The sequence below is a fragment of the Neolamprologus multifasciatus genome, chromosome 16 (assembly GCF_963576455.1).
Source record: "Neolamprologus multifasciatus chromosome 16, fNeoMul1.2, whole genome shotgun sequence".
In the NCBI taxonomy this organism is placed as follows: domain Eukaryota; kingdom Metazoa; phylum Chordata; class Actinopteri; order Cichliformes; family Cichlidae; genus Neolamprologus; species Neolamprologus multifasciatus.
Window position 1 is genome coordinate 26,093,976 of NC_140454.1, and position 72,089 is coordinate 26,166,064.

The window sequence follows — 72,089 nt, forward strand, 5'->3', positions numbered from 1 at the left end:
TCAATTTTATTTATATAGCGCCAAATCACAACAACAGTCGCCTCAAGGCGCTTTATATTGTACCGTATATCCTATAATAATACATACAGAGAAAAGCCCAACAATCATATGACCCCCTATGAGCAAGCACTTTGGCGACAGTGGGAAGGAAAAACTCCCTTTTGACAGTAACAAACTTCAGGGAGGGGCGGCCATCTGCTGCAACCGGTTGGGGTGAGAGAAGGAAGACAGGATAAAGACATGCTGTGGAAGAGAGACAGAGGTTAATAACAGATATGATTCAATGCAGAGAGGTCTATTAACACATAGTGAGTGAGGAAGGTGACTGCAAAGAAAAAACTCAATGCATCATGTGAATCCCCCGGCAGCCTACGTCTATTGCAGCATAACTAAGGGAGGATTCAGGGTCACCTGGTCCAGCCCTAACTAAAAAGGAAAGTTTTAAGCCTAATCTTAAAAGTAGAGATAGTGTCTGTCTCCTGAATCCAAACTGGAAGCTGGTTCCACAGAAGAGGGGCCTGAAAACTGAAGGCTCTCCCTCCCATTCTACCTTTAAATACTCTAGGACATACAGTGTGGTAATTAATGTTACCATTCACCATGCTCCCAGTGACTTTATCACTGGCTTGTCTTTGTATGTATCTGAAAGACTCTTCAAACATGGAGCTAGACTCTTCATGCAGTAGCCCAAATGTAGTCAGTCTTTGGAGCATTGTAATTTAGTCACGACAGACTCACGTCAATTACATCTGCTCCTGTGTCATTAAATAGCTGAACGAAATGCAGTCCGATTCTCCTTCCTACTTTTTCTTCACTTTGTTTTCAACTGAGTTAAGGAAAAAGTGATTAGGAAAAGACATGGGTCATTTTCAAGCATGCCTGCAGTGTAACATTCACTAATGCATAAATTCTCCCATAATCACTTGTGCTCTGTTTCTGCTGTTTAACCTCCAGCAGCGTCCCAGCATCCAGCTAATCCAGTATGGTCCGCACTCTTCAATCTTTGCTGAGCTGAGTTTGGTGTATCTGTGCAGGGAGTTTCTCTAGATATTCCGCATACACACGACAATCTGTTCCACATGAAGAGGCTTAAATGAAAACTAAATGATGGAGTTGGATATCTTGCAGTGGTCCCTCCCCACGTGCACATGTTGGCATTGCTGAGCCCTAAAGTACCACTTGATTTAAAGAGCTAAGCAGGTCTGGAGGCATGCCAAAGGGGAGCTCCGATTGCAGTGTTGACATTGCTCATTCTCATCCTTCACCTGCTATCTATTAGCTATGTGCTGGTGATACCAGGGCAACAGAAAATAGTTTCTCCTACAGTCATTTTTGCCTGGGGCTGGTTTCACTGTGTTGGACCTTGGGATGTTTGGTTGAAAATTAGAGTGGAGGCCCTCCCGGTATCAGTGGTGTCATGGAAAAACTCACTTGTTGTAGTTACAGATTATACAGTAATTTCTTAATCTTTCCACAGTCAGTGACACCTCTGATAAAAATAAAATACGTATGTCCTCCAACATGAATCTAGGCCTTACTTTTTCAGCCTTTTTTTGGAGTCTCTTTGTTCCAATCGTGTGAGAGGCCAGAGAGGTCCTTGCTGTGAAATGGAACTCAGCTTATATCGCCTATATTGTGATTATTTGGCTTCTTGTTCCTTTGTGTCCCTGTAGTATCCATAACATGTGAATTATAAAGGCATTGTTCTGTGTTTTAGTTATGATGTGACACATATTTCAGATTTCAATACACAGTAACTCCTCATGTGTCATGGTAGTGTTTATTACCCCCCTGAGGACCAGCAGGTGTAAGCTTTCACACACAGTCACACGGAGAGTCCATGCACACTTTTATTATGTACAAACACATATAACTACATTTATGGATGGTCACATGCACTCACGCACAGACACACACACACACACACTATAACTTTATAAGTGTCTAATTTCTCGTTGTCTCATAGAGGTTCGGATTTAATTAGAGCTTAGAGGTTAGGATGAAATTGTGGTACCTCGTATAAGATCCCCAAATCAAACAAAGGTCCCTGAATGTCTTGCTAATCTTAACACTAGTCTTACACTTGCAACATCGGTCAACCTAATGTTTGCCCAGACTAGATAAAATTGAGTTTGTCATCCTCGGGTTAATAAAAAAATCACTCGGGCTGTGATTAAAAAATATTCTTTAAACAGAAGGTGGTTTATTTTATTGAAAATCAAAATAAATTTGAGTTTCAATAAAATAAAAAAGGCATATTCCGCTAACATTAGCCTGCTAACATTAGCCTGCTAATGCAGACTAGGGATGGGTATCATTTAGGTTTTATCCGATACTGGTGCCAAACCGTTACTTTTGAAACAGTGCCGGTGGTTAAACGGTGCTTGAACTGGTGCTTAAAGAATGGAGAACAAAGACTTTGTCCAAAAACCTCTCATGTTTAGCTGTTTTTTTGTAAAAAGATAACAATGTTAGCCTTTTCTGCAGCTATAGGGCATATATGGTATCACTCTTGGCTGGAAGCAGTGCTTAAACAATGGAAAAGACACAAACTTTGTCCAAAAACCTGTCATGTTTAGCTGTTTTCCACTTTTTCTTTGGTCATTTTAGCCTTTTTGGCCAGGGTGAAGGGAGTATCTGTCATCAAACAAGAAGACAGCCGCATGTAACTACGACGGTGTTTGCTAATTCACCTTACATGCATTAATTTAATAATGTGTTAGCCTACTCAATGTAAATTACACACGAACAACATTAAGCTACTCACGCCGTGAAGAACGGCTGCTGCTGCCATCATCATCTGTCATCATTTCTGCTACACTGGCAGGGCTAGGGGCCAAGACTCTCCTCTTCGGGTTCTTGGGGTATGTTGCTAACTCTGGGTCCGATAACAGGCACCACACCCGCAGTAGATGTGCTCGGTTTGAGGTCTTGCAGCAAGCTATCAAATACGGTGCATTCCTTGGCTTTTAAAAAAACGCTATGCGTCGCCAGGTGTTTCATCAAATTAGAGGTGTTACCTCCTTTGCACAGTATCACCTTTAAGCACTTGTTGCAGGCTGCTGAGTTTGCATATTTTGCTGTGAAGTACAGCCAGACTTTTGACTGCTTCGCCTTGGGCATTTTTAATCTTTAGCTCTGCTCTAAAAGAATGTACGTACCTGGGCCCGCCTACTATCCTTGTAAAGGTAAAATGATTGGCTAGAATCTAAAGTGTATGACATCTCAAGAAAAAAAAAGCATCGAAATAAAGCACCGAGATGTGCGCTGCTTTTCGGTCTGGTTACTACCGTTTATGTCAGAACCGGTGCCATTACCAGTACTCATCCCTAATGCAGACCAGTTGCTGGCCATCCAGCAAAGCTGCTAGTTCGCTAGCTAACCATCTCCTGTGTCTCAGTTTGCATACTTGCTTATTTGAAAGCATAAATACAGGGTGGGCCATTTATATGGATACACCGTAATAAAATGGGAATGGTTGGTGATACTAAAGTCCTGTTTGTGGCACATTAGTATATGTGAGGGGGCAAACTCCTCAAGATGGGTGGTGACCATGGTGGCCATTTAGAAGTCGGCCATCTTGGATACAACTTTTGTTTTTTCAATAGGAAGAGGGCCATGTGACACATCAGACTTATTGGTAATGTCACAAGAAAAACAATGGCGTGCTTGGTTTCAACGTAACTTTATTCTTTCATGAGTTATTTACAAGTTTCTCTTTGTTCACAGCCATTGACATGTCGAAGAGGTTAACACGGAGCGGATCGAAATTGTGTTGATATCTGGTGAACGCAGTAACCGGGTCATTGCAGCAGATTTCAATGCAAGACACCCTACGAGACCACCCATCTCCCATGCTACAGTTAGCAAACTGCTTGCTAAGTTTCGTGAAACTGGTTCAGTGTTGGATTTGCCAAAATGTGGACGCAAGAAAACTGTCACTAATGAAGAAACATCAGTGGCTGTCCTAGCTTCATTCAGCAAGAGCACACAGTGTAGCACTCGCCGCATGTCACTGGAGAGTGGCATTAGTCGAACATCCCTTCGGTGGATATTAGCTACTCACAAACAGCACCCTTACAAACTCCAGCTACTGCAGCATCTCAACGAGGATGACCTAGATTGGCGGACAGAATTTGCAGAATGGGCAAAACAAAAATTGGAACAGGACCCTCAGTTCACGCAAAAGATTTTGTTCAGTGATGAGGCAAACTTTTATGTGAATGGTGAAGTTAACAAACAAAACCACTGCTATTGGTCTGACACTAACCCACATTGGATGGATCCCTCCAAGACTGTTGGAACAACAAAAGTGATGGTTTGGTGTGGTATATGGGGTACAACGATAGTGGGTCCATTCTTCATCAATGGAAACCTCAAGGCCACTGGATATTTGAAATTGCTACATGATGATGTGTTTCCCTCTTTATGCACTGAAGCTGGCACGTTCCCTGAGTTTTTCCAGCAAGATGGTGCACCACCACATTATGGGGGCCAGGTCCGAGCATTCCTAGATGAATAGTTTCCTGGAAAGTGGATTGGTCGTTGTGGGCCAGTTGAATAGCCCCCAAGGTCTCCTGATCTGACCCCCTTAGACTTTTATCTTTGGGGTCATTTGAAGGCAATTGTCTATGGTGTGAAGATACGAGATGTGCAGCACCTGAAACTACGGATACTGGATGCCTGTGCTGGCATTTCTCCTGCGGTGTTGCTATCAGTGTGTGAAGAGTGGGAGAAGAGGGTTGCATTGACAATCCAACACTAGCAGCACATTGAACACACTTTATAAGTGGTCAGAAACTTCTAAATAACTCATGAAAGAATAAAGTTACATTGAAACCAAGCACACCATTGTTTTTCTTTTGACATTACCAATAAGTTTGATGTGTCACATGGCCCTCTTCCTATTGAAAAAACGAAAGTTGTTTCCAAGATGGTCGACTTCTAAATGGCCACCATGGTCACCACCCATCTTGAGGAGTTTGCCCCCTCACATATACTAATGTGCCACAAACAGGACTTTAATATCACCAACCATTCCCATTTTATTACGGTGTATCCATATAAATGGCCCACCCTGTATATTCACACTATTAAATAAGATAACATGAAGGGATCTACAAGCACCCAGACTGTGTACTCAAAACGCTGACACTGTACACATTTTGCACTCCCAGTGGTTGCCATCTTAACTATATAGCAGAAAGACAGGGGAGACCAAACAAATATGTTATCCTGGTGGAAGCAGCCATCAGAAGGTATGTATACTGTAAGCATAAAAGGATGGACATGGTCACCAGCAATACTCAGTTAAGCTGTGATGTTTAATGTTTAAACAACACTTGGTTGGTACTAAGTGGTACAAAATGTGCCAAGAAAATATTTCCCACACCCTTATAACACCAGCAGCCTGAACTGCTGGTACAAGGCTATGAGAGCTGTGTAGACTGTTTTTCCTGTTCTGAGCTTACAAGAGTGTGGTCCCCTGCTGCTTCAAGGTTGGGCATGCTGTGTGCCCAGGGATGCTCATATGCATACCTTGGTTCTAACATGTGGTTAGTTAAATTACTGTTGCCTTCCTATTAGCTGGTAGCAGTCCGACCATTCTCCTCAGTTTGAAATCAACAAGGTATTTTCTTCCAGCGAATGCTGCTCACTGGATGTTTTCTCCTTTTTCAGACCATTCTCTGTAAACCCTAGAAATGATTGTGTGGAAAAATCACAGCAGATCAGCAGTTTCTGAAATACTCAAACCAGTCCATCTGGCTCCAACAACCATGCCATGTTCAAAGTAACTTAAATTGCCATTATTCCCCATTCTGATGCTTGCTTTGAAGTTCAGCAGGTCGTCTTGACAATGTTGGATGAAAGGCAACACTACCAAAAGCCATGTACTGTACAACATGAAAGCATACCAACGGAAGCATGCGAATTGAGACACATTATTTGTTTTGCTTCCTCTCTAATGTGGTCTCTATTTAAATCATATGTGAAGCCATATTAGTCTTCCTTATTTGTCTGTATGTGTAGTTTGTGATATACTGGCGGTTTTCTTGATAGGAGACACTGAAGGATTTGGAGCACCAACTTCACATTCTTTGATTTCTTTGCTTTCTTTCTTTTTTCTTTTTAATTAATTCATCTTGAGTCTTTCACATTAACATCTGGTTAAAATGTAGATACATTCTAACCAATTTAAACATAAAAAAAAGTTTAATAGAAGAAAAATCTAAAACTTCTAGTCTGACTTTTTGAGTATGTTACTATCTGCATTTACACAAACCGGGCAGAAGATTTCAAGTTGCAAACAAACGTTTACTTTGTTAAAACGTCTGTGACAGATGCCCAGTTGCAGCTGATTATTGCTATTGCTTTTTACTGAACCTGAACAGTACTTGTTTAGTGTAAACAGCTGCACATCATATTTTGTTGACCAGAGTCAGAAGATGTTATTCCTGCTGGGTTTTATTAATTTCCATGTGGTTCCTAAAGATGCACAGTGGGAAGAGATCCAACATCTGTCCCTCTGGGGGAGAGACATCATAAGTGTGATTAAATCTCTCCGAGGGACAAAAATGTAGCTTCAGAATTTCTGAAAAGGTATCACAGGCTTGCGTGGTGAGCTGTTTAACTCTAAAATACGTGAAGGTAAAATAGACAAAGCAGCAGTCCGCCTGTAAAAGGGTGGATTAGCTCATGTACTGTGAGAGCAAAGGCAAGAACCCTGCTCTCTGTCTCTTAATGCTTGTTCAGTTGATCTTTACATTTTACCAATTCTGCATCATAGTAAACAACAATTCATGTGCCCTGTGTTCCTTTTTTTAGTTACTGCTTTTAATAGCTTTATTTAATTACGCTTTTTTATTTGCATAGGCTAGAAAAAGCTGATATACATAAAGTGGATACAAGTGTACAATACTAGGAAAACCTGAGATATTCAGATATAAATATAACACAAATTACTGTACACATAATATATTTATAGGGAATGCTCTTTAGTTTTCAGATTTATAGAAAATATGTTTCCCGAATAGACTACATTCACAGTAGACAGATTTTAAACTTGCTCAGTGTGCTTTGCTTCTGGCCAGGTGGTTAAAGAGTAATCCAGCCTTATGAGGAGAGCGTGAGCGAGAGTCGTATGCTGTCTGGACAGCATCCTTGGGACTGGCGGCTCTGCATGGCAGGTCCAGACAGACCTAGAGAGAGGATTTGGTCACGCAGGAGTGACAAACTGGAGCACACTGGGATCTGTGGTCCTCAGAGTAAAGTCTTGGGCTTTAGTTGCATAAACCTGAGCTGACCCAGCAACGGTTGTTGCTACATCCCATTGGTCCAGCTGCAACTTGCGGTGAGCAGATATTGGGTATCAGCTGTTGTGTTGGCAGCTGCTAGTCAGTCACCACCTGTCTTTCTGCTGGATTGGCTTCTAGAGTGGCTGTGTGGCAAGTTCTTGCACTGTGTGTGTTTGGAAGCAGGTTTCACAAGGAAGATTTTTTCTTTTCCTTTATCTATTTTTCAACTCCACCGGATTATAAAAAACACTGGAGCAGCAGCACTTAGGGTTTCAACACATACCCGGTGAGTGGAATTCTTTTCATAGCAGTATGCATAGTGTGTTAATTGCTAGTTTGACCAATGCAGACCTGAGCCACTGCATTGATTCTACAGGAAAAAAAAAATGAAACGAGCCATCAAATCATGTCATTGTAGGAGATATAAGTTGGTTACTGTTGCTAGACTAAGTGCCTTTCTGGCCCCTTATGACTGGAATACACTGTTAATAATGCTAAGTTGTCTGAATGCATGCATCACCTCCTGGCTCTGTTTTCAACCAGTGGCACAGCAGGTGCTGTATAGACACCCCTTATTACCCAGCCTTAGTTGATTGCTTGTAATGCCTGAGTGCGTATGGCTGAAAGCATGCGCTGGTGTCAGTGGGAATGCCCTCTTAATGGGGCCAGCAATCAGGCAGCCGTCCCCACTGAGCCAAAGGAAAACACGCTGGAAACATGCAGCATGTCAGTGGCTCATTAAGGAATGGAGCAGCGTTTATAGCACTGCTGAGAGGAACAGTAAATCACTGTGCTCCCCTAGAGCGCTGAGTGGAGGGAGTCCTGCCCTCTTAAATGCACTAGTCACTGTGCTCCACACACTACTGGCCCTGTGTGTGTTTGTGCTCAGAAGCAATGGCCAGAGGGCCTATTTTTACTTTCATGTTGTATGAAACAACTGGTATTAAGAAGTATAAATAGTATCCCTGTATTGATGACAAAGTTTACATAGAGTGAACGCTGGCACCTGTGGGAATGTGAATTAAAATACATTTTTGTACTATATCTGACAATAATGACAAGACAGTTTAATTTAATTTGCATTCACAGCTTATAAGAAAGTTGTGGCGTGTTGAGCACACAGCAAGGTTTCTGCACGCTGATGTATCAACCAATTTACGGTCTGACAGTCTCCTGTGTTGGATCGCACTCTCATCTTTTTTTGATACCCCCAAAACTATTGATTGGTCATTTTCAGCCTCACCAGCTTTCTATCAGCACTGTTCATGTGCATAATATATAAGCTCAGTTTTAAATAAATAAATAAATCTTCCACAGACTAAGGCTTCATTGTGAAAATTAAAATTAGCATCAGGATTTTGAGTCACACTCTGTGGCTGAAATTACTCACTATCAGATGTTTTCTTGGCTGAAGTTTGTTCAGTTCTTCAGAATCTTCTTTCTGTAACATGATGTTGTTTGTCTCTGTTCATCAGGGATCCTCAGCATTTAACCCTCATTCCCCTTATAACTGTGCTAATGTGTTTATATTAGAGTTACCATAGCGATGTCCTTAAGTGTATGTTTGGTAGATGGTGCTCCATAGTGAAGTGGCAAGTGAAATGTTGGTGGTTTGCTCCAAACAGAAACATGGGGTCATGTCGGCAAGGCTAGCTGGTGTAAAAGTCTTCCAGCATAAACATGCACGGCTACCTGCTGTGGTGACCCCTAGTGTCAAGGGAGCAGCAGAAAGTAACCTTTATAGCAATATAGCACATCATTATACTGTAAACCAACCCAACTTCACAACACAGCTTTGCTATTTAGCTTTTGTGTCTTTGTTTAGACCTCAGTGATCATTTAATTGGAACAGAAATGATTTTAATGGGATGGCAGTGTAGTGGCTCAAACTCGTGACTCAAACACTTGTCTTATCTCCAGGTATGTTTACTTCCTTGCACAGTATGAATCCATGCTTCTTAGGTTAACTGGTGATGTGAAATGTGCTGTAGGTGTGAATGGGGATTTGTCCTTGTGTATTGGGTCTGCGGTAGACTGGCAAACTGTTCAGGGTGCAGCTACCTTTCTCCCTATGTCAGCTGGGGTAGGTTCCTGCCCAAGCAGTTAAGAAAGTCAATAGATGGATGCATGGTACCTCAGTGTTTACCTTTGGGAACTGAAAGAGCGTTTGGAGCTGTAAATGGCTAATGATGTCAGACTTAACAGCCACACAAATTCCCACTGATAATGACAAATGAAGGACAAGGTTATTGCTGTTTGCATGCAGCCGAAGTTGTATGATTCAAGTTCACATTTATTTAGACACAGGAAGAGAGGTGAGAGCTGGGAGAAAAGGGAGAGAAATCTCAGTGCTTCTTGGTTACTTCCAAAAATATCATGCTTTTCTTGAATTCCAGCTATCAGTAGTGCCTTGGACAAACGGGTTCTCTTAGTAGCTTTTGGCAGTAAATATTTAAGGGCTACTAGATAGACTAAACGATTACAAAATAGTAAACACAAATGTTACACGTTTACTGATGTATTAAGATACATGAAGGTTATTTCAGAAAACTGGCTAAAACACTCATATCGAAAGTTGTCTTCACCTCAAAACCATGTTTAAAGTTAAACATTTAAAGCATTTAAAGTTGTTTCTATCCTTAGCTTATCTGAACATAAAAATTCGAAACATTGTGCTTCACACTTTGCAGGTCAAAATCATTAAAATAACAAAAATAAAATAAATAAAAAATCACATCATACATGCATTCTCTTAATTTTTCTGGAAACAATTTATCAGACTACTTCTGAGCTATTATGGGGAGGAAAAGCTAAAGCACAGAAATATTAGCTCAAAATGGAAAGAGTCATTTAACCAAAAAAACCCATCTTCTGTTTTTTCTGTTAGATCCAGTCTGAACATAACCTTTCTTCTGGCTCTGCTCCACTGGATTTGTAGAGGAATCAGTCTTTGAAAGAAAAGGCACAGACACTTCAATTCTTCTGACATTAGCTCTTGATTAACTCTTCCAATTAGATAGCCATCAGTAGGACTGGGGCTCTGATACAATCCAAATGGGATATCAGACACACAACCAGAGTGAATTGTGTCATTGTAAGGCTGATAATGACTGCCTTCTTCCACACATTAAATGCAAGTCAAGGGGGGGCCCTTGAGGCCCCTGGTGGCCTGTTTTTGCACGAGGCAAAATGCTTCTCTTTCAATCGGGTACAGGCTGCACCATTAAACATTAACGGAGGCTGTTTAAACAGCCGTTAATTGCACATTAAGTGAGATCTATGCTCCCAGTCTTGATCACACACAGATCACTCTCTCTCTCTCTCTCTCTCTCTCACACACACACACACACACACACACACACACACACACACACATCTATATATATATATATATATATATATATAGTAGGGGTGCAACGATACACAAAATTCACGGTTCGGTTCGGTTCGATACTTTGGTGTCACGGTTCGATATTTTTTCGATACAAAAAAAATGTTCATGCCTTTTTATTAATTTGTCAGTTATTAAATTTTCACAGCACATTCTGCACCACATCTCCGTGCGTTCATCATTTGTTTGAAGCCAGCTCACCTCCTGCAACCACTTGTCCGAGAATACGCGCTTCTTTTGTGGTTTGGACTCCTTCTGACATTTCTTTGGAGGTGGAGGAACACCAAAGTAACTGCTTAAAGGAGCTTCTTCGACATCTTTAAGAGTTCTAAACAAATGTCTGTCCTCCTCCTGAAAATCTTATGTATGCAAACAGGCGTTGCAACTTCTTATCTTGTGCGCGTTTTTTATTTTGACAGCGAATACGCACCTGCGGACCACTTATGTGCAGCCCTGGTTATTTAGCTCGTCATATTGCAGCCACAGAAATTCTTTTGTCCATGAAACCATAAAGCTGCACTTTCTTTTTGCCTTATAGTCTGATTTGTCATAACGTTTCCGTTTTGTGGTAAGCTTTTCTTTGGCTGTCACTTCTTCACGCTGACCTGTCTTATTTGGCTCAGCAGAACTAAAATATATATCCTGCTGCTTTTACACATGCACTCACACAACGCTCAGCGATTCTCTGCGCGATCAACCTCTCACATGTTTAAGCTGCGGGAGATTTCACTTGTCATGTTTGCATAGTAAGCTAACGATTGATAAGATGATGTCAGAGGAATTGGTGCGCAAATTATCATCACTCACCAATCAGTGCTGTCGCTCTCTATACACAGTTGCGCGATTGCAAAGTGAAAGCAAAAAACAAGCGCAAATTCAAACGCGATTTCAATATGTCACATATTCACAGTGGCTCGCCGATGCCAATGACATAATTACCCAGCTACATTTCCGAAAGAATGCAAAAGCATTGACATATATTTTTCCTTCCTACGATAGGCCGACGGGCAGGGCAGGGCAGCCCGACTGGAAAAATCGCTAGCGATTTTGCGAGCCCTGTATCTGATTGAGGAATCACTCATCTTTGGAAAAGAGAGTTTATTACAGAGGAATGGCTCTTTCCAAAATAAAAGCTATAATATACGCTTCTTCTGGGCTATATTCTCAGCAGCATATTAAACATATCAGGTCCCCATAAGGAGAATCATATGCTAACCGCTGACTCCGGTAAAGTTTGTAGCATGCCTGCTTGTTGTTTTTCTCTGCTTCCACTTGTCTTTGCACTAGGATGATGTCGGCGTAAATGTGCAGTCATATTCGTTGTGTTCCCACTAGTGCTGTCAGCGTTAATCTGAAATGAGGTTAACGCCACAACACGGCAAATCTCCGTTAACGAGCTACCGCGGATTGCCCCGTGTGTGGGGCTGGACAGCCAACACGTTAACGAGCTAACTGCGCTAACACACTAGTTCCCACCCATGTAATTGAGCATTGCGTGGCACATCCAACATACTGTTTTACTTTAGTCCATGACACGCTTGCCTTCAGGGTCATACATCACATGAAAACCAAAATAGTTCCAAACGCCAGATCTGAATGAGGGTGGGGGAGGTTCAATTTGCCATGTTGCAATGAGAGCTTAACTTCTGTCTAGCTAGCTTGCCCTGCGCTCAGTGAATCTGTGTTCGACTACTCTGCCTAGGCTGCACTGTCAAGCGCAGATCCACTGAGCGCTCAACACAGACAGCATCGTCAGAAGGAAAGTTGATAAAATAAATTAAAAATGTTGTATTGTTCGATACATATGCGTACCGAACCGAAAGCACTGTATCGAACGGTTCAATATCGATACGAGTATCGTTGCACCCCTAATATATAGATGTGTGTGTGTGTGTGTGTGTGTATATATATCTATATCTATATATATATATATATATATATATATATACTGTGAATGTAGTCTATTCGGGAAACACATTTTCTATAAATCTGAAAACTAATATATACCCACACGTAGATCATTCACACGATGCCATGCAATGCTGCATTCCTCTAGGGACTTATCAGGTGTTCATATGTAACTGAAGTTGTAGATTCCTGTGGGTTCCTGACAGATATGCATATAGTATAGTGCTTATTTTGGCAGATATTGAAGGATTGTCACAAAGCAAAGTAAACAAAGTAAAAAGTCAGCTACACTTACTGGATGGAGTCACTTTTGCTTTCAGACCTTAATTATTCATAGCAAAAAATTCAACAAGGTGGAAACATTCCTAAGAGACTTTCATCCATGTTGACATGATAGCATTGGAATTTTTTAGCTGCTTAGAGACTACAGACTTAAAGACTAATCAGACCAGACAACATTTTTCCAATCTTCTGTTGTCCAGTTTTGGTGAGCTTGTGTCAACTGGAGCCTCATTCTTGTTCTTAGCTAAGATTTATGGGTGTCACCTGGATTGGTCTTCTGCTGCTGCATCTGCTTCAAGGTTTGATGTGTTCTGCATTCAGAGGTGTTCTTCTGCATACATTGGTTGTGATGAGTAGTTACTGAAATTATCGTTGCCTTCCTATTAGCTTGAAGCAGTCTGGCTGCTCTTCTCTGACTTCTGACATTTTTCACGGCATTTCTCCAAGAAAACTGCTGCTCACTGGATATTTTCTGTCTTTCAGACCATTCAAAGCTTAGAGATGGTTGTTTGGGGAAAATCGGAGCATATCAGCATTTACTGAAATGCTCAGACCAGCCCATCCGGCACCAACAACCATGCCACATTATAATTATGTCTACATGCCTAACCCACTGACTTGCTGACATTTGATTGGCCGATTAAATATTTGCAGTTACGAGCAGTTGATAAGATATACCTATTATAGTAAGTATGAGTATATTTCTTCCTACTTAGAGAGAGAGAAGGAAAAAATGATTCTTATTCTTCCTCCTTTGTTTAAATGCATGATTTCAGGTACACTGTAAAAAAAATGTAATATAAAAGTATTTTACTGTGTATTTTACAGTTTTGTACTGTTCTTCTAGAATATCATTAAATTCACATAAATACACTGTGATTTTACATTTCAAATGTAAATTAACGTAAAATCACTGTAAATGTAATAAAACATAATTTTCTTGTTTTTTACATGTATTTTTCTGTACATATGCATATTTAGATTGTTAAAATACATTCACAAATGTATCATAATTTCACAAATATTTGTCCGTTATTTGAAAGATTGAACTGTTAAATTCAAATGTAATGCTATGGAAAAATATATAAAATGATTCTTATAAACTTTTTTTTTACATCAAATAATAATAATAATTATTGTTGTTTAGGGCGATCGTGGCTCAAGAGTTGGCAGTTCGCCTTGTAATCAGAAGGTTGCCGGTTCGAGCCCTGGCTCGGACACTCTCGGTCGTTGTGTCCTTCGGCAAGACACTTCACCTACCACCTACTGGTGATGGCCAGAGGGGAATTATAAAGTGGAATTGTAAAGCGCTTTGAAGGTCTCAAAAAGCGTTATATGAGTGCAGTCCATTATTATTTAAAACAACTGTTAACTGTATATTTCTGTACATTTAAGTATTATTATTATTCCTATTGCCACATTCATTGACCTTGTTTATAGGTAATTTCATTGTTTAATTACGTTAAAATGTTCTTAATTTAATGTTTAAAAGCACTTGAAAAAGGCAGAATCCCATATAAAATTAGGGCAACAAACTGTATTGTCATTACTGAAAAAATGACATGATTTTCTCATGAAAATAACTTTTCATGAGAAAGTTATTTTCTGTTATTTTCTGGTATTATTTTGTCGCACCAGCTGCCGGAATATTACTGTTTTTTTAGGATTTTTTTTAACGGTGTATAGTGGGTGTGGAATTGTCTGTATTTTTCACACCTTTTCAAAAATCTTTGGAAAAAACCCACATTTTACTGCCTTTAAACTGACAGCAGCTCTTATATCAATTGTAATTTCAACTCTAATATCATAGCAGCTTATATTACCATTGAACCGAGATGCAAATTTCGCATTTATTTTCTGCAGATCCTTAACAAATGCAGGAGAAGACATTAGAACGTTTTTACCATACACACTTACATTTGGCAAAACAGATCTTTTCAGGACTAGGAATTAGGTGTCACCTTCAGCTTAGCTGGGGAGGGGTTGCTTCATTCATGAATAGAAACATAATTAATGTTAATTGCCTGAGTGTACAGAATTCATTCAAGCTAGTGAACATCTTCTATGACACACAATCTGAAACCTAAAGGACATAACCTAGTGTTTAATGGTGATGTTATGGTAATTTCTAATGACAAACTCAAGAAAGACAGCACAGGTGTCTAATTACAGTAGAGACACTCACTTGTGAGAGAGTCTCTCTACTGTCCTGATGCCCTGCTATTGGCAAGACCATCTATTTCTTCTTCCTGTTTTCACTTGTTATTTTGCGGCTAATCTGGTCTTGAAACCTCTGTCTGAACAGACGAGATCTGGGGCTGTGTAAAGGATGCAACTGTGACTGAGACTGTGACCAGGCCAGATTAACGTCCTCTGTCAACCCAGACACAAACGTGACGTAAGGCTGAAATCGTGCCTGGAGCGTGTTGCAAAGCGTGTTGGCCTGACTAATATGGAGTTAGCCTCCTTTTGCCACTCTGTAATTAGCAGTGAAGGCAAGTTGGGAGATAGACTGTAGGTAGACAGGAAACGCAATGAGGTAACGAGGCTGGTCCCTGTAGGGGTCAGAGGGTTGTTAATGAGGTGAGGATGTTTTGCTGTGTTGATGACACTGACTCGATGTGTGAGAGAATAAAATAGGTTGACTCGTGGCCAAACTGAAACCAGAAAAACCTGGAATATAAAAAACTCAACCAAATTAATCACACTTTAAATAAGCATTGAATAAAATGTATCGAGAATAACAGAATTTGTCATGTGTGTGGCTTTATTTTCATGCTCTGGGCCAGGGTTGCAAATATGGTAATAAGCCTGCTCACACAGTTGAATTGGCAGCGCTCGCAGTTGGCTCGTTGTTGTTTTGGTGTTTTGTGTGGGCCGGGGCCAGGGTGCCTGCCGAGGCGCTGGTGTGGACAGCTGGCCCGTCTGATCCCTCTAGTCTGCTCTTAAATTGGTTTTAGCGGCAGCACTAATAAAGCTGATTATCTGTGTGGCTCAAGGGCCCACTAACCCTGTGACACTGCTGGCAGCTGGTGGGACCAGAAGCTCGGACGCCATCCACACTGCAAAAGAGGAGCATATTAATGAGAAACTGTATCATGAAAGCATTAAGACTTTATTTTTGTGTGTTTAAAATATGCAGAAACAGTACATCTCTGGCGTAGCCTGCTGGCATTTTACGACACACATTGTGCTTTGGCTAATTTTATTGAAGCCAGTGAGTGTTTTTATGACAGCTATAATTAATTCCACTCATTATAGTGAATAGACTTGAAGCTAATGTACAATTTAAATATTTTTTGAGAGCTTATTCCCTTCTCCTCATCCTCCCTCTCCTACACCAAGCCACCCCCCACCCCCTTTGCACCTGTCCCCAGGCCTGCCTGTTCCCACTTTGTTTGGTGAATTTAATGCTCATAAACTGTGGGCATTGTGCATGTATGTTTGCCTTTAACCATCTACCATGGTTATGTTCAGCATGCTGTTGCTTCCTTTTCTGCCCGCGTGCACTCTGACATATGTGCTTTTCCACTGTTGAACATGGGTGGAGGGGGAGTGAGGGGGTGTCAGCCTCTGTTAGAGCCTAATTGTTTAATGTGTTAAATGTGTGCTAAACGACCACGTGAGGTGCAGCACACTGAAAAGTGGGCACTGGATGCCCAGAGAAAGCACTCAGAGAGAGAGGGGAAGGGAGGGGGTGGTGGTGGAGATTATGGTGTTTTAGCATTCATATTGATTAGTGTGTGATGTTATTTTGGAAAGGCAGCAGGGGACAGGCAGCAGGCGGCGGGGTTATTTTTGTCGAACATGAGAATATTGCTTAAAAGCAGTATTCACACGGGACATTCACAAACAACTTGATTGCGGTGAAAATCCAGATTATGATAATAGCTAGATTAAGGCCTTTACATGATTTGCTGTAGCCACAACAATAGCTGAGCCATTATCTGAATAGACAGGCGAGAAAGAGGATTTTAAAAGAAAAATTTAGACTTGCAGTTTTAATAAATTATTTTATGGAACAGCTGATGGTTAACTATATAATTTTCATTTTTATACAATTATTGGACTTAAGTATTTCACTAATATGTGTGTGTGGGACTCAAACGGTATATAACAGAAGTTTATGCATTACAGAAGAAGACTTACAAAGTCTTGATATACCCTAGGAAATGGGAAATGGGTGGAGTGATTTATTGAAACATGAACTGAACTCTCTCAGCCAGGCCTGTAATTTTTGTAAGTAGTCTTCAGGAAGAGTTCTCCAGGTGTCTTAAAGGAAATTTAAAGCTTTTCTGTGGATGTTGGCTGCATTTTGATCTGTTCTCTGCCAAGATGATCTCCCACCGCTTCAATAATGTCGAGGTCCAGGCTCTGGGGAGGCCAATCCATGACTGATAGTGTTGTTTACAGTTACTTTTATAGCATTGGAAGTGTGTTTGGGATCATCGTCGTGTTGAAAACTTACGGCACTGTAGATATTTTTTTAAAACCTGAAGCTTTTGTTCTCCACTTCTCCAGTTTACTTATATTTTTCCAAGCACTCACTGCACACCATGTTGATATATGTCAAGTTTTGCGCCAATAGCTCTTTGGGAATCACCTTGTAAGTGTTGTGCCCTTAAACAGGGGAAATAGTGAGGAGAGGTGAAAGAACGGCACAGACACGCAGCTCTCACTCTCACTCGTCTGTATTGAGTTTCAGAAGCAAAACAACCAAAACAATATTCTTATGGATGCACTCAGTCTCAGGACAACTGTATCCAAACTAAGTCACCATTGTACGCTGCATTAGCTGATGAGAATACTTTAGATAACATGAACTGTAGCATTAGGCAAAAACATCTTTTTAACTCGCACATGTTAGCTGACACAGTCACTAACTTTCCACAGCAATGAAATAATACTTTAAGTACTGTATGTCTTTCAGTAGTTAACTTATACAGATAGTAACAGAAACATCTTCACACAATATGGCGGAGTAATAGTGAAAACTAGCATACACAGCAACAGAGATTAACTGGAACTTCTCAGCCAAAAACAGTCCGCAATTCACATCTTTCGCTACAATGAACAATGATAACAACGTAATAATCAACAGTAACCCACATTTATACAGATTTGTGCACGACAGTTACCTTAAACAGGGGAAATAGTGAGGAGAGGTAAAAGAACGGCACAGACACGTAGCTCTCACTCTCACTCGTCTGTATTGAGTGAAGGAGGCGTGCGAACCCACCTACTGGAGCCCTGAGGCATTCCAAATGGATCGATGCACAATCAACCCAGGCAAAACTTTCACTACTTATCTCCCTCTATATTCCCACTGCATATTCTATTCGAAAACAGTCAAAGCAACAAATAAAACATTAATAAAGGGCATGACGTGAAACGTAAGGAACAGAGATGTACAACTTCAAAACTAATCAAATTTATGATCCACCACATAAGTGTAAAAATATTATTTTATTCCTGTCAAATTGTTTAATCTTAGGCACTATTCAACTAAAATAATGAGTGCAGGTGGCTGCCCCTCTCTGAACCTGGTTCTACTGGAGGTTTCTTCCTGTTAAAAGGGAGTTTTTCCTTCCCATTGTCGCCAAAGTGCTTGCTCATGGGGGGGGGGGGGGGGGGGGGGGGGGGGGGGGGGGGTCATATGATTGTTGTGTTTTTCTCTTTATGTATTACTGTAGGGTCTACCTTATAGGATTAAGCGCCTTGAGGCGACTGTTGTTGTGGTTTGGCGCTATATAATGATGTGTTTTTAGGACAGACTGATAGCAGCTATTTAAAAGTTTATCTTGTTCATCTATTGAGTTACGAGGCTTTTTTTTTTTATACATGAATGATTCATAGGTCAGTGTTAAGTGGCTTAATGAACAAAAAACAGTCCTTTCAAAATGGTCAGGTACATGGACTGGACTGAATATGAGGGAAAATGCAGCCAATGTCCAAAAAAGATGAATGCATGACATTTTAAACAAACTGCAGCCTTTCAAAAGTCAATAAAAGTCAGGTATTGTGTACCAAGCTTTCTAAAATAATCAATCAAAGTGTCCATAGTAATAACTCCATGTAGGTAACAACAGAGAATGTGTGCTACTTGTATGACTTACACCCCTGAGAGGAGTGTGTTCTTCGTGAATGGTTGTCTTTGAGTCACTAACCCTGCTCCCATGAGCATTGCCATTTCTCTGGTTTCATTCGCTGAGAGCAGCTAGCCTGAACTGGCCAGGGGCGGGGGGCCTCCTATAGGCTAACAAAGTGTTTATGACCAAATGTCTGTCACCTCACAGGAGAAAGAAGAGTTATCATGGGAGAGAATAATTCTTTCAGCTGAAGCGACCTGTAAGCAGAGTAAGACCTTTTGTGCTTGTGTTGCTTATCAGCAGAAGAAGCATCTGTCTTCTTCATATCTGAGATCAAAAGTAAAAAAAAAAAACCCTCTGCAGTAATTCATGTTTGATTTTATGACTCACTTCTGGTGACCTCTCCACCTTCTCACGTGCAGACATGGAAAGCAAAGGAGAGCAGACCACACCTCTGCACCCCTCCATGTGCAGGCATCAGTGATAACAGATATGACACCGATTCAGACACAAGATGAAAGGAAGAGCTAGGGTGGGGATGGGTTGCTGCACATAATGCTCAGCAATTATGTGCAAACTAAAAAACAAACAACAAATAGTGTCTGGTGGAAAAAAGTGACATAGCAATGTTTTTCCAAAAAGTAATCGTCTAGATCAAATTACTCAAAGAAGCCATATCACTTTTGTTTATTTAGTTTTTTTGCAGGGCATGAAATATGTAAAAGGAACATAAAATTAGTTTTTGTTTTTTGTTTTTAAGGCCAAGACAGAATCGTTGAGACCTCTGTATATGACCTGGGGTGTAGAAACTGCAGGTATGGAAACTTAAATGGCGCACACTGAATGAGATGCGACAACTTTATGTGTAGGAGGGTATCGGCTGATTTGCTGAAATTACAGTTGAGTTTCACTTTGTGGCATGTCTGAACTAATGTTATGCTTGATTTGGTAAACATACTTGTAGCAACCACTGTAGATGGCTCCTGGATACCTAACGTGAAAGGAACTAGCTGTGGACCCTGGGACAGGAGTGAAACGCAATAGCTAGATTATATAACTTGCCATAAATTCCTAAAGCATTCCCATAACAGACAAAGGCATCTGGGCTATCTTGCATAGCCTGTTGATACTGTTACCCACAACCAGAAACACCAGAGATGTGACTGCTTCTTGTAAATGATGTGATTGTGGCCTTCAGTGTTTAGTAATTTCTGCTTCAAGACAATCTAAGAACTGTGCTTTATGTGAATATTTTTCTCTTTCTCAAGAAAAAAAGAATTGCAGGAAGGTGTTGCTTATGTGGCTGAAATGGCCATACGAGGAATATCCTCTATCTATGACATCACATGCATCCAAAACTAGAAAAAACTGAGATAAACTGAATGTTTGGAGCAGTCTGTTAACTTACTGAAAACTGATCATGTGTAATATGATTATTTGAACAATAGATCTATGAAGAGAATCGAGAAAAGTAGAATAGCTCCTCTTTAGTTTATCACCAGATCTACAGTATGTTCCAGCTTTGTCATGGTGATGAGGTCTAGGGAGTGAGAATTCGATCATGATGTTTATTCACAGACTGTCTGCCTGTCCCGAGAACAGGAAAGGTTGTGAGGAAGGAAGGAATATATGCTGCTTTTACAATAAGCAACCTGTTGAGTTTGGATGGGCACCTAATTAGCATCCTTCCTGGCAGCCTTGATGAGGAAGTAGCGCAAGTATGTCCAGCTGGGAGGAAGCTTAAACCAATAAATGCATAGTGCCATTTGGAGGAACATTCAGGCTATCTTTATCAGCCTTAAAGCACTGTATTTGAAATTCAGAAGAAAATTGGTTATACTTGTATTTGAGTACATAGCTGTTCTAATTCAAACTCATCTTCACATTGACCTCTGTAGTGGTTGTCCTGCTCTCTGGTGTTATATTGCAGTGAATCTCTTCTTTTGTCTTCTTCAACTTGAATTTGATTTAAGGAAAGTTTAAAAAAGTCACTGAGAAGCAAATCTGATGTGTTAGGTTGGTGGGAAAGCTTGGCACTGCCTGACCCTAAGAGGAAGGATTCACAGTGCGCCAACCAATATACGTTGAGAAGAAAATAATGAAGAGTATTCTTCTGGTCTCATTCTTTCCTGTGACATGCTGTATTCTGGCTTGAAAAATCCTTATCTAAAGACTGCTTGGTTGACCACCAACTCTCACCATCAGTAATGATCCACTACATGAAATTCAGGCTTGTCTTAGAGAAAAGTTGGTTGGTTTCTGCACAACTTTGAAGTCTGTGGTGAAATCTCAGAGGCCACGGTGCATGTCGTCAGGACGGGACTTCCAGGGAGAGATCTAAAGGTACAGATGTGCTGGAAGCTGTCTGGACATTCCATAAAGATGACCTTTGAACAGGAGACTGGCCAAATTTAAATCGGGCAAGGCTTTTTATTTTTATGGACTTGTTCCCAGAACTGTTTGATCACATAATAATCCACAGTAGGGTAACCTCAGTAGACTGCCAAACACCTCTGCAGGACAGAAACATTTGTAGTGCAAACATCACTGTTTTTTATACTTACCATAAATCACTATAGTACTCCAGCAGCTTAATTGCATTTTCTTTTTATTGTTTTTTTTCTTACCTTTGTGATTTTTGGGGGATAAAATCTGTGTGAAAACAGATTTCAACAGTTCTCACACGCTCAACACATGTGACCATTGTATGATCCCTCTGTCAAGGTGACTGTAATGGAAACTGCAGCCCAGTCAGGAGTGAGTTGGTAATATGGCACACATCTGGACCTTTGCACATTGCTCACAGCTAGTTTCCTACCCTGAGAGAAAGAGGAGCCCCTAGCACAAGGAAAATACTTCAAAAGGCTTAAAGACTTCAGAACATTTTGGAAGTAAACAAAAAAGTGACGCAGGCGGCTGCACTGTAATTGCCTGGTTCCTTTGAACGTTGCCCGGACTTTAAACTGGAATGTGTTAGTAGAGGAGCAATGAGTGTAACTTGGCCTGGATGAACAGTCTCCCTGGCACCTGACTTGGGGGCTAGCATAGCTGAAAGACTGATGTCTTCAGAGAAGAGCAAGACATGTTGAGCCAACGCATTCTTACTCACACCATCATTCAACTCTTTAGAAACTGATGCCTGGTAAGGAACCCATAGTGTTACACTTGGACACACTGGAAGTCCCTTTAGGAAAATGTGGAAGATGGTGCTGCATGGTACCGAAGTAAAAAAGAAAGTACAAAACCCACCCAACTCAGGCTGCGATTGCATGCCAATTTCCTTAACCTCTTAAGCAACCCAGATTGGGTCAGGGTTAGGACATACTAAATAGACACATTTTCATAAAACACAAGGTGTTACATTTCAAATAAAGTCTCATTCGTCTTTTCAGTAGAAAATTCTTCTTCTTCATCTTCTTCTTCGTCTTCTTCTTCGTCTTTTTCTTCGTCTTTTTCTTCGTCTTCTTCTTCATCTTCTTCTTCTTCTTCAAAAAGCTTGACATTAACCAAGCCAATGATCTGGTAGGTTTACTTAATTTGAAAACCATCGATGAATATTCTATGAATACTATGAAGTTGCAACTGATAATTATAACTGATAGTGAGAACCTGCAGACTGCGGTTTATGCCATGCTTTGCTACTTAACTTTCACTTGCTGTTTGTGGTTAGGTCCAGGCAGTAAAAGCATGCTTATAGGTGTACCCGGTGTGATACACTGTGATGTCAAGTTTCTGTATGTGACTTGAAAGTGACACCAGTCTCACTATTGTTGCTAGAAGTGCACCAAGACACAAACACTCTGTGCTGACAGAGAAACCTGTTTTACTTTTTAGTTCTAAGGGAACCTTTTTGGGAAAAGGTTGCAGAGTTGGGAGTAATTTCATATTTATGTTAAATACTATATACTCTACTATATACTACTATATACTATATACAAATTTACCTGCCTTCAATTTTCTCCCACTTTTTGCTCATTCACACTAAAGTAATACAAGGACAGCAACCACCCTGTAACTATCCTTCTGGATTCAACAACCGATTGCAAGTAGTTGCAGTCACAACCTGGTTGCTCAGAGGTTGAGGATGCAACACCCTCAACCGCTTTCAACCTGAAGGCAAATGCAGAAGGTGCCTGGTTGAAGGCAACTTGTCTCCAAACAATTGTGGTCCACCTCAGACCACTGTCTACAAACGGGGGTCATTTGTAGACAGATTGGTGTTGGTAAACACAAACAAATTGTCAACATGTCACAGTCAGTCTTAATCAGTCTGCACCAATGAGCATAACTCGTCTGTGATAGGAAGACTCAAAATAAATGGTTGCCAAGTGGTTGTATTGTGGAGCATGGCTAACACACATAGAGACAGCCATTCATTTCTGTTCCCACAGCCTACAAACTCAAACTCAGTTTACAGAGTGAGAGAGACATGATAGAGAAATCTGACTCTATGTATAATATCATAGCACGTCTCACTTTGCACTAATGCCTGTAATAAATATTCATGAGTATCATTGAAAAGATTAAAAAGTGAAGCATACCACAGGGAATTTATTTGTCAGGCAGCATATCATATAACCTTTTAATAAGCTACAAAAGAATTTACTTTCTACCAGTACTTGGAGTACCTAGAGAATATTTCTTCTCATAATATTATTTCTGAATGTGAGTGTGTTAGCAAAGAATGTGCTGCAGTTTACATGTTTCATCACTTAGAAATGATGATATAAACAACTGGACATTCTTCGGCTGTGAGATTTGAGATGATGAAGAGAGAAGTGGAACGTGTTTTCTTTGGACGATTAATCTGGAGTTCAGAAGAATGACATGGGCACGGACCTTGTGTTTTCAGACGTTTCTCTGCTTTACTTCATTTTTTTGGGTTTGGTTCTAGAAAGGCTTTGGCAGCTGTCAGATATAAAAATATTGAATGGGGGAAAAATCTACTGGCTGCAGATACAAACAATGAAAATTTGAGGTGATGCTGAAGAAAACCTGGTGCTAAAAAGGGAGAAAGTGAAGCTCATCTATAAACCAAATGTATGTAATGCACTACTAATCAACAAGACAGCCCAGATTCAAGTCAATGTTGTATCAAGAGTAGAAGTATTAGGAGTCAAATATAGAGAACTAGTATAACCCCAACTCCAATAAGTCGAGATGCTTGATGATGACTTGCAAGTCTACAAATTGTGCAACATTTTCAGAATAATGCTGTGCTCCATTAAAAACAGGCATGATTCTGTTATGGAAATCATTGCATGGGCCCAGAAACACTTATGAAATCACTGTCTGTGAACACTGTTGCTATTCACAAATACAGGTTAAAGCTCTATCATACGGTGGCCCTGAGAGGCCAAACGGACTGCAACTTAAGAAAACACCAGCAATAAGAAAAATGCTGCAAAAGCACACAAAACACAATGGAAATGGGACAAAAGAAAATGTAAATAGAGAAAAAGAAATGAGAAACAAAAACGGAAATAGGAAAAAACAGATTTCCAAAAGCACAAGGGAAGTGTTTCTGGGGAGACAATAACCCGACGGACCAGTTGCAGGAACCAAAACATGCTAGGTAAGTGTGTTTTAATCCCATGATTCATATAATACTGATGACGGAGTTTTAGGCTAATAGTTGGGCTAACACACTTACCTCTCATCTTATCTTTCCTCACAAAACCCATTGATCCTCCACTTTGTTTAAGTGTCTCCTAGCGCAATTCTTAGCATATTTTGGTTCCTGCAACTGGTCCGTCGTGTTATTGTCTCCCCAGAAACACTTTCCTTGTGCTTTTGGAAATCTGTTTTTTCCTATTTCTGTTTTTCCTATTTCTGTTTTCTTTTTTCCATTTTTGTTTTTCCTATTTCTGTGTATTGTGTGCTTTTGCAGCATTTTTCTTATTGCTGGTGTTTTCTTGAGTTGTAGTCCGTTTGGCCCTTCAGGGCCACCATACTATCACGCAAAAATTAAACTGCCATTTCCTCTGTGCTAAACCTCATGAGTAAAGTAGAGAACTGTTCCCTACCAATTCCATATGCAGTAGAGAACCACACATTGTGCTTCTGGAAGGGCATCATCAGCGCTGAAAGGCATACAAAGGTTTTAGAGCATCATATCCTCCGATCCAGATGAAGTCTTTTTCAGGGAAGAGCTCGGATATTTCCGCAGGACAATGCTAAATCACATACTGGACCTATTGCAACAGCATACCTTCATAGTAGAAGAGTCAAGCCTCATGAATGGGCCCGCCTGCAGTCCAGACCTTCCACCAACGGAAAACATTTGGAACACCATGGAATTAAACGTATGACAAAGAAGACCCGAGACTATTGAGCAGCTTGAATTCTCCGTTGGGAATTTTCAAAAGGAATAAGAAAACATTCTTCTCCCAAAAGTCCAGCAGCTGGTCTCCTCAGTTCCCAGACGGAAGGATGCTAGACAGTGGGAAAAATGTCTAGCATCAAGTGCAAAATAAGCTCATATTTTTGTTAAAATGGTACATTTTCTCAGTTTAAACATTTGATGTGTTTCTTATGTTCTGAATAAAAAAAAAGACTTGCAATGTAAACCATTGCATTATGTTGTTATTTAAATTTTACAGAGCATCTTAACTTTTGTGAGAATGGGAGCTTATGATACATATATTAAAAAAAATAGAATTAAAAAAGAATGGAGAAATAAGCAGTTGTAAGCTTCCAGGCAGCTGGACATGCTGACAGGTGTAGGTAGCAGAGGTCTGAATAAAACTGGTTACAGGATGACATGAATGCAAAAACACATAGGATATGAATGATGCAACCGACTGTGGTAAGTTGGAAGGTATGCACGGTGTATACTGTGAGGTGATTTGGAAATGAGAAACACATGAAGTGTGTTTCAGAGAAAGAAAATCTGAGGACATCTGAAGGGTGGACAGAAAGTCACTCGAGACAGTGTCAGTAATTGAATTCAGTCCACTGTAGAAATCCACAGCAGATCATTCTTAACATTAAGATTGTAAAATTAGAACATATGATGTTTTGGTTTTGGGGGGATACTTGTAGTTAGAACGTGTAGTTAATGTTTTTATGGGGCTTCTTTTAAGCCAGACTTGAATTATTTCCTAAACTAAATCTAAGAAAAACATTCATAAGATGATTTTATTTTAAAAAAAATCATTTTTTTTCAGTTCCAGAGATGCCTTTATAGCAGAAAACCATTACCAACATTACCATCAATATTAGATCCTCTCCACCAAACCTCTGTCAGACAATCATGTTTATTATCTACACACCCCTCCACACAGATAGTGTGCAAAATAAACCTCAGTGCCTCTTAATCGATTACTCTCTCTGTGATGAGTGGAACTTGTTGTATAGTCTTGCAGTTGCATAAGGGCTTAGCCATGGTTAGGGTTAGGTTTAATTTTCACCAAATGCTCAAGATGCTACGTTCCAAATGAACTTTCATGTGTTTTTTTTTTAAAATGTTTTTGTGTGTTTTAAGACTTCAGGTATGTATGCCAAATAGGTGACAACAGCATATGAACCTAACTTTAATGTTAAACAGGTCACTAGTGCTCTGTCGGTCACTTTCACTGCTCTGCACATGGTACACAGCTATGCATCATCAAAGAATTCACTTTCCCCATCAGTCACTCTCACTATTGTTGGTCATTGTAAACTGATGTTGCTGTGCATGTGGGCATACAAACTGGAATTTTAGTGCACCAGTCCATTAAAGTTCCTTGATTCTCACTCTTGTAAATGTCTCTAATATCAGGAGTCAGCTTCAGACTCCAGATGAGATGACATCTAATACTGTTTGAGGAAAAGACCGAAGGAATCATACTGTTACTGTTTCTTACTGTAACGGTTTGCATAAACAATTCTAATGTTTCAGATTTTACTCATAAATGTGTGATAAGTTGTAACTCACAGAAGTATTTAGCTTTTGGATACTAAAGTAAATATCTTGTGAGGCTTTGGGACAGCTTTGAGCATGGGAAAATAACTGATTATGTCAGCAGGGTTATCTCAGTCAGCCAGCTCGTGGGGTGGATAATATTGTGGCTGCAAAAACTACAGATATGTAAAGCAATGATATTTGACGTCAGGACTCAGGCTTCTGACAAGGACACAGATATGAGGGGTGGGCTACAGATGTCTGCTAAACCCATTGCTTTTATAATCTTTACCTTTGACAGGCTCAAGTGATATCGTGAGCGATATTTCACTTTATTTATACAACGTGCATACGGCAATAAGGAGCGCAGCAGCAGACTAAACTAGATGAAACATTTTCTCAAGCTCAATGAGGACGTTTGGAGCGTAAAATAGGACATGACCCTGACACATTCATTGGTGCAGTCTGAGGAGCGATACAGCTGTTGTACCGATGATGAGGATACCTGTCAATTTATGCTCATACCTTTACTTCATTCTATGCACGAGTAAAATCGCTTGTATTCACAGTGGATTCATTTTAAGAGACAGTCAAAAAAAAGTATTTAAAAAATAAACTACAGATGGCAGACTGACTGACTTTTCCTAACTCTTAGTTCATATAAATACTTGATTTTAAACGATTAGCTTTTATTGTGAAGTGAAAAATAATGTTAATGTGCAAGTTTAATAAATTGAATTCAGTTTATGTTTTATTTTCTTCACACTCTGTTGCACATTTTAATACATAAAATATTTATTTCAAACAGCTGACTAGCAGAGCTTTGTTTTTGCTCCTGAGGTCATGACCTTTCAGGTAGTGTCCAACCTACTCACCTACTTGGATATTTTATTTTTGACCTTTTGAACCTTTGAGCATGTATCCAACATTGCTTTATATTGTCCACTTACTTTCAAATAAACTTTTCCCTTTCAGGATTCGTTATAGTTTTTCTTCAGCTCTCATTATTTATGCTGATTTACAGAATTTCAATCTATTAATTGTAAAACTTGATGGCCTACTTAAAGGCACTCTGAATCAATTAACCACTCTAGTTTTAGCAGTGAGTAAGGCACTGATAAATGAAGTTTTTAATGATTTCAAATCCAAGGCTCTATAGTGCTTAAAAGGAGGGTTTTGGCCTTTCAGCACCTGCTAGAGAGCAGCCTCCACTGTCCATCTGGAAGAACCAGAGATATCTTCATTGTCAGCAAGGAGAACACTTCCTATCAGTTCTATCAGTCCGGAGAATCTCTGGCCTCTTGTAAACATGCAGTGTTGTTTCCTCCTACAAACAGATGTAATTTCACAAGCTACCTCCATCTCTTCAGAGCACCGTAAATCTCCCAGGTCCTGCTTCAGTATATGGGAAGTTTTCATAGCCCCGTCCTCTAAAAGCAGTTTCATAACAGCTACAAATGGCACAGTAAAAACAGGACAACCGTGTTACTGGGCTGTAGTGACAGACAGCATCCAAGCAGTTTAAACTGGACTGGGACTGACATAAACACACTCTCTGCCTCTGTGCTATCCGCTCTGGGTATCCCTCTATCCTTTCTGGAGTGGTTCTCAGCAAAACTCAACAGTGGTGGTGGGGTCAGAAGTTAAATATGTGACCTGACCTTGTCAGGATGTGTCGTGGGGTTGCCGTGACGAAAGATAAGACTACACTGCTGCCGAGGCCCTGTGATTTTTCTGAAGCCACATCCAGAACCTGGACTGTGTTGGCCTCCTGAGTATTTATATAAATATCATCAGTCTGCTATGGAACTCCCACAGCACTTATCTCCACAGTGTATATACATATATATAGATAATATGTGAACACATGTCTGTCTAAAAGCATGTAAACCACAGTTAAAAGGCTTTCTCCATATTTTTTTAGGGTAGTTACTTTTGTCCCTTCTGTTTCCTGTTTTGCTCAATACTGCAACCTTCCTGCAACCTCAGTGCATCAAATAAGAAACTCTTGTTGGCCATCAGCCGCTAGTAACATTCTTCCATAAGCAAGTCTCCCTCATGGGAGATGTGTTGAGAAGACCGATCATTTCTGGGTCTTAGACAGAGCATGAAAATGATCTGCGGCACACAGAGTTTATTGCTTTTGATCATTCCCAAATCTTATCCCTCATTTAAATGTTTATAGTGACAAAACACAAATACAACGTTATGATGTTCAGTTACAAAAACAAAAAAATCCCACAATATACAGTAATAATTAACTGGATAAAAATATAGAACGTACCAGGATACACATGCGTAAAATATCCTACAAAAAATAGGCTGTGACTGCCTCTACTTTTTTCTTTTTTTTTATAACCCAGACAAAATAAACAAGCTCATCTTAAAGTTGTTGAAAACTCTAATAGAGACATGCAGGATAGTACACAGTCACATTTACAGTATACATACTATATACAGTATATATACAGTAATTTATATAGGTGTAAGCTGCAGAAGTTGTGCATGTTCACCTTAGTGTTCTCCCCTTCAGTCCTACCAGAAAAACCTGATTTTAATTTCTTGTAGAAAGAAGGAAATCTAGAAAGGTGAGCAACAGCCAGTGTAAACAGGTCAATTGAAGCATTCATTTGATACAATAAAAGACCAAAGTGATTTAAAATAGTCTTCAGTCATTTTTTTCTGGTCTTTTTATTGTTTTTATTAAAGTCATCATTAGCGGAATCAGTTTGACCTCTGTTATATCAAGGTGTATTGTCTCATACCCTGATACTACTGCTGCTGTGTGTTGTTAGCAGCGTTAGCCTTGACCTTGACAACCAAGCAGCCTGCCATCACACCTCATTAACATTAACAACAGTCTTCCTGGTGTGAACTGTTGGCTATGGGAACCTTTTGGACTTTTATGACTCCAATTGGCTGTCAGGTTCTAACATGTGGATAGAGGAAGTTGTATTATCTTCACTGCTAGGCTAATGGTAGGCTGCATTCATGCTAGAAATGCCTCACAGTGTGCAGTGGTTAACACCCACGCCTCTGAACAGTGCTGTATCAAATTCTGTCACACCTTTTGAGAAACCATTGTCAGAACTTGCACCCTTGTACTTGGAGCACTTAACACTCTTAATACTGATGATAATAACTGGGCTGAAGAGGTAATAAAATGTGTGAATGGTGGCCTTTTATTATCATGATGAATACTATAAAAAAGGCGATTTATTTTTAGCTCTGTGTGGTGTAGTATTGAGTCATTTAATTGCATTTTGAAGTTTTATCTCTCTATATATATTTCTATGGAGTTTAAAATTCACACTTTATGTAGCAATTCTTATATTGCTACACTATCAGTTTGTGATTAAATAGGGCAAGCAGGCAATTACACACAATCTGTTTGTGATAATACAACAGTTAACTGTGATAAATCTGTGAAACTTGCAAATCTCTTGCTATCTACGAGCACAGTAATTCACATTAACTAGTTACATTTAGATTCTAACCAGAACCTTTATATTGGAATATAACCGGTATATCTGGACACAAATCTATAAACATTCAAACCTACAGTCAATTTAAAATTCACCAGCTAACCTAACTCCATACATGTCTCCATACAGTACCAAGAGAGAACTCACAGAGATCTCAGATCATGCAAACTCTGCACAGAATGACCCCAGGCTGGATCTGAGCCCAGGGTTTGAACCTGGAACCTTGTTGCTAACTACTGCACTGCTGAGTGTCTGATCTATATCCTGCAAATCAAGTCAAACAACATTTTTTCAACACAGGGCATCTCACCATTGTGTACAAGGTATATTCTGGTGTCTGTGCCTTAGTACCAGCTGTATTCATATTAGCCACTGAGGAATAACGGTCCGTGTTACAGACCTACAAAGTCCGTGGTAGGAAGTTGAATGATTGTGACAGCATGAGCTAAGTTTATTAGCCAGGTTTCCCTTGCCTTTGATTTTTGTGATGTTCTCATACTAAGACTAAGGACCTAAAGTAGTTGGTTAGGGTTAGGAAAGGACTGGAGTTTGGCTTAAAATATGCCCTTCCACAAAGCTGGCTGTTCATACTGAAAAATGACAAGTTGGGAGTGACATCATCGCACATTGCTGCAATGGACGCCTTGTTCACAACTTATACACAGTAGACTGGCTCAGTAAACTCTTTATTTGTTGTAGTAAAAAGCGCATCTTTGGACAATTCATTGACCTGTAGTTGAGAAACTGAATTCTAGCCCCTTGGGTCAAAAGTGCAGCTGAAGATCTGGATCCCCATAAAATGATCTTTGAAAAGATCCTGCTGGAAGCAAGCTGTATTTTCTTTCAGAGTGAACTGAGGTTAGACAATACTCACCAGAGAAGCTTTGTGCAAAAACTGTTCTTTGCTCCTGGGGTGTAACAGGATGGCAGAGTTGGCAGAGTGTACTGTCATGAGGGTTTTCTCATGATGTTGGTCATGTGGGTGCGGAGGCCAGAACTGGAGGAGAAAATATAGAAAATGGGACAGAGGGCAGGGGAGGGAGTATGTCAGAAGAGGGTGGTGTACTGAGGGGTGGAGGGGACTGAATATTGACTGAATTGCAAAAAGGGAGTGAAAGAAGGAGAGACAGAAGGGAAGAATGTAGGGAATGAGTGAAGGGTAGAAAAGAGGAGAAAATAACTAGAGAGGGAAGGAACGGACTGAGAAAAGGAATGAGAGGGTGGTGTGGAGCTATAAGTGGCAAGAAGAGAAGCAATGTAGGGATGTTGAAGAAGGCACATGGAGGTAATAAGAGGTTGGAAATAGGATGGAGGGAGTTCAACATACTTTCAGGCAACTGGGACGTGTGCTCGTAACAGTTTCTACATAAAGGCACTCTTATTATATGTCAAAAAGAGCCAAAAGGCAACCCAGGAAAACAAACAAGGTAACCAAAGCTTATTTTCTCTTTGGTTATCTCCTCAAGGTTAGCTAGCATTAAAGCAAGGCTAAAAATGTGAAAGCAGAGAGGTCACCATCTGAAAACCTGACAGGAGGAGACTCTGGGGGAATGCACTGTACTCAGCTGAATTTCAACCTGCTGAGGAAATGTAAAAGATTTTAGTGGTGTTTAAAAGAAGATAGCACAAATGGGGCCCTGTTGTAATCAGCCCTGTAGAGGAAAAGTAGTTGAGGTGGGGGGGGGGTTGTGGAGGGCTCAAGAAGCTTTGAAACACGGGGTTTCGGGATCAGCCTTCAGCTGTAAAAAAAAACATGAAGGCCAAGCCTGTTTTATTCTGCCATAAAAAGGGCCTCCTGCCGCACGGTGCTGTGTACACAAACACCTTTTATGTAAAGTCACCAAACTAGAAGTGATGTTATTAGGAATGCACAAAAAAATATATTGTTTCTACTTCAAAGCGGAGGGAAAATCTGCTCTGAGGAAATTAACTGCATGCTCATAAATGTGAGCTTTGAGTGAGAAGAACAGCAGCAGTGGCATTTATGCCTGTGAGCTGACTTTGTTTATGAGTTTGGCTGTTAAAAAAAGGAAAAAGGAAAAAAAGAAGAAAGAGATTTAGTTTGGGAATGCAACATGCTTTACTTCATACATTTTTGAGAGTGCTACCTGTGCCCACATGGCAGCATACGGTGACCTTCAGACCTGACTTGAATGTTGTCGCAGCCTCCTGAGTCATATTAATACTTAAAGCAGGGAACATTACTATAAATACTACATAATATAATGGCTAGTTATGCAAACCTTATATTGTTATATTATATTATATTATATTATATTATATTATATTACCTTATATGGGGGATGTTTCCATTGAAACTCAGCATCTAAATTAAATATAAATAAATATCTAAATATACTATAAAATGTAGTATATAACATGTTTTTTTGTCTTTGCTTTTATTGGCTAGTTAGGTTTAAGCACTAAAAATAACTTGGTTAGGATTAAGAAAAGATTGTGACTTGGGTTTAAGCTTTAGTATCAAACCTGATCTTTGATCATCTGACACCTTGTAGTTACAAGAGCAAAACAGCAGCTTTGACAATTCAACACGAACTGAGCTTTTGGGTATTAGTTTTTCAAACTTTTTTTACTCTTGGATACGATGCCCAGTATATACCTACCTGCTGTTTAAACAGTGTTTGCAAAGCTTCTACAGCAGAACTAATACTTTGATGTCATGCAAAATGAAAAACATGCATCTCTACTTTCAGTCACTTCCATAATGGCTGAAATGTATTAACACCTAAATGACAGATTAACGTGAAATTCCCCTCTGATAATTCTCATTAAGGGAAGTAAAAAATATCTACAGTTAAGCTACGTGGATACCTGGATGAAAAATCTTTTGATAATACTGCTGAAATGTCCTGATGCTCATGTGTGAGACATGAGCTACAGCTTCCTGGGTGAAAGGTTGATAGCTATCATACTGATTATATTAATATTGCATGTAGTCTGTGTATAAAAGAAGGCCACAGAAACTGGTTTCTGGACTCCACAGAGGAGCCAAAAGTGATCATATTTGGATTTTCTGGATGCAAGAGACCCTCCCTGAGGCTGATTTCATCCGAGGTTTCTTCCTGTTAAAATTGAGTTTTTCCTTCCCGCTATTTTCAAGTGCTTTCTCAAAAGGGAGTCATTTGTTGGGGGTTTCCTCTCTATTTTGCTGGATCTTTACCTTATAATATAAAGTGCTTTGAGGAGACTGCTGTTTATACTTGCAATAAGTAAAATATGTATATTGAATTGAATTGAATGATAGGGTAGAGTGCTAACTTACTGGATATCTTGGTTATCAAACAGCATGCATGGACAGAGGCCGATAACAGCTAAGTAATGCTAAGCAACTGAATACTAATACAACAAGGGAATCGCTTGAAACTGCCAAAACTGCCAAACATCTTGTGTATGTGTAATGTTAGTACAATGCACCACAGCAGCCATATTAATGGTCAGATAATTACATCAAGGCAAAGCTGTGTTGAGGTGAAGCCTAGCAAACAGTTAGCAGCTACAGCTGCCTTTGTCAAAATCCACCTGTCAGTCAAAGAGGCCACCGCCATTAGTACTGCAGTCTCTGAGCTTTACGAGTATCCCAATAACTGAGTTGCATGTATTGAAAATAAAAAAAAAAAAACCTGTAAATTTGTTTGGTACTTTTTTGTGGCAGGCTTTAAACAGGTTTTTTCTGCTGTATAGCTGCACATTTTAAAAAGGTAGCCTAAGGGGAGTGACTCACTGCCACAATCTAAAGTGGACATCAGAGGAAATGCAATATGTGACACTTCCATGTTACACGATGGATTGAGGTTGCTGTTGAGAATAAATGTGGTGCAGCTCACAATAGTTTCTGTGGTTTTTGTCTTCCTCAATATGTACCCACTGGGCTCTCTTTATAAACCTAACCGCACCTCCCTGCACTCTCTGACAGCTGGTTCTTCCATTTGCTTTCCACTGTGGCTATTTTAACGAGTATGTACACATTTCATAGAAACAGTGCTTCTTAGATTCTACAGCATAGCCTTTGGTGTCTTTATGTTCTCATTTTGAACTGTTAGCCCATTAGACTTTTATACTGGAAGTATCCCAACAATCATTTATTTGCTGTCTCAAAGGTCTGAGGGAATGTTTCCAAACATTTAAAAATTATTATTTTGAATCCATATTTGTTTTCTTGGGAAACTGGGATTTCTTCCTATTAATAAAGTTGAATCTCAAACACACAATCTTAAAAACAATATAATTGTCCCAATGTTATTGTTTTTGCAGATTGCTTTTGACAGGATAACATTTCCTCCTACAAGCAAAGGTTGAGGGAAATGTTACACAAAAGCAATGTTTGTACAGCAGACGTGGGGATATACCTTTTACAATGTCAGGAAGAGGACATTATGTTCCCTGCAGCCAGTCTAGTGGAGTGTTTCAGTGGTTTGAGATAATGTTATTGCTGGATGGGGGCAGGAACTTTAAAGCCATCCTGGGTACTTTGACCTCCACCTGGACTTGGGCAGAGCACTTCTTGGATTAAATGGTTCATCCAAAATACATTTTTCTTTGACGTTAGCTTGGTTATGGTTAAATCTCAATTACCACTGAGGCATAAAAATGAACAACAAAAATCCTCTGTATGTAAAAACTTGATCCAACACAGATGCTTTTCTCTTAGGAAAATGTCATCTATGGACAATGGTTGTTATTCCTACTTTCCATTACACTTTAACACAAAGAAATACTTCTGCAGTTTCAGTGATGAAAGAGTCTCTGATTTAAAGTCCTCCTGGCTACTTTTAAGCTTTAAGATCATTTAAAATGAAATGTTTCTTCGTGACAATAAATACTAATCTGCTTTAAAACTCAGTACAGGTACAGAGACTGATATCTAATATCTCTATGCAAGTTGGGCATTTAAAGATAAAATAAACAATTTTCAGTAACTAAAAGAAAGATTTCAAATGAAGTCACACAAATTTTGGCATCCACCTTTCTTTGATTTATCCCACGAAGCTGGATGTTAATCAGTCTAACACTAATTTGGCCGCCGATGACCTGGATTGACGATTGAGACAGCCTCAAGTGGACAATACAGGATCTACAGTTTTTTCCACCATCACACTGACATTCTCTAGCTCTCAATTTTGTCGCCACTTGGTGCACGTATACGCCAAGTCAAGGATCAGAAAAGGAGATTAAGGACTTTTTGAGTTCTCTATCACTATCTGTGCTTAACTTCACCCTTCACTATCAAAACATGCAGTTTTTCTGCAAAAAATGAATCACATTAAAACATTTACATTTTCTTCCACAAAATACCTTTTGATTTGAAGTTTGAATCATGACTAAGACCTCACAGGGTTAAAATCGGATGTTCTTTTATTTTTAAAACAGAGTCATGGGATGGGGTTTTTTTTTTTGGGTCACATTCATTGGTTTTAAGTCTGTGTTTTCACGGGATTTGCAGACCACAAGAACTAAAAACATTCCTTTAATCTGTTAAATATAGATTTTTGGATACTCAGTTAAGAACTGAACTAAGGTCACAATAACAACAACGGCGAGTGTCGGCTTTTGTAACTGATGGTGCGGCTGAGAGGGATCTGTTCTTTCCTTGTTTTTGCCTATTTCTTATGTTATATGACAGCTTTACATCTGACATGTGGCCCAGACACAGAATAAAGCAGAAACCAGGTATTCAGTGTGTTCACGTGCATGTGATGAAAGAGACGAGGATTACAGTTTAAGGCCAAACGTCTAGATTTCCCTTATGCCGTCTGCTGCCCGAGGCTACTTTAGCCAACTAAAGTCCAGCTGTATGTACATAATGCTTACGTCCAACACTGTGTGCATAATAAAAAAATGCTCATCTTTTACTGTTGCTAGGTAGAAGCATGTTCTATTTGGTGTGATTTTCTGTAGTCAAGCAGCAGCATTTGCCATTTTTGAATATTCCAGAGTGAGAGGCCCAAGGGCTGACATCTCTTTTTTTCATCATATGATTAAGTTCCCAGTGCCGTGTTTGGATGTCCTCTCCCTCTCTATTTTTTCACAAACTGCATATTTGTGTGTTTACTTCCAGAGGGCTCAAAGCGAGGAAACCCTTCCAGATAGATCTGCATGGGCGTAACCAAAACTCAGCTGATAGCCGACAAGTGAGAACACGTCCTGTCAGAGAAAAGCAAGCTCCCAGGTGATGTCCTCATGGACAAACACGTGACTCACATCCATGTACTGTAAAACTATACATGTCGATGTAATGAGCAACAGTGTAAATAACGGAGCAATCAATTCTCTGTTTCCACACAGATGTTTGCACTTGTTCTTCTGCAGTGTAAAGATGTTTGTATAACACTAAAGAGTAGATGAAATGCACTTGAATTCAAATGCCATCACACTGTTTCTGGACGAGCTCTAATCCACTTTGTTGGTGTGATTGTTCAGCTAAGGTTCAGCTGAGATTTGTTGCTGTGATTGAATAAAGTGAAAGAAGATAAGCTGCCTTTTATATGGTGACAACAGTACTATTGTACCAGCTGGCCTAATGCAGTCCAATGACAACATCTACGTGTGTGATGTTATTCAGGACAGAGGCATACCAGGTGTTTTCTTTATAGCTCTGAGTGTAGCCTCATCCCAGGTGCTGTTCAAAGGCCTGCCACGAGCTGAATAGACAGCATAATGTGACAGTACAGGAGTTTCCCCTGAGCTGAATTAAGTCCACATATACGAGAACAAATCAAAGCTAATAACAACCAAATTTGAAAGACTTCAGTGCAAATATTCTTTGTTTTTAACTGATATAACACTGGGACTGGACATAAACTACTACAGTTTCACCAAAGCTGCTTTCATAGGTGTCCTTTGCCATGCTGCTGCATTCTGTTTTCCTCCACTTATCCTTGAAAGACACTAGTGTATCTCAATTCACTTCATTTTCATTCAGTTTATTGATTGAATGATCAGTTGAATTGTGATTAAAATTAAATATATAAAATCAAATCAAATAAAAAGACATGTTTCTTTTTTAATAAACTTTGATGAAGTCACTTTAGCTCCTTGAATTGACTGTAGTTTTGACTTTGCCATATAAATTAACTTGATTTTGACTATTTTTTCAGTTTGTGATCTTAACCGAGATTATTGTGACCGAATAAATGGATGTTCATCTGTTTTGATAGCTTTTGAATATCAAGCTTTGGCTGCTTGGCTAGAATTGGCATACACTCTGGGTCAAGGCTTTTGTATTAACACCACAGGTAACAAAGTTAACATGTTGCCTCAGTAGAATTTTAATGTCGTGTGTGGAGTTATGAGCGAGTGTTACAAAATGGGGTTATAGTGATGGGTTACCTCAGACTGTAACCACGATAACCAACTCATGATTCAGTAGTTGTTATCATATAAAGTTTAATGGCAAACTTGATAGAGTACCAAGGTTCTTTAGATCCATGGCTCACTTACAAGATCAAGAGCTTCATAGTCAAGCACATTTTCAGAGCACTACAGTCCATATATTGTTCCTCCTCAACCATATATATTTGGACACTGACACAAGCTTTTTTTTTTTTTACCTGTTTACTGAAACATATTTTGATTACAGTTATATAATAAAAATAATGTGTAGACTCACCTTTTGTGGGTATCCACATTCAAATTGGATGAAGGATTTGGGAGTTTCAGGTCCCACAAACATAAAAGAAATTGCTACAATATTAAGAGTGGCAAAATCTACAGTTTGGTACATCCTGAGAAAGAAAGCAAGAAAGCACTGGTGAACTCGGCAACGCAAAAAGACCTGGAGGCGTGGAACAGCTCATGATCCACATCATACCACATCATCTGGAAAACACGGCGGAGGCAGTGTGATGGATTGCGTATGCATGCCTGCCAGTGGCACTGGAACACTAGTATTTAATGATAATGTGACACAGAACAGAAGCAGCTGAATAAATGCTGAGGTGTTGGGAGACACAATGTCTCTTCAAATCCAGCTAAAAGCAGTCATGGCGGCATTTCATAATACAGTTGAACAATGTCCCAAAACACACAGCCAAAACAACCCATAAGTTTATTAAAGCAAAGACGTGGAATTTTCTTGATCTGAATGCAATTGAGCATGCATTTCACTTGCTGAGGACTAAACTTTGGACAGAAAAGCCTCACAAACAAACAGCAACTGAAAGCCACTGCAGTAAAGGCCTGGCACAGCATTAAAAAGGAGCAAACCCCGCTTCTGGTGATGTTCAAGACTTCAGGCTGTCATTGCAAGCAAAGGGTTTCCAACCAAGTAATAGAAATGAACATTTTTTTTCACTTATTTAATTTTTTTTGAGCCCCTGAAATGAAGGGATTGTGTGTGTGTTTAAAATGCTTTAGTTCCTCACATTTTTATGCAATCTTTTTGTTAGCGAACAAAATTAAAGCTGAAAGTCTGCACTTCAACTTCATTTAAAATTCATTGTGGTAATGTACCTTTGTACAATGTCAGAAAGAGGACATTATGTGCCCTACAATCAGTGCAGTGGGGTGTTTCAGTGGTTTGAGATAATGTTATTGCTGGATTTGGGCAGGAACTTTAAAGCCATCCTGGGTACTTTGACCTCCACCTGAACTTGGACAGAGCACTTCTTGGATTAAATGGTTCATCCAAAATACATTTTTCTTTGACGTTAGCTTGGTTATGGTTAAATCTCAATTACCACTGAGGCATAAAAATGAACAACAAAAATCCTCTGTATGTAAAAACTTGATCCAACACAGATGCTTTTCTTTCATCTATGGACAGGGATTTTTATTCCTACTTTTCCATTACGCTTTAACACAAAGAAAAATGCTTTAGTTCCTCACATTTTTATGCAACCTTTTTGTTCAGTGAACAAAATTAAAGTTGAAAGTCTGCATTTCAACTGCATCTGAGTTGTTTCATTTAAAATTCTTTGCGGTAATGTACAGAACCAATGGGCTCTGTCCAAATATTTATGCACCTAACTTTATGTAATGCATTCCCAGCCGCATATAGCCACACCTGGCAATTTTGGGTGGAAAATAGAATTTCCCTTGATTCCCTGAGATACTTCTGTGTGAGCTTGAGGGAAGACTTGATAAGGATACTGTGGTGAACATGAAAGAAGAGCTACACAACGGGAATTTCTAAAAGTATTTTCTTTTCTGTGAATTCCCATTTCAAAGTTTCTTTGTAGTTCTATCCTCAATGCTTTTCACATAGATCACATAACACATTCACTACAAAAGGTGGGAAAAGTTCTGTGATTTCTTAAAACGAAGTTCAAAAGTATTTGTTTTTTATAACAAAACCAAAGATTGCACTTCATCTTTTCCGACTTATTTGATTTCAAGTTAGCATGATATAATTTGAAAACACCCGTATTTATGTTCAGTTTATTATGAGCTATCATGTCACTGTCACCTGATTAGATAAACTGCCATATTTATAGAAGCATATTTTCCATCTGTATGTCATGTTTGACTGCACAGTTATTTTGATAAGAAGATTTGTTTCTTCTTGTCTTCTGTATGGTATTATAATTATGTTGTAATCCAGCAAAACAAACAAAAATACATAAGTAAGATATGAGCAGATACTGTAGTTACAGGTCAGCTGCGTTCTGTTAACAGGTTGCAGGCATTATCCTGTCAGAATTTGTGCGCTGCAAAAAGCAAGTACACAGCATATGAAATGAAAGTACACTAAAGAAAAGCGTGAATTGAGAGTAACAAACAGTATCTATGTGCAGCTAACTCTCGTTTAGACTTCAGGGATTTTGTGAACTGAGTATTAGATACAGGAATGCTTTCTTATGTCAAACTTGCTAAAAAGTTTCTCATTGCCGTTTTGTTTACATTATCAGTCTCATTTTTATTTGAAGAATTTCAGTCAAGACGTATTTTTCAGCATAGCACCAAAGCAGTGGCAGTGAAGTGTTACAACCAGTAAGTACCAATGATCTTTGGCCTCTGACAGTAGACTCATCTCTGTGCTTGTCCTGTTAGACCTCAGTACAGCATTCAATATCGCTGACTGCACTCTCGCCACAGAGATTAAAACACAGTGGATATTAAAGAAAATGTGGTACAGTGGTTTGGATCATATCTATCTGATAGTCTCCAATTTCTTCGCTCGCAAAGTTAGTTGTGGAATTCTACAGAGTTCTGTGCCAGGACCAGCATATTTTTAGCTTTAATTACCTTGGCAGCCGGTAACACCATGAGGACTCTTGGAGTTATTTTTGACCAGGGTATGTCCCTCAATGTGCATATTAAACAAATATGTAGGGCTGCTTTCTTTCATCTGTGTAATATCTCTAAAATTAGAAGCATAATTTTTCAGAGCGATGCTGAAGTGTCAGTTCATGCATTTATTACTTCTAGGCTTGAGTATTGTAATCCATTATTATGAGATCACTCTAGCATCTACACGAAAAGCCTTCAGTTGATCCATAATACTGCAGTGAGAGTACTAAGTGGAACTGCAATGAGAGAACATATTTCTTGCATATTAGCGTCTCCTCATTGACTCCCTTTTACATCCACAATTGAATTTAAAATCCTTCTCCTCACATACAAAGTCTTGGATAATCAGGCTTCATCATATCTTAAAGACCTCATACCACCTTATTATCCTACTAGAGTTTCTGAAAGTAAAATGGATGGGAGAGCCTTCAGCTATTAAGCCCCTCTTCTATGGAACCAGCTCCCAGTTTGGATTCAGGAGACCAACACGTGCTCGACTTTTAAGATTAGGCTTACAACTTTCCGTTTGATAAAGCTTTCCTTAGGGCTGGATCAGGTGAGCCTGAACCGGATTTCTGGGGTTTTGTCTCCAATACACTAAAATCTTAATCTTACAATGTAAAGAGCCTGGAGACAACTGCTGTGAATGGGCACTTGAATTAAATTGACTAGAAATGAAGGTGAATGACTGCTAACCAGGAATATTTGAATGGTTAGTACAGCTGCAAAGAAGCACACTGCTGGCGCCAATCTTCCATTACAACGAGCAGGAAGCAGGAATAGTGCTTGTACTTAAGCCTGATATACTGTGCGTGTATATATCATAAAGCATATTAGTGTTAACAAAGGGGACAGACATGCTGCTCTGTCAGTTTAGTGTTGAAGTGGTTCTGTCTGATGTACTGACCTCAGATCAGCATTCTCATTCCACTGTGGTCTGCTAATATTAGAGCTGCAGTGAAACTCTGACACTGGAAATATATTATTTCTGGATACAACTACTCGATACAGTTTTGTCATGTTCTCAGTTTATTCTTCCAGTTTCTTCTGTCTTGGCTTTTTCATCACTCTTTTTACACTGTAAATGGAAACAAAGCCCTTGTGATTTTACTTGCTAATATTGAGGTATTCCTTATGATACTGTCATTTTTATCAGCATACTGAGGAGTGTAGTTGTGAGACTAATTGTGAATGCATTTCAGGTGTGGAACACTGCTGTGGCAAGTGAAAAAGACTGTTTACCTCAAAGTCCTTTAATACATTTTGAGATCATTATTTATTAAAATATTAAAACAGTTTACAGTGACTGTGTGGCCAAGAACAATGTTAGTGTTTAGCCAATAACAGGTTGCTGTGATTTATTGACTCCCGGTCAGTTCTTATGTCCAGAGTTGTAGTACATTTGTTATTAAAACCAGTGTTACTGTGACTGTGTGGTGTATGGGACACACCAAGAAGAATATGTCTAAAAAAACAAAACAAAACAAAAAACTAGGCCCCTTATTGTGATATTTTTGGAGTCTATTTATTATAATGTTTGCTAAACTAACGTTGTATAAAGTGCTTTAACTTTGAAACAAGGTAGAGCTCCTATACTGTAATGTGAAGTTGATTTCACTCACCGTCTTTAAATACTGCACACAACTATAGAAAACGCCATCATTTTTCATGTTGACGAGGAGCAATACACATACAAGTATATATGTTTTAATTTAAAAACACATAATTTGGCATTTAAGCAGACTAAAATTCAAAATCAAATTCTCTCAAACTTGCACATAAATTCCTACAGAAATTCATCACTGGTTTGGCAACCTGTCCAGGATGTACCCTGCTTATTGATTTATCCTAACTGGGAGAGGCTCCAGCTGTGATCCTGAACAGGAGAAGTTTAGTATTTGGATGGATGGACAAACAGACTCGGATCGCTTCAGAATGCCTTTGAAGGTTGTTTGAAATGTGATTGCACTCAAAATTCCCCAAATCCTTCTTAATCAAGACATCCAAAGCTATCTGGTCCTCTGTGAAACAGCAAGTGCCCTCTAAACCTTAATAACTGGTTGTGCCACACTTGGCAGCAAGAACTGCAATCGGATGTCTGTTATAACTGGCAATGATCGTTCTCCTGCTGCATAACCCAATTCTTCTTCAGAATTTTCTGGTGGAGAGAAGAATTCATGGTTGGATCAATTATAACAAGCCATCCAGGTCCTGAAGTGACTGTTGATATAATGATCTTTTTATGAAATGCTGTTAGTTTTCGCACCAGATATAATGGAACTCAAATCCTCCAAAAAGATGAACTTTTATCTCTTTGGTCCACAGAATATTTTCTCAAAAATCTTAGGGATGATCAAAATATTTTTTGGCAAATGTGAGACGAGTCTTTTGTGTTATTTTTTTGTCAGCATTGCTTTTCATTCAGAAGTTTTTCTGGGTTAGGTTTAGGTGGCAACTGCTTTTCACATATAGGGCTAGGTAGATTTGAAGATGTTTCCCCTTAATGAATAAAATAATCATTTGAAAATACATTTTGTGTCTTCTTGGATTATTTTTGATCAGTATTATTAGTTTTATCTGAAACGTTTAAGTGTGAAAAATATGCACTAATAAACTAATAAATCAGGAAAGGGAAAATTTTTTACGACACTGTCCAAAGTCTGTTTTAGGAGGCTGAGGAGTGACATAAATTCCAGGTCTGTCAACCAGGAGACTCTGGTTCATACTACATTGAGACCACTGTGTTTTGCACTTTTTCACTTCCATTTTCACTGGTTGGGTTTATGGACAAAAAACTGCAGCAACCCAGAATATTACAATGAGTGAATGACAGACCCACTTCACAAAACCATAACCCAGTGAAGACAACATGCTGCATACATGCTGCTACGCATGTGACAATTAAAGAACCTTGAACCTTGACAAAATGCCACTAATTGATGTCCCATGTATGAGAACAGGCTGCACATGAAAGGATGACATCATATTGCACTGAACATAATACTTGCTGCCACTAGAATATGGCTATGGAGGACAACATGGAGGATGACAGTATGTTGACAGATGACAAACCAAAATATATTTCTGCTTCACGACAGTGCACGTGTTTGGTGGATTTTCACTTCTCATTTTTCTGCAGTAGAAACCAGCATAGCTACATAGTTATTGATGCCTTCATTGTTAATACATGCAAATTAGCTAGACACAAATCAAGGACACTTGCAAATGTCAGTGAGGGCAGCCTGTCCTAAGGATCTGATTTGGGTGCAGATGGAACAAAGCCTTAGACCGGAGATATACTTTTTAACCACTGTTTGCATAAACATTCATCTGTGTCATAAATATAGCTAACCTCCATACCACTTGTGTTTTTGTATTCCAGTAGAGACGTTTCTGAGTTAGGCACCACGTTTGGGCCTAATCTGAGATATCAGACCCATATGTGCTCAATTTTAATTCATAGTTCTGAATCACCAGCTACCACAGGAGTCTGGTGACTGAACACTGCACATAATTCAGACACTATTCCCACTCCTTTTTCCATCCTGTAGTGTTGTGCATGGACCTAATCTTTTAGGATTTCCTTCCATGTATTTTTGGAGGTTTTTGTGTCAATTCCTAAAATGGTACTGAGCTCTTGCCAGATATTTTTTTTAGAACTATATTTATAACTTTGCACACTTTTTGCTATCCTATCTGGTAATGTGCCTATGGACTCCATCACATTGCATTCATTTATAAAGTCACAGATTGACTCTGGGAAGTAGTGTTGTGGAGGTTAGCATTGCCTGGATTTGCATGTGTTGAGTGTAAAAGGTGGTCTGTCTTTATGTGCTAATCCTCAGATAAAGTGGGGATCTGTCCATGATTTATCTCACCCTTTAGCAGGTGGGATAGGCACCAGGCCGTAGGCAACCATGAATTGGACAAGTGTAAGAAAATGGATAAATGGGCAGCTAACACTTTAAAAGGATACAGGATAAGAGAGGCAGCTATCTCAAACACAGAATTAAAAGCAAGCATACCTCTGATGTTAATGGTGTTATTGAAAGGCTATTTTAAATGAAGGTTGGTAGGTAGAGATTAAAATGGCTTTAAACAAGGGGATCAAAAACTAACACTGACATTAAAATATAAAGAAAACTGTAACAATTGCACATATACTCAGTGCATATATACTCATCTGAAGTATTGATAGGTATTTTTGATCTAATTTGGAAAAATTTAATGTGTGTATTCCTTAGTTCAATGGGATGCCAATGTTAGGATGCCTGGGTCGTTGACCCAGGGGTTTTGAGTTTATTATATTATTTAGAATTTCTAGTCTTTGGGTTTTCGTTAGAGTCATGTCTTATGGTTTGTCTCTGTGTAATCCTTAGTTGCTGTCTTCCCTGTCTGCTATATCCCCGTGTCCAGTCAGTGTCTGTGTCTGCCCTGGTCCCACATCTCTGTTCCCTCTGTTGTAGTGCCTGCATGTGAGTCTGTGTCTTTTGTTCAGTCTGTGTTATGTGTTTCCTGTTTTACTTTGAAGGTCTCTGTCTTATCTCAGTGTGTTCAGTTTACGCTTCCTTGTCTCGTCAGTTCTGATTTGCCCCAGCTGTGTTTCCCTCCTGTTGTCCATTCCCTGATTGCTCCCTCTATGTATTTAAGCCCTGTGTTTCAGTTTGTCATTGTCGTGATCTACCGTTTATATAGCTGTGTGTTTTTTCAGTCCTCCGGTGTAAGTTTATTTTGATATTTCCAGTTATGTTATATTTGAGTTTAACATTAAAGCGGTTTTGAGTTTAAGTTTTGCCTCCGAGTGTCTGCACCTTGGGTCCTATTCCTGTCTGCACACAGCCGTTCCCTAACAGAAGATCGCGACCATAACATGGACCCAAGCAGACTCCGTGTGGTTTCGGCGACCCGCAGTTTCTGCCTTCCTCAAGGAGAGCGTGAGGCAGGAGGCTAAGCATGCCCGGGAGCTCGAGTCACCTTTCTATGGTTCACGTTTGGCTTGGGGAGGGCCCCGCAGCCTCCAAACTGCCATGGCTACGGCCGAGCCGGCGCCTATGCCTCAGGCGATCAGATTGAGCACATGCTCATTCTCTCCAGTCGCTACACCTCCGCCTCCACCCCTGGATTACCAGTCCGACAAGAGGGTTAAGCGGCGGAGGAAGAAGGATTACTGGACGCCGGACGTTAGACTCACTCCACTGCAGTCCTTCGCTCTGTTTTTGGGTCTGCCACGTTCTGAGCTTCACAAACTCTCTGCTTCCTCATCGCAGCCCGGTCTTTTGGAGGATACGCAGCCCAGTTTGCCACCTCCCACTTCCCGGAGAAAGCGACGCTCACGCGGTCGCCACTCTGTCTCTGCTGAGCCACTCCCCATGGTGAGGTATAATGACTGTTTTCATTCTGCTCCCTCTGAGCTGGAAAAAGACAATCATGTGCACACTGTAAATTCTGAGACTGTGCAAACTGTTAAGACTGTTAGACGTGGTGGTGGTAGGAAGCTAAAAAACATTTTAGAGGAGTCTGTGTTTGCTGAGCCTGCTCCTTTGCACCGTTGTGTTCCTGCTCCCAGCGCAGCGCTGCCCCAGCATTCCCCTGCACCTGTTTCAGTGCTTCAGGTGAGGGAGGCTGAGGTCCAGCTGGTCCCTGCTCCGGTGTCCAGGCCGGCTGAGCCTCTGCCTGTCGCTGCACCCATGCCAGCTCCTCGGGTGGGGACAGCAGCTGCCCAGCCATTGACTGTGCCTGTCCCGGCTCCCAGTGTGAGGATGACTGGGAACCAGTTAGCTCCGGCACCCGTACCTTCTCCTCGGGTGGGAGTGGCTGGTGTCCGGCAGGCACCTGCACCTGTTTCTGACCTCGCTGGAGGCTCAGGTGAGCCCGTCCAGCAGTTTTCTTCAGGTTCTGGAGGCTCAGGGGAACTAGCTCAGCTTACTGCGGATCCACCACCTTACCCACCATTACTACCATCTTTACAACAGTCGATACATATTAAACTTCTCTCCGTAGCTCAGACTTTAGCTCACCTATCAGCTCAGTCACCTGCTCAGTTCTCACCTCAGTCATTTACTCCACCGCCTGTTCCTGCTGGAGGGTCCGAGGGGCCCGTCCAGCCTTCGTCTGCCTCCGCTGGAGGGTCCGAGGGGCCCGTCCAGCCTTCGTCTGCCTCCGCTGGAGGGTCCGAGGGGCCCGTCCAGCCTTCGTCTGCCTCCGCTGGAGGGTCCGAGGGGCCCGTCCAGCCTTCGCCTGCCTCCGCTGGGGGGTCCGAGGGACCGCTTCAGCCGCCTGTTCCCGCTGGAGGGTCCGAGGGGCCCGTCCAGCCGCCTGTTCCCGCTGGAGGGTCCGAAGGGCCCGTCCAGCCCCCTGTTCCCGCTGGAGGGTCCGAGGGACCGCTCCAGCCCCCTGTTCCCGCTGGAGGGTCCGAGGGACCGCTTCAGCCGCCTGTTCCCGCTGGAGGGTCCGAGGGACCGCTTCAGCCGCCTGTTCCCGCTGGAGGGTCCGAGGGACCGCTTCAGCCGCCTGTTCCCGCTGGAGGGTCCGAGGGGCCCGTCCAGCCGCCTGCGTCGCCTGCAGCGCCACCACCTGCGGCTCCCACGCCGTTCCCTGCAGCGCCGCCCTCGCCTGGTCCAGCCTCCGTGTCTTCGCCCTCGCCTGGTCCGCCCTCCGTGTCTTCGCCCTCGCCTGGTCCGCCCTCCGTGTCTTCGCCCTCGCCTGGCCCGCCCTCCGTGTCTTCGCCCTCGCCTGGCCCGCCCTCCGTGTCTTCGCCCTCGCCTGGCCCGCCCTCCGTGTCTTCGCCCTCGCCTGGCCCGCCCTCCGTGTCTTCGCCCTCGCCTGGCCCGCCCTCCGTGTCTTCGCCCTCGTCTGGTCCGGGTTCAGCTTCAGCCTCTGCGTCGCCTGGTCCGGCCTCCGTGTCTTCGCCTTCGGCGTCGCCTGGTCCTGCCTCCGTGTCTTCGCCTTCGGCGTCGCCTGGTCCTGCCTCGCTCCGTCTATCTTCGTCTGCGCCTGAGGTCCCCATGCCGTCTGGTCCTGCTCGTCCTGCACGTCCTGCACGGCCTGTTCGTCCTGCACGGCCTGTCCGGCCTGCTCGTCCACGTTCCGGGCCGATGACTGGACGTCACTGCCGTCACGGACGGCCCCCTGACCTACTCGTTCGCCGCCGGTGCCTCCGGCCCGGCCGGCCTCCTGACCTGCTCCGTCGCCGCCGGTGCCTCCCGCCTGCCCGGCCCCCTGAACTGTCCTCTTGGCTCTTGGGCCGCCTGTCTCCGGGCCGGCCTCCTGAACCTTTTCGAGACTGTTACCTGGGCCTCTGCGCCTTTCATGGGCTTTTGTCTGTTTTCTTTTGGACTGTTGCTGGGCCGCAGTGCTGTTGTTTTGTTCTGTTTTGGGCTTTTGCTCCCTGTATTTTTTTTCTCTGGCTCCGTGTGTTTGTTTCATTTCGGTCCCTCCATCCTGTTCCCCCGCCGCCTACCCTGGTTGGGTTGTTTTTTGTTTTGGTGTTTCGGGTTGGGCTGTCTGGGAGCCAGCCCTTTAGGGGGGGATACTGTTAGGATGCCTGGGTCGTTGACCCAGGGGTTTTGAGTTTATTATATTATTTAGAATTTCTAGTCTTTGGGTTTTCGTTAGAGTCATGTCTTATGGTTTGTCTCTGTGTAATCCTTAGTTGCTGTCTTCCCTGTCTGCTGTATCCCCGTGTCCAGTCAGTGTCTGCCCTGGTCCCACATCTCTGTTCCCTCTGTTGTAGTGCCTGCATGTGAGTCTGTGTCTTTTGTTCAGTCTGTGTTATGTGTTTCCTGTTTTACTTTGAAGGTCTCTGTCTTATCTCAGTGTGTTCAGTTTACGCTTCCTTGTCTCGTCAGTTCTGATTTGCCCCAGCTGTGTTTCCCTCCTGTTGTCCATTCCCTGATTGCTCCCTCTATGTATTTAAGCCCTGTGTTTCAGTTTGTCATTGTCGTGATCTACCGTTTATATAGCTGTGTGTTTTTTCAGTCCTCCGGTGTAAGTTTATTTTGATATTTCCAGTTATGTTATATTTGAGTTTAACATTAAAGCGGTTTTGAGTTTAAGTTTTGCCTCAGAGTGTCTGCACCTTGGGTCCTATTCCTGTCTGCACACAGCCGTTCCCTAACAGCCAATTGTTTTTCTGCTGTAATGACTGGTTTTAGATTGTAAGACCTTCCTGGGCTTCCTCCAAACATGCTTTTTATTAATCCCTGAGAGAAAAATCTTGCCAGATTCCACTTAGCTCACTCCCATGTCTGCAAACAATTAAACAATCAAACAGAACCATTCCAAGAGGAAGTTAGCCTATTATTCTGAATTACAGTTTAAGAGATTGTATTTCCTTGTCTTGTTTCCTTGACACAGTGTCTCATGTGTCCCTGATCAGCACATCACTCGTGGTTAATCAAGCTCACATTCTACTTTGACGTGCTCTTCCTTTTCTAATGGGTAACATGGAGCTTTCAAAATCTTCTGTCTGGCCACTTTCCAGAGAGCCAAATGAGCCTACTGTGCAGTTCAAAATGTTGTCAATCAAATCATTTTAGAGTTTTGTCTTATGTTGAGCTGCAAAATCTTTTGAAATCTGGGTTATAAGATCATATACAGTTTTGATCAAACTGCTTGCTGGGAAATGCTTTTTTTCTTCCACTGTATAACCAGAAATGTTTACCAGAAAGCAGCAGGATATCCCCAAAGCATCAGGAAAGACATCCGCATAACTAATCAACCCTAAACCGCAGAGACCCCTAAGTGGCTGGATTCACATATCCTTATGCGTTCACCCCAGTCAGATCCTGTATCTAGCAGGGGTAAAGTCCACTAATCAGGCTTTAAGTCATCTTTATTGACCATGAATTAATTCCAAGGTCCCCCACAAATAACTTGACCGAGATGGGTGTTTAATGGCTTAATGATGGAGCAATTAATCCATCTAAGAGCTTTCTTTCTCCATTTTTGACAGACCCCTCTAATGTTCGCTGTTTTGACTTTAGAATTGTAGTATTTTTACCTACATGAGAGATGACTTCAAGGATGTGTTTTTAAGACATGTCCACCACTTTGATCTAAACTATAATAATTACAGCAGTTAAATAGATTGGCATGAAACCTTTAAATACTTTGGTAATCTTGTATTATTGTTTGTATTTATCCTGTAAAATACCCCCAAATCTTCTGGACTGACTGGCATTTGATGTACATATTACTCTGGTACCAGTGTGACGTGATTGACAGATTTGAGTAAAATATTAGCTTTTAGACTGTCTATTTGGAAATTGGAAATCATGATGAATGTACTTTTTAAGGTCAAAATTTCAGTTTGCGCAATGCTGACACACTCAAATAATCACTGGATGTTAATCCATAGACCTCCATATTTAAAATGTCTAATCTGATCATTAAATTATAAATATGTTTTGGTCTCTGCACTTAATTTTCTATACAGAGTAGATTTCTTGTAAATGTATTTTGGGGAAATATTGTATTAAAGTCTAAGATTAATATGTTTGGGGGTGTGGCCTCTTTGACTGTCAGGTAAATGATTACATTTGTAGCTGCTACCTGTCAGCTTCTCTTCAGCTAGAGTTCCTGAACTGGACCTCTGGACTAGCTACGGAGTTAATTGTACTCAAAAACCAGTCAAGAAGTCTGAGCTCCAGTTTTGGTGAGGGAAATACTAGGATTTTATTTGGATGTTACTAAGCACAAATTAGCAGATATTCGTGTCTTTGCGAAACACCCATACAGTCTACTGATGTAGCTTGAAAACTAAGCTAGCTAGCATTACCCGGCTAGCTTTGCTTATGGGGCCAGAAGTGATAATATATAGCAGAGTGTGGTGTGCTAAGGCAAGACAGTAGTAATGGTCAAGTTAAGTCTACAAAATGCAAAACAGTAAATTAATCTGCTTTAAATTTCCACAGGAATCCATCAATTACTTGATAAATGTCTGTACAAAGTTAATCTCTAATCCAACCAAGCTTTCCTGAGTTTTTCTGATAACCAATGTTTTAAAGATCTGCTTTAAAATGCCTTAAATATGATAAGGTCAGAAGAGGAAAGCCAACATGACAGATGTGTTTCTGTCTCATTAATCATTAAAGTACCCCAGTGTGTTAGCTATGTCTACTTCTACATTAACACACTGTGTCAACAACAATGCCACAATCTGTTCCTGAAATAGACATTTTCCCGGAATCAATTCACTCAGTATCTCAGATTGGGGAATGGAGGGGTGGGAGGGAGGATACCAGGGAGGGAGAGATGGGATCAGAGCCGGATTAGAGTGAAGCTGTAATTTACTGACTAAGAGCTGGGAAAGAGCTTCACATTATCACCACCTTTTTTTTCTTTGGTGATTTGAATTCTTAGAAGTGTTTTGCTTTAATGTTGAGCTATAGCATGATGGTACATGCTATAGCTTGGCTATCTTGTTCAGCTCAGTGTCTAATATTAGTGTCAGGAAAAAACTGGACCATATGGCACAATCTTGAAGATATTTCACATTTTCATCTTGAATTCAACCTTGCTCTATGAGTCATGTTTTGTTACTGGGTGTTACGTGACTCAAAAATCCTTTTTTTCCCTCAAGGCTTACAGTTTGTTAAGTCTTCAGTTAAGCATTTGTAGCAAATACCATTAATGATTTGTTTTGACATAGGCTAGAAGCTGCAGGTTGCAGACAGAAGTAATATTTAGAGTCACATGGAAGCCAGTTTACTGGGAGTCTGGGAGTTTAAGGAGATTATGATTATATTTAAACTTGTAACAGCCATCCGGCCTATTTGTGGCCACAGGAAGTACAGTCCTGTTGCTGCTATCTCGATGCAGATGTGAGCAGCTGTGCATCGTTCCTGCCGGAGATAGAGTGAAAGCACCTGGCAGCTTAAAGCTCTGGAGTTCAATCCTGATAAACAAACAAGTAAGCAAAAGGGGGCAAATCACAGTTAAGCCCAGTAAAGACGGATGCGTTTGGAATAACCCCAGGCGGCAAGTGAACCAAAGAGATCCTGACCCAATAGGGTCTCTGGGTTTACCAAAGTCCAAGGTCTTGGCTTATATGGGTATCCACCCAGATGCTCCAAATGTTGCTGCTGCTATTCTGGCCAGGATTTGAAAGTAGGAAAGGAACGGCACCTCAAAAATAAGCAAATATTTGCAGTGAAGTATTTTATTGTTCTCCCATTTTTTTTGTTCCATCCCATTTGATCTTGCTCTTACTTGACTCCACTTCCAGCATGTTGTAGGGTTTAAGGGAAACCTCAGTAATGCAGTGCCTTTGTCTGGTCTTATGCTGCCTCGTCCTTCTTTTGAAATCTTTTTTTTTTTTTATTCTTAAGGCTCCCCCCTCTTCCTCACAGAGAAATCCACAGGGGTTTTTAACCATCCCACCTGCAGAGAGAATAATATCCTAAATCCATATTAGTGCTCTTTCCCAAAAGCTTTGGTCAACAGATGGTTTACCCAAATCCCCTGGACCTCCCATCCAAAGCCCCCCAGCCCCATTTGACTCTGAGCTTGGACATGTGTTGACAGGGTCCCTATTATATTAAAAAAATGACTCCGGGAGTCCCTGTCATATGTTATTTATGGCCTTTTGTGTTTCTAAAGCCCTCTACAGGACATATCTAAAATAAATTCTCCATTTTACTTCATGTAAATAATAATTATACATAAACACACAATCGGAATGTAGCAGTCTGAAAAGACAAAACTGAGGAAGTGTGACTATTCATGATGCCATAAAAAGAAGCCTTTTCATCAGGTATGCTGCTGAATTTCCTGCAATCAACATGTTTTGATTCACACTTCACTGCTGATTTTTCTCAGCTGGCTATGAGATAAGCAGTAAGGATTGCTGTGCCAGAACCAATTAGGGCTAACCCGGCGCTGTTCAGGAAGTGTCCCTGCTGCTGGCTTTTGCCGTGCTCGGTCATTAAGCCCAACAGGAGTGGCTGGTTAATTGTAATCCTTCTGTGCTGGAACAACAGCCACACTGCCGTGAACCCAGTTTAGTCCCCCCTCCCATCAGAAAACAAGTTAGTTCAAGCTGCTTGTCATGTGTCAAATGGCTTTGCCGCTTGTTGTCCCAGGAAACAATGGCGACCAATCAGGAGTCATCTCTGAGAAAGAATGACTGATAATATTAATCCTACATAAAAGAGAGATTTCAGAAATGTCAGCTGATTTTTTTTTTGTCCATTTTGCCAACATTTGCAGGGGTTTTCCTCTAACAGCAATTAATGGTTAAATATCATACAGGAAAAAAGACAAATTCTCTAAAAAAAAAAAAAAAATGTATCAAAATGTAAAGTTACTACAGGGAAAAGGAGAGAAGTCAGTGAACCAATGAAATTTAATTTTGTTTTAATTACATCATACAATCCCAACAACAGTCACCTCAAGGTGCGTTACTGTATTTTAAAAGGTAAAGACCCTACAATAATACATCGATAAGGAACTTTTCAAAGACCCATCCGAGACGCATGGTAAAGAGGAGTGGCATCCATAGTCTAAACACTACACAACAAATAAAGAAAAGATGGGAGAGATGGCAGATACCAGTTATCCAGTTCAGTGGAGAAGCACAAAATCTCAAGCATGGACAACGTTTTTGTGGGAAAACATTGCTCAGTTCTCTATTACCCCTCATATGAAAGCATGCCATGATAATGGTAAACCTTTATGCTGGAGGAGCATAGCTCTCAATCTGCCATCTTACTCTCTGGGTATGTGAACACGTTCAGAATATATAATAATTAATGGATCCTTTATTTCTCCAGCTAAAAGTCTCACTTAAATAAAAAAAACAAACCCTGCTTTTCAAGAGCGATCTGGGCATGAGGGCAACATTACTGGAGAGAGCTTCATCGGGCTCTGCCTATGGTCCTCAACACAAGCATACCAATACAAGGCCTTTTTTGGATGAATAGAAAAGTAGAAAAAGTAGAAAAAGGTTGTCACTGAAAGATGGCTAACTAACTAAACAGATGTGCCAAAGGACACCTGGGGGGAGAGGTTGGTTTCTCTTTAAATATGACCTTAAACCTTAAACTTAACCAATAACTTTCTCAAGGTGAGAAGTAGGATTAGTGTTGAGTTTTGTGCTAAATCGGCACATATAAGAAAATTTATAGTTTTAATTAAGTCATGCATTTATTTTAGCAGAACAGATTTACTGTCAGATGTTTTTCTTCCTTCTTCCACGTAGACAAAATTCTTTAAAAAGGCATCAAGCAAATGCAGACTTAGTTCCAGCTACTAGATGTCTCACCAATGACTCTGCTCCAATGTGGGGACTGGACTCCAGGAGACCTGTTCTCCCTCTTATGTTCATTTGGGCGATTGCTGAGCACGTAGAGCAATCGCACTTCTCCTTCACCCCTTTTCCTCCTTCCCTGTGCGCCACAATCTGCCACTTTTACATGCCATTAGATTTTGTCTTCTCTCTGTTATAGTTCTTTTGTTTTAATCTCCCTATACTCTCCTTTTTTCTCTTCTCTTTTACCTCACCCCACATTCAGGCAAGCATATCAATACAAGGACACCAGAAGCAAAAGGTTTGGATGAATACTTAGAAAGTAGAAAAAGGTTCTGACTGAAAGATGGCCAACTAACTAAACAGATGTGCCAAAGGACACCTGGGGGGAGAGGTTGATTTCTCTTTAAATATGACCTTAAACTCTAACCCACAATTTTCTCAAGGTTAGAGGTAGGATTAGTGTTGAGTTTTGTGCTAAATAAGCACATATAGGAAAACGTGAAGATGTTACATTTTAAATTAAGTCCTGCTTTTATTTTAGCAGCACAGATTTATTGTCAGATGTTTTTCTTCCTTTTTCTTCCTTCTCAAAGTGTTGAGAAAAATGAGTATGATTCCAGATCTGAATGAGTTAAAATAAGTGATTGAAGGTGATCTACTAATTAATTATTTAGTTGTTTTTTTTTTCATTACATGTGTCATCATCTCCTTATTGTGAACTCCTTGTTTCTAATATATCCAAATATGCACGGCCAAATTAGTACAGATTCACTTTACATAGTATATTTTCAAAATAAGAAAAGTTGCTAGTACCTTCTCTTATTTTTTTTTTCTCTCGTGCTTTGCACACCTGTGAACTGTAATACTGACAATTTTTTTTCTTTAAAAGATTATGCAACACTGCCTTTAAGATGGCCGTCTTTTCTCCTGCGGTGCTTACCTACAGTATAGAATGCAGCTGAAAGGAATGTCATCTTGGTTTACGGTCTTTTTGCCTTTCTGTGAGGTCCCATTTGTGCATCGTAGGGAGGAATGTGAAGAATGTCAAGTCTGCAGTACAGAAACCTTACAGGGAACACATGACTGAGAATGACTGATGACTGATGCAGTATAAAAAGACTGATGCTTTTTATACTGAAATCAGTATAAAATATTGTTGGTGATTCTGAGCCTAGATGGAGGCCGTACATTCGACGGAAATGACTACATTTGGAAAACGACATCATCTCTTGTGTTACTTTCCCAAAGCAGTCCCATCCAGCTGCTGTTCCACGGACAGTGACTAAAGTTCCTTGAATCACTATTTTACTGTCTGCGTTGACTCTCATATTGTCAGACAGTTTAGAAATGTTAGGTATGTAGGATATTTTCACTCTAGCTATACTCATTCACTGCTCCCTATTTAATGAGTTAATTAGCAGAAATCCTCTGAGCAGGCTATGGTTACAGTAAATCACCCAATTTACTTTCAATAAAATCACCCAATCAACTCGAGGAACTCTGTCGTTAGGAGTGTTCACGGCTTCCTCCAACTGTAGTGTCACGGTTGTGAATGTTGTCCTTGCATGTGTCTCTTCTATTCATTTTTTAAAAGCAAAAGCTTTTTTAGCACCTTTTCAAGCACATTTTTCTGTGTGGCTTTGAAGCGTGCCGCATTATGTGCTGTAATTTGTTCCTGGATAACTTGTATACATGTGCGCTGCAATAATTGTATAAGAGAAATTGTATATCTACTGTACCACAAAGAGTGTCTGGTTACACTGCTGGTGTATTCTATACTATATCTCTATGAGCATGCACAATGCAGTGTGTATCCTATGTTATGGTGTGTGTGAACTTGATCCATTTGATCTCTGACCAGAGATGTTAACACAGCATGGGAGTGTGACACTCCTAGTGTAGCCGTCAGCATGGAGTGTCAGGTCACGTGGCCTGTGCGTCCAGAACTAGCACGCAATCCTGTGTCAGCTGCTGTCAAGGTGCTGCAGGTGCTTTCTGCACTGGCTTTCCCACACTGAAGGGCACTGGGGGGCATGGACACCTTAGCTGCCTATTCAACCAACACACTGCCTCGGACGGGCAAGCAGGGCTGGGCTCCTCCCCTCTCAATAGCACGGGGCCGCTCCTCTCTCCTTAGTCCAACAATGGCCACTGCTATCACTGCCCAGCAATACAAACCAGGGCGGGGACCCGCCAAGTGCTCATAAAAGACTCTGTCACTTTGACACAGGCAATCAGAGAGCTTGCCTTTATGGAAACCATAGAAAGAAAAATAGGGCTTTCTCTCAATCTCCCTCTCTTTCCTGCTCACTTTCCAATTCAGAATTCCTCCCTGTCCTTTTGTCTCGGGGCTCACCTGTGCCTGATGTGACATGTTGAGTGTATCAGTCAGGTTGTGCATGCTCTCTGGCCTGTGTGTCACGTCTACCACAAAGCAGAAGTTCAGGCAGGAAGATTCTGCCCTTATCCAGCTGTTTTCAGTGCATCATCACTTTCCCTTTCACACGCTGTCAAAATCATTTCATTCACAATTTCAGCATTGCTGTGATTGTCCACTGATCTTTGACCCTGTTCTTGGACCTGGTTCTTTAAATATCAACATGAATTTTTCTCTCTGTCTTTCAGACCCTCACATTGTCCATCTGGATGTCCACAGCGTGTTGAAGTTTCTGTCACATATCCACTAGCTCTGCTCCAACACAGAGAATGGCAGTCCTGTCCTCTCTGTTATTTTCATTTGGGTGATTGCTGAGCATGTAGAGTAATCACATGAAGCACTGAACACTTCTCCTTCACCCCTTCTTCTTATTCCCTGTGTGTTAATCTGCCACTTTTACATGCCATTAAATTTTGTCTTCTCTCTGTTATAGTTCTTTTGTTTTAGTCTCCCTATACTCTCCTTTTTTCTCTTATCTTTTACCTCACCGCACATTCAAGCACAGCTGACTGCTGCCCCTCCTTGTGCCTGCTTCTTTTGGAGATTTCCTCCTGTTAAAAGGGAGTTCTTTTTCCACGCCACTGCAAATGCTTCCCATAGGTTTGATAAAGTGTCTGAAGACATTGTGAATTGTCTCTATATAAAAAACGCTTTATTTAATCTGTGATCAACACTTTGTTCTTTCTTATTGCTTCAGTAAAATTTTGCTAGAAACATTTTGCTAGAAAAATAATGTTTAAAATGTTTTTAGTATTTTTTCCCTGCAAGTTATATTTTTGCTCTGCATGCTCACCTCTTTACAGCTTCATTAATGGCTCACTCTCTAGTGTTGACCAGAAATAACATGGACGTAGCCACAGCGAGGTCACCCATTGGTTATGAAGCCTTGAGCTGAGCATTTTCACTGTCGCCTTCTTGGTGTTTTTTAAGATGAGCAAACCACAAGCCCTCCTTCTGAGCCTAACGATTAGCATAATGTCAACTTTTTATTATGAACTAAAAGCGGTGAATGAGCCAGTGAAGTCAACAGTACTTACTGAGGTCACAAAGCAAGGGAGCTGAGAGCCATTTTCCAATAGATGTCTATACAACAGGAAGTGTTTTTAGTAGTCAGAGGAGCCGCCCCCTGCTGACCTTTAGAGAGAATGGAGGTATTCTGGTTTGGCTTCTCTTTTTAAATCAGCAAGCTGCTCCCATCTTTTATACAGTTTGTGGTGCTGGTATGATCAGCATCTCTGGCTCCTCTCACCATTCATAACAGTTTCACATTGCACAAGTTGTCAGTTAGTAAGTACACCTACTGACTTTTACTACAACGTTTCTTTCTTTACTGAAGTTACTTCTTTAAATTCAAGTCCAAAGTAATAGAAATAGGAAGATCTATTATGTGAAAGAATATATGCCACACCATAAAATGCTCTATTAAAATGCTGTCTATATATAATTGCTCATTACATTTGTTTAAAAATCATTATGATGTTGATTTTTTGTAAATTAAACAAATATGAAAAATCACTTTAAGGTGGCACTGGTTGTTTCAGCTGTACTTGTCTCATGTCTTCTAACAAATGTTCATTTTCCTTATATAAGTCTTAAGTATTAAATTGACTCTAATAGCTGTGTTGAAATAGGCTGGAGTTGATGTTCTTTCTGCATACCAAAAAAAGGCTCCCTTTCTACTATTTCTAAATTTAATTCCCTGTAACTTGCTTCAGGCTCATTAAAATCATCATATTCGTTACTGTGTGGCTGTAGGAGCTCGATCCAGCCCTGGAATTATAATTAAATACTCACAAACATGCCTTCATGGAGTGCCGCCTTTTCCACTTTGAGTGATTTATCTTGTTGTACTTCAGTGCACACTTTTACTGTCAGGAATGTACACGACGTTTTTGGCATTCACACTCAAAACATTTTTTTTTTTCGCATCGAAATCATCATTATTCAGCCTGACATATTTGGTATCTTTGGAAGCTTTGGGATCAGCACAGAGCTGCATGTTATTTACTGACATTTAAAGTGAGCTGTGAAATAGTTATATAATGTACGTGCAGCAACACGCAGGAAGCCCCTAAGCGCCTGAAACAAGGTGGAAGCAGAACCTCAGTAAATAGATTTCAGATATTCTTTTTAAAAACTGTTTAGAAAGGAATGCAGCTGGGATAAATAAGGCTCTGGCAAATTGTTGCACCGGTCGAGTGTCTAAGTCACTGTGTGGAGATAACAGCGATATCTTGAGTGCACTTTGATGTTTTTGATCATTATTGCAGCTGCATATCGAGTGGAGATTGAGTATGTCTATTTATCTATTGATAGGATTTATTTACTGATTGAAGTTGCAGTGAAGTAAATAAGAGAATGACGGCATAAAGTTGTTCGAATTCAGTTTGGCTGCTGATAAAGTGTGATACAGGCTGCTTCTTGCTTCAGCGCCTTCACACAGGGATGGCAATATAAGTCTGTTTCACATTTTACAATTAGGGACATGAAAAACTGCTTAGTTACTAACAAATGAGTGAAAATCTGGAATGATATTTCTGCTCAGTGCTTGGATCAGAATGTAGAAAGTAAAGCATTAGACTGATCTATGGGTAGTTATGAGCCCTCACTGGTTCTGTATAATAGCGTCCATATAATCCTGCATATAGAGGTTCATTTGTGCACTTGATTCATGGAGGTCATGTGGTTTTTGGGAATAAATCTAATGCTGAGTGGTCTTTCTTTTGAATTGTACTGTATTGAATTGTCCCTTTATCAGCTAACATTCCAAGCTAACCACTGGCAGATTTGTGGAGCTGACTCACAATTAGCAAAACCAAGTCTGTATGGAAAATACTACCTGCCGAATACCTTGCTAACTTGTGTGTAAAGTCAAAAAGTATTGATTTCAGCATAATCAAGGAACTACATATTGTCTATAGGACATCCTACTGAGCATATATATGTGTGTGTGTATGCTCAGTATAATATAGTGCATCTTCTAATTCGTAAAGACACGTGCATGCTTGCGTGCACACACATGAAAGAAATAAAGAGCAGATGAAAGTATGTCAGGTATTGTGTACTGGTTCTGTAGAGTACAATAGCAGGATAATATGTGATAGGATCTTGCAGGGTTGCATTATGTTCAGGCTTTTGTTAAGTACAAAGTACTGCCTGCATAGTATCCGCTGCATCTGTGGATTACCTTTTAAATGTTTGATTTAGAGCACGTGTGGAATTTCACCATAAGCGGGATTTTTCTCCCTAACAAATATCTTTTTGCAGTGACTGCCAAGCTGGCAGAGAGTATGTTAATTCTTCTTAATTCTATTTTTTTAAATTATTTTATTGGTGCGTGAAAACCTGATGACAAAACATGATTTTGTCCATGCACCTCTGGCTCTCCCAAAGCTCATCAGGAATTAATTCATACACAGATTAATATTTGTGATGTGGCGTGTTTCACCACTGTGACCCTGTGAAGAATGTAGCATTGGAAACATTGCCATGCTTATTTCCACTCTTGCAATAAAACCATGCAGACCTGAGTCCATAAAATCCCCAATTTATGCCGCTCTCAAATTGCTACTTGCGAGCATCATCAACTACTGTAACCTACAGCAAAAAAACAAACAAAACGCCTGTGCCCGTTTTAGGATCATTTAATAGATCCAGTGATAGATTTATGAGGACAGGAGTCAAAGCTCCACTCTTGTCTTGGCAAAGTTTCAGTTTAAATGCAGTCCCAGTATCTGTTCATTATTTCATTGTGCAGCCTAGCCACCATGTCTCATGTAAAACTCAAGGGAGGCCATAAAGCAGCTTCTAAAACAGCACCTCACTGTACACGTCTAACACTTTTGTCATTTTCATTAGGGGAAAATGTTTTTCTACAGACGCTCTTGAGGCTCCAATGAATGCCTTGTATGTTAACAACATCCCCCGTGGCACCACCATAAAGGTTACAAGTGTTTTCCTGTTGGTGATTGCGCGGTTAATACAAACCTTTATTCATTTTGATTCCCTGACAAATGTCTGAGGTTGACTCCAGCATCATGCGACTGCTCCCCTTTTTAAGGACACAGACAGCTGTCTGTCATACTTGTTTGCAGTATGTTCCAGCATTCATTTGGAGATATTAATCTTAGACTGCGCACTTCTCAGGCAGGAGCCAGACTGGATATACAGTACACTGTGTAGCTCACAGTCACATTCAGCAGTATCGACCAATAAGCTTGTTGAAGAAAAAAAAAGATAAATTTGCGCTGCTACTGCAGTACAGACGTAATTATCGTAAGTTATGCTGTTATAATTGTTTTCAAAACCTGCCTTAAATCTTAAAAAAGACATTATAAAGCAAGGATGACGGGCAGCTTATTTGTGTATGAACTGAAGGCTGCAGCGAGCGGTTTGAGTCCAGTTACAACTTTACGACAACGAGTCAATGAAATGCAATAATTCACAAATTAATGTGTTTTTCTCGACAAGATCACAGTCAAGGTTATGCAAAGAACATGATATTACAACAAATAAACGTTATAATTCCAACTTCAGGCTTGGGTTGCATTAGCTTGTTCCCAACAATTCAGGGAAGGCTGCGACATTGTGTGAAAGATTTTGACCTTGTTGTCACAACACATACAGCGCTCGAGAGTGTCTACTCTAAAATGAAAAGGTGAGTAAGTAAATGGAGTGAACAAAATCCATCATACAGCCTTGTTAATTATTATGGAAGCTTAAAAGCAGCTGTAAAGTGATGGATCTTAATGGCTCTCTTGTCATATGTCATGGGTTCTTTCCATGTTTATGCAAAAACTCAATGTCACTAAGTTTCTTCATGCCCTCTGTCAGTCATGGATCATGGCACAAAGGCAATTCGAACCATCTAAGATGCAATTACAAACTAATTACAGATTACCCCCTCCCTGCCTCCCCCTCCTTCCCAGCCCTCCCTACCTTTCCATAATCCTTCCTCAATCCCCCTTACAGCTACAGTAACTCCTCCAATTATATGCTCCCCCTCATGTCAGCTCAGAGGAGATTGTTTTTATTTTACATTCACAGACACATGTTGTCATACACTTTTAGTTTGACAGGTGACAGCATGAAGTTGACAGAAAGACATCATTTTGTGGTAGTGGGGATTTTGTGTTGTGTGCATGTGTTGATGGTGGATATTGTGCTTGCCCAGTGAAGCTTGATGCTGGACAAAAGACTGTTTACTCTGGGTAAATTATTGAACTTGTGCAAATGCTGTGGGGCCCCATATAATCAGTGAAGACACATCAGCCTGGGAGGCAAACAGCAAGACGTCTCAAAGAGGAGGTTTTATATCCTCTTTCTATTTAAGGTTTGGTTTTGGTGAAAACTGGAGTGCAAATATCGTAGCAGAGTATGATTTCAAGGTCAAACGCTCTTGCTACAATTCAGCTGCCCACAGACGTTTATATTTCTTCAAAAGACAAGCTAAAAATGCCCGTGATACACAGCACAGCATTGTGTGTTTACATGGAAATGTTCTCGGTTCTGTAGACATCCTTGACAGAATGTATACAGTCTGTAGCCACCCAGAGATTGGATGCTTTTGACTGCATACCATGCATCCTCGTTATATATTATCTGCTTCATATTCTGGTTGTGTCTACTGACTTGTGCATGCTGCGTAGTCAGCACACAAAGCGATAGAAGCTCCCATGCTGGTCTTCAGTGTCCTTGTTAATGGATTACGCCCAGACATAGTTATATTTTACAGACTTCGAAAGTCTGCAAGGACATCTGAAAGAATTAATATCATACATTCTGGGAGAATCTTCAGTAGTTGTCTACAAGAGTAGCAGAAAAGCACCAGGGCACAAGTATATATGTATTTCTAGTAGAGACTTGACTCAGACACCTCATGTTTAGGTTCTTTTAGTAACAGAAAACAGTGGAGCTGAGAGTTTGAGCTAAATCTGGATACATTCTTTCTCACATTACACCAGGAGCAAACACACTGGACACTATAGGTACATTAAACAGAAGCACATGGTGTGCTACTCCTATTGCAAACAGAAAAAAAACACAGGATGCTGAAGCAATTACAACAAAGATGCAATATCCTAAAGTACAGATAAACTCTGATAGTCTGAGGATTAGAGCCAGTGACCTCTAACCCTTTGGCTGCAGTTGCCCTCTCTTAGAGCATGTGTCCGCACGTCATGGCTCAGGCCTGCAATACATGGTCCAGCCCAGCTGAAGACAACAGCCAACACTGGTGCCCAATCCCCATCGTTTAACTTAAGTAAGCAGATTCCTTCCTGGGATCATCACCCGTCACTGTTGCAGAGGGACCCTTCTATGTAACATGGAAGAAGCTGGCTGGGGGGTTGGGATGGGCTGTGGTGTTGACCTGAGTAACCTTGTTGACCCCTAGGCCCATGTCTCCTTAATATGTGTTGCCCTCCCCAGTGGTAACAGAATGGTCAAACATTATGTCAAGGGTAATTAAGGTCCAAACGCTCCTGACCCTGATCTAATCCCCTTTGAAAGGATCTCCAACTGTTTACTGTGATTAACAAGGACTGCTGGACTGGGAGGATCTGCCGGTGGTGAGAAGGCTTTATTGGGCCCTTTTTTTTATCACCACATAAAGTTGCTTCCAAGAGCTTCAGAAGATGTCCACAGGTCCCAGAGACAACAAGTCGGTGCTTTGAGCTGCTATTGAATATTACCAGCCAAATGGTCAGGTGGTTTCAGACTTCGGAAGCTATAAAGGGTTCTCTCAAGTCGGATCATGTAGGCAAGCAGAAATGAAAGAACAACACAACAGATACTAAGGGTTTTTCCAAATGACGCCCCTGCATGACTGGGCTGTTGTTCAGACTGTTGGGGGAATTTCAACAACAAAGCTAGTTTTGATAAACTGTTGCAACATTTTAATTCAATGGACACTAAATATTTCCCAGTGTTTTATGTATCACAAATGTGGAAGCTGGCCAAAGGACAACAGAGATAGGACACGAGGGATATTTTCCAAACTGTGCAAACTAAATCCAACACACAGTTTAAGAAATCTGTTGAAACCCAAGGTTTGGATAGGTTCAAACTGCCATGGATTACCAGACCATGGATTCATGGATCAAACAAAGACGATGCTTAACATACCAGGAAGTTGCTGCAGTTAAAACTGTTTTTTTGTTTGGTTTTTTTTGGATTGAACATCCACCACAATCCTAGCAAACTGCTTAAAGTTACAGTTGTTTCATAATCTGGATGATATCACCTTTAAGTCAAATAATTTACACGCATTTTGGCCTTACAGCTCTTTCTATCCATTTCGCTGTCCAAAAATAGGTGATAATTATTCATGAAGCAGCAGACACCAACCTAACCCTAACACTATGCAGGTCACCGGTGACCTGGTGGATGCTCAGGGGTTAATAAGGATGATAAGAAGAAGCATACATGCTGGATCAGTGAGGCGTGCGTAACAACCACATCACATTAGTCTGGTTGTGGGCCCCTGTAATAGCCCAATTCCCCAACAGACCCCACACCCCACCTTGTGCTTGTGGCCTGACAAGTACTGACCACTCGCACACACATTGCCATCCTTCCAAGGGGATTCCAAAATGACAGACTGTTCTTGCCATGTCCACTAACGGTCACTCTAATGCGCTGGAGGTCATAGGATTAGTCTTAGGGGGTCATCTTCACAGGGCTGGAGTTTTTAATATGAATCTTACAACAAGGCCAGTGTCCAAAGGCAGGAGAGGTGCTGGGTGATGATGAGACAGCCCCTCCCTTACCCCTTTCCCCACAATCTAAACCTAACTCTTCACCCACTCCCTTCCCTTCCACCTTCTTGTAACACCACCCCCCAACATACACACACATTCGCACACACACACACACTGGCCTCCCCATGAGGACAGCAGCACCCCATCTAGCCTTTATCTCTGGGGGCAGCGTAAGTCATGCAGAACTCACGAGAGGAACATGCTGAGTGTGAGCTCATCGGATTAGGCCTCAAGATAGGGGCAGGGTGCCTCTGAAAGCAGCAGAGTGGCTTCCTCTGTCTCATGTGCCTTCCCTCCACAGCCAACTTTTGCACAAACACAGGCCTGAACGGGAAGATAAATAAGCTCAAATCCATCCGGCAGCCACAGCTCGGCTTGAAAGAAAGCCTGGAGGAGAGGGAACACTGCTAAACTCTCCAACCTGCCATGAGCTCTTCTGGATGTTTTCCATTCTTTGTCCTTTCTTCAAAACAGAAAAAAAGCATAAACAAGGATGCATCTATATCAAAGTTATTCCAAAGAGGGACTGAAAAACAAAGGCATCATCAAGGAGTATTCCACATCTCAGTGCTAATTTGTGGTGATATGCTCAAATGGGTTAGGCCAGATGAAATATCAAAAGAGTAACAAAGCATGATAATACAAGCCACGGGTGACTGTGGGTGCAGATATGGCACAGATCACAGATCAAAGATGACTCTGGGAGTGTTGAATTATCCCTCCTTGAATTACATCAGATTCTGAGATGCTCACCATGCTTTGTTAGATGCCCAAATGCCTGAACAATTTGACTCTGTTACAGCTTCGACAGGAGCAGTGTTGTGTGATGAATGGGGTGAGGCGCTAACCTTTTGAAGTAATAAAACAAAGAAAAGTAGGCTGATGCATGGCCGTGTGCCAGAGTTTTAGCAAAGGGGGGCAGAGTTGTGGGGGAAGAAAAGTGCATGATCGCTAATGGGAGGCTTTGATCACACTCCCAAACAAACGGCCAGATAAAAAGGGTAATCAACACCTTTGGCCACAAGTCCAAATTTGCTCCTGCCAGTGTCTATAAATTACCCGCCATTAAAGACAAACATTTGGCATACATTTGGCATTGTTACACCACTACTCATGGCCCAGGCAGTGACATGTGGAGGGCATAGCCTATGCTGAGAGTTTTCAGTTACGCAGGCAGGCAGGAACAGCGAGTGGGGGGACGGGGGGCAGCTTCTCGACCTTGTAGCTGAGAGTTGGTTAGGATCAGTGGGCGCCAAAGAGCAAGCAAGATGAAGACCATGGCTGAATAGAGTGGGGGGTTTACACCTTAGTCTCTGAGTCATGACCTTTGTTCTCGTCAACGTGGTTTATGTTTCCCTGTGCACAGTCTCTCAGGCATGCTGCTCCTGCCAAACGAGGGAATCCCTCAGGCTGAATATCGTACATGGATCTTTCTTTTTGCGGCTACTCAGTTTACAATTGTCCCACTGTCTTCATAACAAATTATTATACAGATTATATGTTTGCAAAAACTTTAGGTTAAACAGTTATACCTCTCATGCTGAGCAGCTAATCTTATCGTGCCTTGAGACACAGGAGATGCACATGTTTGGGTTTTATTCTGTTTATGTCATGCCAATTATTACAATAACTAGTCCTAAAACACACATGAGGAGACAGAGACACAACACAATGAAAGCTCATGCTTCAGACTGCTCTGAACACTCAGTTTTACAGAGTCTTTTCTACTATTTGATCTGTATGCTGTCATAGAGAGAGGATAGTGCTAATATGTTCATCAAAGACTCCACCCACCTGTTCAATGTTTTTTGTTCATGAGGGGCAGCCAATCAGAAAAAAATGCCATCAAGAGGGAGGAGTTACATGGGGTGAACGGAGAGCTGGAGCCTAGTCTGTAACCCTTTGTAGGTGACCAGTCCATCAAAGTCAGTGTATTATTTGTTATTTAATTGGATTAAAAATGCTCCAAAACACTCCCCTTTAAAGAGTGACTCAGTCTAAATTTGGAGTTTTCAGGGGCAGGGAAAGAGAAACTCACATGTTTGCTAGTAGACTATGGTTTTTGTCCTGTTTGACACTTTGTGATGTAAAACAAATCCTATTAGTTACAAAGTGTCAAACACTGTAAAAAAATACAGCTTGGGGTTGTATCGTGGTACACTGGCTGTCATTGATCATCTGACAGCAAGAAGGTCCCTGGTTTGAACCTGCCAGCTATCTGGAGCCTTTCTGTGTGGAGGTTATATGCTTTCCCCGGGCCTCTTACCCTATGGCAGCTGCCATATGCTCCAGATCCCCGTGACTCTGAATCGGATAAGTGGTTACAAAAAGTATATATTAATATATTTCTTTTTTCCTTCATGTTTTAACCCTCTCAGGCTCAAATTAAACCTTTTGTTGCTAATGCACAACCAAGTCCTGCAGTGGTACTTCTGAGTAAAAAAAAACCTCATAAAATATGTATGTGGGGTAATCAGGTTGTTAGTTGCAAATTGGCAACGCCTGCCTTGAGAGGGTTAAATTGGAATAAAAAAAACAGAAACTAGAAGATCCTTTAAAGTGTTTTACAAGCATTGTGACATTAAAGTTCTACATGCTCTCCACTGAGGAACACCAAATAGCTGAACATTTTACGAGTGTGAAGGTTAAAAATGTACCTCATCATCACCCTCAACAAGTTACCGGCTACCTGGTTGATGTTACGCTCTTCAGTGCTTGCATATCTTTAAATTCTTTGAAGAGTAAAGATAGAGTAAAGAGGCAAGAAAGTAGTACATACAATAAATACATTTTAAAGCATTGGGGGTTTACCGTTTGATGCTTGCATGAACCTGTCCTGACTTCAGTGCTTTCAAGATTATATAACTGACCTTTGTCAGGTGCAGGTATGTATCAGCGTACAGTAAATCACAGCACTCCACTTGAACCTTTGCAAATATTAAGCAGAGCCATGTGTGAATGTAGCCGTGTAGCAGTGGTTGCAGTAGGGTTAAGCTAATGGGTAGAGCTGTAGGAAAGCTTGGCATGAGATGAGTGCGAGAAGCGGCTACAAACAGGAAACATCCACCAAACTCTTCATTTAAAGTTTGTTTAGCTCCTCATCTCCGCTGCTTCAACTTGTCGTCTTCAGCAGTTCCTGTGCAAATTTAATATCGAAACCCTAAATCAGAGGAAATGCTCTCAGTGTGCAATCTTCTGATGATTAGGCTCAATTATCAAAGCCCACAATAGAAGCCCAAACAAACAAATTTAAAGATATTTATGTGTGTTCACAGTAAACAAATGAACCCTGGCCACAGGCCATAATTGGCTTTAGGAATGTGGCAAGCGCTTAGCTTCCTTGTTGTATCATCTTTGATTATTTTGGTGGATGAGGAAGAATCTGCTTTTTCTTTGTGCCGGCCTTTATTGTCTTTCGTGATGATGGAAAACAGAATTGGAACAGAATTGAATAGACTCTGATACATGCTATATGTGATGCCTAAATGATTTATGAAGTATACATTTCGGAAAATATTACTGATGTTGATGGACACTGGTGTTTTCCTGCTCCCATGACCAATTTTAAACATAATGCCTCTATTGTTGCCTTGTGTAAATCTGAGTGCCAGCCTTGAAGCCTGTTGTTTTCTCATGGGCTTTGAATGACACAAAAGTCATTGTTTTTGTGTTGCAACATTACTGTGAACAGGCTCATCTGGTACAGAGTTTATAGTTTACAGGGGGGGGGGAAAATTCCCACTCTCAGGCACTCATCGATATGTCACGTCAAGAGAAAGCAAAGTGTTGCTCGAGTATGTTCCAGCTGATTTCTCTGTTTAAATCCAAGCCCTAATGTTTGGGCTAGAGATTGTAATTTTGTAATGACTGTTTACATAGCTTTAGGGCTGGCACGGAGACAGTGAGAACAAGCTGGGAACACCTCACGCACTGCCCTTTAGCTGGAAGGGTCAGCATACACATTCATATATACATTAAAGCTCTTTGAGTGTTTGTGCTGATGTTGTAAATTTGTTACCACTGCTATATTACATTACATATATTTGGATGAAGTAGTGTGGTCTGTCTGGGGATTTTCCTCCATGCCACAGTAGTAAACATGTTGTGGAAAAAAGTTCCAGTCTCAGGACACTTACCCTGATAGCATCTCACACCAAGAGCTGCAGTCTCAGCAAAGATTCATATTTTGTTTGTTGTAGATAAATTGGGCTTTTGTAGATAGAAGAAAGTGCATAGGTGAATGAGGCTTGCAGTAAGAATGTCGTACATGTTGTCAAGTAGTGTAGAAAAGCTTTATCTAAGCATAAACTTGACCTACCTAACCATTTATACACTTATACACTGATAGATTCAGAGTATAAGCGTATAAGTTGTATAGTATAAGTGTACCTGATTCAACACGCAGACTAGAGGAGCTGGGGACAGAACCACCAACCTTCCAATTGGTAAATAACCTGCCTACCTTCTGAGCCACAGTTGCTCCATCTTTGAAATAATCTGTATGAATCCAGTTGGGTCTAGTATGCAGTGCAGGGTTCAAAAAATGTTGTCACAGGGTCACTGTGATGTCTGACAAAACATCTGATCTACAAGGTTTTAGAAATTGGAAATTTCCTCTTATCTGCTCTTTAGTGCAAGGACGAACGGGATGAGCACTGCCACAGACCTACAAAATGACCTCCAGCAGGCCACCAAACAATCGGAAATAGACTTCATGAAGGTGGCCCGAGGGCCTGACGTACTGTGCTCACTGTCCAGCACCATGGAGCTCTATCTGCATTTACAGCCCGTTCTCACTCCCGAGGCGTAATCATGCCGACGTTTTGTCACGTCCCGCGGCGTTCCTGAGAAACGCGAAAGGAGACCTTCGGCGTTCTTATGGTACGTGGCGGGTTATGGCCGAAATCCAGTGCAATTACGCTCCCGCGGTAATAAACGTTCCAGCCCTGTATTCCAGCCCTAAACCTAACCTTATCCCTAGCCCTAACCATAACCTTTTTCCTGACCTTAACCATGACTTTAATTATGTTAAATAGCGTGTTTCTAAGCGATTTGAAGAAAAAGAGCGAACGTGTGTAGATTGAGTCCATATGGTTCTCATATTTCCTCATTTTTCCGAGGTTGTCATTTAGGAACGTGGTGGGTAGCCGAAAACGTAATATGTTGACGATTTGTCACCTAGCCTAAAATGTGACGCTTTGGGAGTTAGAACGTGTTGGCATTTACCATAGAATAACAGAATCGATATTCCACTACTGGGGCCCTGTGCTTTTAACAAATGAGAGCGCATTCACCCTGAGAAAGGCTCGGATGAACGTTATGTATACTGTCTTTGACATTGTGTTGCACGACCGGTTTGGTGATAGGTCTTGAGAAGCACAAGCATGGAGGGACGCACAGGCCTCTACAGGCTAGGCCAGGGTTCCCTGACTGCCATTCAATATCAGTATAAAATCCTTGGACTTATTGTCAGACCCTACACTGTAGGTAATTTGTTACCTTACTCATTACAAAACTTTCTCATTACTCTGTAAAGTGACCTCAGACGCACTGTCACACAAATACTAGTTAACAATAAAACCTAGGCTCCAATCCCACAAACAAACACAAATCTCTATCCTAATGAGGACACACATACCATCTTTCTTTTAGTTTTTACGTATGAACATGCATGAAAGCTGACGATACAAACCAAAGATGACAACAAGCCCAAAGATACTTTAAAGTGATCTGCACAGTGGCTCCACTTAAAAAAAAAAATGAACAAGCAGAAACTGAAGCTTCAACCGTGACTGCTTGTCACTGCTTTTTTTACATGTTGAAAATCAGGCTTTGGCTGTTGGACTGGGGTTGACATGCATTAAGCTTTAAAATCACGCTGCGTTCTTGGCTAGCTTTGTGCTAAGAGTCTGTTAGCAATATAATGTGGCTCTTTCTGTCTTGGATGCAATTTCCGCTTTGGCATTGCAGTCTTGTGCTTTGTGGAATAAAAATAAAAGCGATGACTAGGGATGGGTATCGTTTAGGTTTTATCCGATACCGGTGCCAAACCGGTACTTTTGAAACGGTGCCGGTGCTTAAACGGTGCTCGAACTGGTGCTTAAAGAATGGAGAACACAAAATTGGTCCAAAAACCTCTCATGTTCAGCTGTTTCTTTTGTAAAAAGATAACAATGTTAGCCTTTTCTGCAGCTATAGGGCATATATGGTATCACTCTTGGCTGGAAGCAGTGTTTAAACAATGGAAAAAACACAAACTTTGTCCAAAAACCTCTCATGTTTAACTGTTTCCCACTTTTTATTTGGTCATTTTAGCCTTTTTGGCCAGGGTGAAGGGAGTATCTGCCATCGAACAAGAAGACAGCCGCTTGAGCTATGATGATGTTTGCTAGTTCACCTTACATACATTAATGTAATAACGTGGTTAGCCTACTCAACGTAAATTATACACGAACAACATTAAGCTACTCACGCAGAGAAGAACGGCTGCTGCTGCCATCATCATCCTCATCATTTCTGCTACACTGGCAGGGCTAGGGGCCAGGACTCTCCTCTTCAGCTTTTTGGGGGATGTTGCTAACTCTGGGTCCGATAACAGGCACCAAACCTGCAGTAGATGCGCTCGGTGTGAGGTCTCGCAGCAAGCTATCAAATACGGCGCATTTCTCGGCTTTTAAGAAAAACGCTATGCGTCGCCAGGTGTTTCATCGGATTTCAGGTGTTACCTCCTTTCCACAGTATCACCTTAAAGCACTTGTTGCAGGCTGCTGAGTTTGCATCTTTTGCTGTGAAGTACAGCAAGACTTTTGACCGCTTCGCCTTGGACATTTTTAATCTGTAGCTCTGCTCTAAAAAAAATGTACGTACCTGGACCCGCCTACTATCCCCGAAACGTAAAATGATTGGCTAGAATTTAAAGTGTATGACATCTCAGGGGGAAAAAAAAGCACCGAAATAAAGCACCGAAATGTGCGCTGCTTTTCGGTCTGGTTACTACCGTTTATGTCAGAACCGGTACCCATCCCTAGCGATGACCATAATTATACTCATCAAAAGTTGTATTTCTGTCCACCATTTTCACCACCGTTTTCCTCCTCCTGCACACAAACTGAAATCAACTGATGACAGCACAAGTGCGCAAAAAGAAAAAAGCACTTTTGTTATATTTTTTCCCCCTTTCTAGCACACCGATACCTGAAAACTCTTTGTAGCACATGTAACAACATCCCTAGGAATTGGTAGCACTGACTGGCTCCCATGATCACCAGACCTAATTCCAATCAGGTCATGTTTGGAACATCATGTTTTGGTCCATCTGATGTCACTATTTTGCACATCAGACTTCCCAGGAGCTCAGTGAGCCCCTAGTCCAGATCTGGGAGGAGATTCGGTGGTTCGATCCCAGGCTGCATGCCAAATATCTTTGGGCAAGATACTAACCCCATGTTTGCCTACTGGTGGTGGTCACTGGTGGCTCCAGTGTCCGGCAGCCTCGCCTCTGTCAGTGCGCCCCAGGGCAGCTGTGGCTACAATGTAGCTGCCATCACCAGTGTGTGAATAACTAAATGTAGTGTAAAGCACTTTGGCGTCCTTAGGGACCAAGTGAAGCGCTATACAAATGCAGGCCATTTACCATCTAATGTGTTTTCAAAAATGTTCCTTCAGTTTTCTTGAGCAGTGAGCTGCTAAAAGATGACATTTCAGACACTACAAAGTCCTCATTAGGATAGTAGAAGGGTGTCACATGTTTGTCAACCAGGAGATGCAGATTACGTGCTGTTTTGATTCTGTTTCGTACCTTTTTTTTGCTTTTTTCTCACTTTTTGCTTTTGTTTTCACGCAGTGAAATGTGACTGTGGTTTGGGTTAAATATCACAGCTCCAACCATGCGTGTCTAACTAATAACATAACTCTGTGTGTCAAGGTCCCTTGCCAAAGTACACCTTAGCATATCTGTGAGAAATGGCACTATGACAGTCTGAGAATGGGAGCAGGCTGATATTTGCTGTAGTTTAAGTCCAAGTAAATGGGGATGAGGAAAGCTCTGACAAGGATGC

General features: G+C 40.9%; 1 protein-coding gene and 1 long non-coding RNA gene across 4 annotated transcripts; both read left to right on the forward strand.

Annotated features, from left to right (window-relative positions):
- Positions 1–6,239: 6,239 nt before the first annotated feature.
- On the forward strand, positions 6,240–57,927 carry LOC146500946 (uncharacterized). 3 transcript variants are annotated; one of them, XR_014869841.1, is made up of 3 exons: positions 7,066–7,581; positions 36,412–44,814; positions 48,703–56,454. It is a non-coding gene; the product is annotated as an uncharacterized LOC146500946 (long non-coding RNA). The 3 variants fall into 3 exon arrangements; XR_014869843.1 differs by lacking the exon at positions 48,703–56,454 and adding an exon at positions 56,461–57,927 and having other exon boundaries at positions 7,095–7,581; positions 36,412–36,522; XR_014869842.1 differs by lacking the exon at positions 48,703–56,454 and having other exon boundaries at positions 6,240–7,581; positions 36,412–39,445.
- LOC146500947 (uncharacterized) lies at positions 44,832–48,696 on the forward strand. The gene is made up of 5 exons (XM_085136560.1): positions 44,832–44,844; positions 45,468–46,258; positions 46,358–46,654; positions 46,814–46,978; positions 47,090–48,696. Exons 1-5 carry the CDS (start codon positions 44,832–44,834, stop codon positions 48,119–48,121), a joined length of 2,298 nt encoding a protein of 765 aa, XP_084992686.1. The 3' UTR covers positions 48,122–48,696.
- Positions 57,928–72,089: the final 14,162 nt, after the last annotated feature.

Bases quoted from the DNA above. Each gene is read 5' to 3' on its own strand.
- LOC146500947 (XM_085136560.1), top strand. The intron at 46,259-46,357 runs GTCGCTGCACCC...ACTGGGAACCAG, and splicing joins GGCCGGCTGAGCCTCTGCCT to TTAGCTCCGGCACCCGTACC. The intron at 46,979-47,089 runs GTTCCCGCTGGA...GGACCGCTTCAG, and splicing joins AGGGACCGCTCCAGCCCCCT to CCGCCTGTTCCCGCTGGAGG.